This window comes from Falco biarmicus, chromosome 5 (genome assembly GCF_023638135.1).
Source record: "Falco biarmicus isolate bFalBia1 chromosome 5, bFalBia1.pri, whole genome shotgun sequence".
Lineage (NCBI taxonomy): Eukaryota > Metazoa > Chordata > Aves > Falconiformes > Falconidae > Falco > Falco biarmicus.
Window position 1 is genome coordinate 75,010,211 of NC_079292.1, and position 64,672 is coordinate 75,074,882.

Below are 64,672 nucleotides of genomic sequence, written 5' to 3' on the forward strand. Positions count from 1 at the left end.
GAGACAGCCCTGGCTCCTAACTTGGCAAAAGTTTTTCTGCATCCTTAAGTTCGTTCGATGAGCCGTATCCACCAGCTCAGGGATAGGCCTGATTGCCTGTGGTGAAAATGTATTAAATTGATTACTGCTGGTGAAAAAGTCTGTCTTTAATTAGGAATTGTTTAACTTGGACAGGGAGCTCAGGGAGCTCAAGGACAACTTTAATGAGCAGGTAGTGACTGGCCTGAGCCCCCTGAACAAGCAAGATATGAGCAGGAACATCCAGACAATAAATATTGTGTGCAGCTGTGTCATGACGGTAACTCCACCACACTCAGGCATCTGGCCACCGTCCCTGGTGTGTGTGAATCTTATGAATCATGAGATAGTGCACACCTGCACTTAGCATAAACTTAAAAGTTTGCATACACTAGGTATGGAAACTCTTTTTGTTTTTCACTGAGTACAAAGGTGGGCAAGCTGTAGGACTGGGTCAGAAGCCTCACCTATGGGTGGACACACCACGTAGGAATTTTCCCAGTTACTGAGAGACTCCTGGTGCCTGCCGCAATGGGGCTTCCCAGCCAAAGTGTGAGCCTGGATGATGTTAAGGTGGTAACTGTTGCCACATCCCTTTCTTAGTCTCTGTAAAGCTTTGCAGTAATGATTTGTTTTGCTCGTATTGCTCTTCTATCATATTGTGCATAATAACTAGTACTGTTTCCTTTTATCATATTGCATGCTATTTTCCTTTACTGTATTGTAATATAATAAACTGCATTTATTCTTGTATTTGATTTGGAATTCATTTTTACTTGGCATCCAGTCAACCAGCAGAACACTGCCCTAGAAAGGGCATGGGAAGTGTAAGTAGAAAAGCAAACCTTTTGGGGGATAGTTAGCTATTAAGGTAGGCTCAGCTGTATTATGTTATGTCTAAGAGACTTCCATGCAGCTGGGCTGCCTGTCTTCTAAACCAACTGCCTTGGACTTCTTGAGCTCAGAGCCTTTTCCTCTCTGATGTTATGTAGTCCATGCCTGCTGGTGCAACATTATTCTCCACAGTGCCAGAGACACCCTGAACCTCACCTGGACCTTTGCTCACTGCTGAACTGTGGATTTTTGGCAGGTTGCGCTCTAAGTTCAGAATTGGGTTCAATTTACACAGCTGTCCCAGAAGTGCTGGCTTCTCAGCCAGACCTGTAAGCACATAAGCATCTTCCAAGCAGGCAGCTGCTCTGTGGAGCTTTGAGGGTCTCAGGCTGCAAGTCAGGGATCAACATGCCTGCACATGTGTGTGTACCCCTGCAGCATCCCAGCTCTGTGCTGGAGCAAGGCAGGGGCATACTGTTCCCTGACTTACTACTCGCTAGTTTCCCTGGGCAGAAGACATGATCCCAGAGGCCATAAAAGAGCTGCAGCATAGAAAAAGAGAAAACAGGTGGAAAAGCAGAGACCAGGACTGCAAGGAGGGTCGAAGTGCATGCCAAAGTAGGGATAGAGCCTTTGTCGCTCTGTAAAAGCTCTAAGGGCTGCAGGGCTGCTTGGGAGCAGAATGAAGGCAATAGCTTGCGGCAGAGCCCTGGGAGCACAGCTGGAGCTGCTTGCGGAGGAAGGGTGTGAAGTAAACTAGTGCTTACAGACCAATAAACTGAGCAAGAGTAGGTAACAGCATTTAACCTGGTAAGTAATCTAAGAGACATCACAGAGAACAAGTCTACTAATCCAGCTGGTTAAGTGGCTAGCAGATAAAAGAACATCCATGGGTGTTAATGGGAGGGTGTATCTCAAGGGGAGGACCCAGGGGCCGGACTCAAATCAGGTGGTGAACTCAAAAGTGTCCTCCCTGCTGGAGTTTGCTCAGGGCAGTGCTGAATTTACAACTGTCAAGCTTCAGTTGTCCCTGAGGTGGTAGATACTGAATGCTGTGGCTGAGGAGCTCAAAACTATTTTTTTACCTCCCTCTAAGAGAAGAAAAAGAAAGAATCCTGGCCCCAAAACAGTCAAGACCTTTCTCAGGTTAGTCTTAAATTCTTACCTCTACCAGCAGCTGCTTCCCAAGCCCTGAGGATTTCACTGAGCCAATTTAATGCTGGTGGTCAGACAGTTTAAACCCATTAGCTCCCAGCTATCTGAATAATTTTCTCCTCGGAGCCTGGCACACCCGCAGACTGCTCTAACCAGAACTGCAGAGAACTGCTACGTTAAGTGGACATTTGCTGACTGTTGTGGTCTGCGTGGTGAGCACTCGAGGGCTGAAGAAAATGCCACTGGCTAGATCACTGTCCATGAATTCTCTTAATGGGCTTCCTCAGTGGGAGGATGAAGACCTACCAGTGGAGCACTTGTTGCTCTTTGAAGTTTCTTGGGAAGTTACCAACAAAGGTATGTACAACACTCTTAGAAGTTAGTATCGCTGGTTTCATAGGAGTGGAGGGAGGCATGAAGGGCTCGGACAAGAAAGGCATTAAGGGGCGATTGGGGAAAAGTGGGCTGCAGAACTGTTTTAATGGAAGGAGTGCATGTGGCATCGTGTGTAATTGTGCATGCTACGTCTGGGCTGCATTTGCCTGTGCTTATGTGGGATGAGTCAGGACATCTGTGTGTCTTTACATGTTTCACCGCCAGCGATAGGTTGTTTAAACAAACATTTGAGTGTTATGCTTGAGTATGCAGATGTATGCATATATAGATGTTGCTTTGTACGTATTTATATTTTACCTTCCATGCAGATTCACTCGGGAGTGTAATATATGAAAGTGACTTGTAAAACAGACATCGTCAGATTCAGAGTAGTTTAGCAGTCTCCTCGAGCCTGCTAAAGCAGTGTGGAGAAGAGGCCAAATTTGAAATAGGTATAAATAAACATAGCTGCATTGAAGCCACTGAACACAAAATAAATGTCAATGACCAGCAGTCTTTATGCCAGCTGAAACCCTTTTGGACTGGTCTTTGCAAACACAGGTGGTGCCAGGCAGGGACTCCATGCTTTGTGCATGTGTACAGATTGAAAATTTGTTCGCTGCACGCAGCTTGTCAGGCAAAGTGCACACTGCTCGTTATGCAAAGATCTTTCTGCCTCCATTTCTAATTCACTCATCAAATCATCCTCTCTCAGCTAGGTGTAGTTCACCAAGGGGGAGCAGGCTCCGTTTTTGCCACGAAAGTGAGTTAGTATGAGTAAATGATTGACCTCGTGTCTTATTGTCCTGGCAGATAAATAGAGATTAGTCAGGAGAGGGGATCTGTAATCTGTTAAGATTTTAACTCTAAAGGGGAAATGTGTGTGAGAGGAACAGACAGTGCTAGGGTTCATACCCATCGTGAAACTGGAATTACTATTCTGTAATAGCTTCTGGTATTTAATCTGCACTGCAGTGCAATTTTTCATTGCTCTCTTGATGGTGGTGAGGAGTATCAATACCCAGAGGTAGTACAGAGAAGCTTTTGCACTTCGAAGCCCTGTGGGCTTATTTTTCAGTAGTTTCAGTCAAGCTTTTTGAGTTAATTTACTACTGTCAAAACGTGGAGCGTGCAGCATCTACTTTTGTAGACTGCATAAGGAAAGCACTGGCAAGCAGATGGCAGCAGACACCTAGGAAACTCAGGTGTTCTCACTAACATCCCCGGACTCGTACATGCATATTTTCTGAGTCATTTGGACCCACTGGTTGCAGATATTACACAGTATGTTTAAGAAAAAGTACAACAATTTAGATTTATCTGTCTTTCTGTGTATGTACAAAGTGCAGTGAGTAATTTAATCATCCATATAGCTCTTGCTGATTTCAGTAAAGCCAAATTGACCGACACAGCTAAAATTTATTATTCTCACATTTTATGAGAGAATTAATATTTATGAGAGTGAATAATTGTTCAGTTCGTTTAAAAATAAGAGGTGCTGTTAATTACACCATTTAGCAAACCCATATATTTAAATGGGGCTGACTGAATTAGCCATGGCAAACAATTTCTGCATTAGAACCAGATCTCTGTTAACCAACCTTGACTGGAAATATCTGTGCAAAAACTCTTTAATAAGCCTATTTCAGCTTATTTTGCTGGTAAATTCTTGATACTGAAGGTTTTTTTTCTATTTCTTCCAGGCAATTGAATGTCTAAGTCACATGGTAAGATACTGTTCCCTGGTGACCTAACTTTTATAAACAGTTCTTGGAAGAAATTAGGGCACTGTGTTTCTTAAGAAAGAATAGCCAACAAAATACAGGGAGAGTCATCACAGAAGATGCATAGGCTTAGGAAATTATAGCTTACACTGTATGTTTCCTGCTTCCTTTAGCAGAAGGAAGAACTGTTTATTCAGCTAAGTAGTTTGACCCCACACAGATTCAGTACTGCTATGTGTTTTAGTTTTAATGTTGTTGTATACGTTTCTAATATAGAGGGAAAGATAAGCATTGCCAGTGTTTATTGCCTGACAAGCTAATTTTGAGCATTTGAGGTGAAGGTTTCTTTCTTCCTTTTTGGCAATACAAAGATGTGTCAGAGTAGTTCAGCATGAAGTGGGTTTGCACTGCTGAAGTGGTGTAAAAGCTGCCACTGCCTACAGGAGAGAGTTTAAGCCTTCGTGTTAACTTTGTGCGTATCACTAGCTGCCTGGTTATGGGTACGTTTCCTCACTGACCAGTGCTGCTTCTCAGTGGTTTCTCTGTTTCTCTGTGGCAGTGATGACAAGGCTGAACATCATCTTTCATGTGAAGAATGTGCTATCAGAGCTCACAGATGGCTAGCTATTCCCACACCTGTAAACAGTGCCCTTTACAGGTGCTGAGCTGTTTCCTGAACCTCTTAAATATATTCTCCTTCAGAACCTGAGGATGATGAAGGGGTCCTGCAAATTGGAGCGCATCTAATGACATAGTGTGAGAGGGTCTTCATGTGTCAGGCTGCCCATTGGCAGCAAGCATTTACTGGGATTTCCCTGATGGTGCTGGTTGGTACTGAGCCATGAGATGCAGCTGTAGGGAAGGACAAGTCAGTTGAATGAATTTAGTGCTCAGAGACTTATAAGGCTCTGGAAATAATAGATACTTCTTTCTCAGCAGCTAGCACAGTGAAGGTGTGTCTTTTTTTCTTTTTTTTTTTCTCTCTCTTTCTTTTCTTCTGTAAGTCTAGATCATTTAACACATGCTCTAACAAGGCAGAGCTTTTTGCTTCTCCATGCTTCCTTTTTATATCTGTCCTGGCTGTTGCCTGTGCAAGGTGGCAACCTCACATATGTGTTGGAAAGCACCGGCATCTCAGTTACTCTTCCTTCTCATCTTCTCTGTCTGGAGCAAGCAAATATAAGGTAGCTGAAGTAAAGAATGAGAAATAAAAAGGCTCACTTGCCAGTGTCCCTCCCCCTTCCCCCAACTGAAAGGCCCCTGCAAAAGAAATAAGAAAAGTGTAGTTTCTTTTGCAAGATTTTCTTTTCATTATTTGGCTTTTCACTGATGGGCAAGACCTGTACTGTGAAGTGGATCTACTGTGTTTCTGTGGCAGAAGGGGGGGAAAAAAAGCAGACAGGTAAGGGCCTCAGTGCACTGCAGTGCCACATTACCTGCTGGTAATCATGGAGAAGCTCAGCATTTTTTTACACTTCCCCTTCTCTCTTGGTCACCATGCTCCAGTACAGACAGATCTGGTCATATCTTTGTGCACATTGAAAAAGATGACTGGTTTTCCTTCCTACATAACATGAAGACCAATAAAAACTTTAAGGACAGGAGCATAAACCAAGTGGCTACAAGCTCGGAAGATGTTGTGTCTGAAACTCCACAGATGGAAATTATCAACAGGAGCAGCTAAAAGCCATTGCAGGAGTAATGGCAGCAATCCTGGACATTTTCCACGGTAAAAATGGCTCCATCCTCTTTAACATCTTTTAAATGTTTTCCTACTGAAAGCTGAAGTATTCAGTCTGGGTAGGGGGAAGAAATCTAATTCTATAAGTTAGAGTAACAGTCAACTAGTTTAGTGGGTTTTCCGATACTTTAATAAGAAAGGCTGAGAATGTTCAAGATCTGGTCTGTGCTCTCTAAAGAAGTCTTTAAACATTCCAGTAATATTTAGATTAGCATCTCTTGCTGTACTACTAACAGCTTTTAGATAGAAAATAGAACACTTAAAAATGCTGGGCAAACAGCCAGCTTGTATCATCGTTCAGCTATGAACAGATTAGCTCAAGAGTCACTGGTAGATGAATCCTAAATAGATTTTCCCATCCCTGTTGGAACAAAGACTCTGCTAAAAACAAACCTTGGTTCAGCTCTCCCTGGATCAGAGCTCTATGTACAGTTTCTCTGGTGAAAATATGGACTTTTGGCAATTAAATCCTAAGTCCACTGAAGTCAGTAGGACCAGCATTTTACCTCCTCTGTATTAAATGTCTTTCCATGATGAAAGTTCCTTAGAAGAAGGTGAATGCTGTAATCTGTGACACACCTGAACTAACACACTTTGGGGAGTGGGGATCTGCTGGCATAAACTTGGCATAAGCACAGCATCAAAGCTCTGTGCATTTCTAGAGTGGGGTGATATATCAACATCAAATCAATCTCAAAGGAAATCTTGTGCACTGGGGCTGATGGACACAGAAATAGCTTCTGTATTGCGGACATCTGTCACAAATTTCAGTGTTTCAGCATTATTTCAGAATGTTTGGAATGCCAGAATTTCACAGAATTTAGAGAACTATCTGCTAAGTCCTGGCCACAAATGTGGCCAAAAAATACATGAAAAACATCTGCTAGCTGAAGATGCTGGGTTTTTTTCACCTTACACATTTTACAACCTTATTCTATAAACCATCCCCAGATATCTCAACAGGCAATCAATCAATAAATAAATAAATAAAGTTCCAACTTAACATTAGAAAAAAGTAAGTTCAAGCCCAATTTTATCCATCTCTATAGATCAGAGACACATTCTGAGGGGAAGGGGTGAAAGGATAGTTGATGTAACTAGTAACTGTGGCAGTGAAGTCACTTTGGGTCCTGCTGTTGTCTTGGATGCCATGGCAGCCATGGGCTTCAGGAAGGCTTTAGTGCCCTCAGAGTGGCCCCGGTCAGGCTGTGGCAAAGATGCTGAAGAGCCCTGGGAGAACCCCGATCCTCTCTTGCTGTGTAGCAAAGGTATGCGGGGAAGGACTTGGCAATCATTGACAGTCTCCACTTACCTCTGTCTCGCCTCCATAGCTTTGCTTCCTATCTCTCCTTCCTTTTTAGTTTCTGCTGTTCCTTCCCTCTGCCCTTCTGTAATGTGGGGTGAGTGGCAGAGCAAGTAAAATGAATGGTGGATATCTCTTGCAGTTTTGAGAAATTTTGGCAATTCCTTGCTCAAAGGATTGCAGCTCCAGAAGACTTTTTTTTTTTTTGTGTGTGTGTGTGTCAGAGCAATTCCTAGATAACCCTGGAAGTTGCAGGCCCTTCCTCACCAGGTGACAAAAAGCGTTGGTGATGCATCTTTCCATACACCAGCTTGCAGCAGAAAGAGCACATCTACGTATTACTTCTTGCACAAAGATCTCCAGTTGCATAGTTAGATCTCTACCAAGGACAACATTAGGTAGAAGCAGTGATATATCAGGAGACTCTCCTTGACTCGTAGACTTTTGATTTAAATAGTACTGTTGTCTACCCTGCAAGGCTCTAATTGCTTTTTGGATTTTAAATATACAAAAGAAATAATCCACCAGGACTTGAAATGAGGAAAGATGATGGCCAGAGTAATGCAGATACCACTACTATGAATTTTTCCGAAGGTATTAATGTATATGAAAACATTCAAACTTTAAAAAATAACACTATGAAATATTTTCTGGGAAAATATATTGTTTTCATCTTCTGGTTTTTAGAGGTCACTAAAAAAAACAGTCAGACTTCTCTTAAATGAACAAAATCCTTCTTTCCCAAACATTTTACTTCTGCTTTGCATGCCAGTTTATTTTTCCCTGGAAAAAGAGGTAGAATGGAAAGGAAATAAATGGGGGAAAAGATTTGTTTATTTCCTTTCCAAATTTATTTCCTTTATTTTAGCAAAAAAGTTAAAAAGAAATTTTAGAAAGAAATAACAGAAATATTTTCCTTTCAAGGACATTTAAAAATTATTAAAACTTAAAATATTTGAATAAAGCATTTTAATGGAGATCAGAACACTAAACTAGCCCTGCATCCACATTTTACTGCTAAGTCTCCATGTTTGTGATGATCCAAACCAATTCTCTGGATCTAATCTCTCCTGATTCTGCATCTATTTCTCATTTTGCCTTTTATTGTTTGTTTTAAAACCTGTTTCAAAGTACAAAACTTCAGAGGCAGCATACAGAAGCTTGCGACATCGTGGTGTTTTGGTACTTCCCTGTTGTTTGGAAAGGTTTTCTGTTTATAATATGACCTTAAACCATCATAGTAGAGAAGAATAAGGTTTACCAAATTGCTGCAAGTAATTTGAGAATTCTGTTAGGCTCCAAGTAAATACGCAAACACTTACTCTGTTACCCAGTAGGATATGTAATGCATTGCTTATTGGCACAAGCATTGTCTGGGAATATTCGAAGTTAACTGAGCAGACAAATAAGATATATCTTAATGATATATAATGTGATTCTTGAATTTGCTGTGGAAAAGTGTAATTTCAAAAGTCAATGCATTATTCTAGACATCGCTCTGTTCTTCTCAAGATGTCTTTTTTTAAGTTATGCCCAACACTTCCCACATACATAGTTTCACTTGCAGTTTCCCTCCCCTGTCAATTAAAGCTTATGCACAGACGTGCTTTGTGAGTCATATTTCCACAGTAACAGAGAAGACAAAAGCAAGTTTTGGGACCTGGTAACCCAGAGCTTTTATCACAGTTATCTTCTGAAGAGTTTTCACAGTCTGTAAAACACACTCTTTTTTGGTTTTGTCTTTTCACTGTCTTGTGAAAGTGCTTTTCACTGCATTTTGGGCAAATCAGTGCACTGAAATGATTTTACCTTGCTGTGCAACAGATTATGATGGCAGAGCACAGCATGGTCTCTACTCTTTCCCTTAGAACAGGCCTTCCATACGTCTTTGGTAGGGCATGCTTTAGGACACACAGTGATCCTAAGCAAAACCTTGTGAAAAGAAACTCAGCTGTGGGCTGTACGAAAGGAAGGTCCAGGCTTTACTCAGCTTCTGAGCTGCAGCTTTCTTATTACTCTTAAAATTAAATAGCTGTGGAAACTCTGCTACCTTGCCGATTCCAATGTTGAATGCCTTGCATTATAAAAGAGGCTGATCTCCATGCTTGTGATAGTGGGGAAAGAGCTTTGCACCACTCATATACAGCTTTATCACGTTATTTAGTATTGTTCATCTTGCAAATACATATTTTCTTTTCTCCCTGGGTCACCAGGCTGCTTTGCACAAAAATCCTCCCTTATTATAAGCTCTGTATTTCTGCCAATTAAAACCAGCTAGTTTAATGACTAAGATTTCTATCAAGTTCCAAGTTTATCCATGTTGAAGTGCCTTACACTCGTACAATGTATTTACCACTCCATAAGAACAGACGTGTCATTGTAACTGTACCACTTTATGGGTTGAACATTCTGATTGGTCTCATATCATTAAAATTATATGTTTATCTGAATCCAAGCTATTAAAGTAGTCTTTCTCAGCTTGTGAGCAGACAGACTTGAAGGGAACATAATAGTGTCACTTCTCTAAATCCCTGTCCAGAGCAGGCATGGAAGAGTACGATGACTATAAGTTCTTGGCTTTCTGGTCTTAATGAAGTGGAGAATAGTCCTATGCATAAAATTCCTTCTGCATTTCCATGTCCACATGATGTGAAACTCTTCACCTATGAGCTTGATTTAGGATCATATATCTGTAAGATTCTTGTCTCCTTAGGTCGTGAATTGCTGCGTAGGGTAATAATTTATTGTAATAATTCTATTTAGCAAGCTGGTAGATTGGAATTGCATTTGGTTTTCTTTAAAAAATACCTAGAATCCTGAGACATCTTGACATAAAAATAGTAGGGCTAGGGATCCTCCCAACATCCCAAACAAATGAGATATTTCTAGACAAAAGGATTTTAAGTGCATAATTTCTTTTCTAGGAACAGAATTAAAAACATAGGTCTGTTGTTCAGTTTCTCAGGGATGCAAGATACTAGGCTTGGTAGGCGGCTTTTTATCGTTGTCAGGTGATACACTTTAATTAATCTGGGAACTAATGTCCCAAAGTGCTGAGCAACTTCAGCTACTCTATTGTAAATAGTGGTCATTTGTGGTAGATTTTTTTAAGGAGACTCAGATAACTTCTCAAGATTCTTGCCATATGTAATTGGATGTAGTGCATTGGCACTTCTGGATACCCTAGTACCTTTAAAAAAGTAAGTCTGGAGTACCTGCTGTCGATCACTGGCAACATTCAGTGCTGATGCTTATGTAATTAGCACAGCCTTCTTGGCTGGAGTATTACCAAATTCAGCAGAGGATGAAATTTTTGTGTAGGAACACTAATTCCCTTCCTATTATTTTATTTTTTGTTGTTGTTTGCTTGAACCTGTTGAGCTTCATTTATCTTACCATGCTTTAAAATCACTGGAGCTATACTAGTCTCTGATGTACAGCAGCTACCTAACCTCTGATTTTCTCTTCCCTTGCCTTCCCTTCCACTTGCTGGACTCAAGGATGCACAATTTTCTGAATTTGTGGTGGTGGAATGCCTACTGGCTAGTACCATGGGTCCTGTGGCAAAGCAGGGTTGCAAGGTTGCCCTGCCAGTGCATGAATTACAGGGCTGGCTATGGAAAACTGTGAGGAAGAGCAGCTAAGTAAATCTTGCATACCATGTGTAAGACTAGATAGATCTCTATTGACTTGTCAGGGGATGTTGTTGCATTCCCTTATACGTTTTAATATTGCTTTTATTTTTAAAATGGAGAGTATTTTGGTGGAAGGTGCTGCAGACATTTATATTGGCAGTGTCGGTTACATTCATTCCAACTTTAACAACTCTTCAGTATGGTAATGGAACATGACACCTTTTGCTTTGAGAGTATTTTTTTATAGTCAATAGTCAATGAAATCCATAAGCCCCTCAACTTCTCTCAGTGATTTGTGTAAAACAAACTGGAAGTGCCAGCTCAGTTCTCACTACATGTATTTCCACATCACAAACTATGTTTGAAAATTATAACTGCTGCAATAAAAAAGCAGAAGTCTTGCTTGGGTTGCAGTAGAATCAAGATTAGGCATGGCAGAGTGGAAGCATGAGCCCCAGGATTTGAATCCCGCAATCTGAGTGTAAAGTTTTCGCAATCAAAAAAGAGAGGAATAACATAAGAATAAAATAATACAGTTGTTGAACATTTGTGGTGTAACTTGGAATACCTAAAAGAAAATTTAAAAAATCACAGACTAGATAAAAGTAACAGTAAAGGATAGAAAGGGCCCATTTGAGAATAGAGGAGAAATTCAGGGAAGCAGTCACCCAGGAGTAAGCAAAGCGTTAATTTGTCATTTAAGAATTACACAGTCTGCCATCAGTGCATACTTCTCAATTGAACCATGAAGCTCTGATTCCATTTGAGAGACTGAACTTCTATTTATCTGATAGAGTCTGGGTTTCACTTAAAATCTGATTATGTGAAGTGATTTAACTAGAGGTGTATCTGATCCACAGGTGGGTTGGAGCTTACTCCAGAGCTTTGTGCCTGTGCGGCTTTCTACTTTTTGTTCTTTGTGATCTTCTTTTGCAGTGGGAGGCATTTACACTGTGATCCAGACAAAAGCTAAAACTACAGCAGATGAATGGGGTGAAAACTATTTTCTGGTTGGTCCCTATTTTGAGCACAATGTGAAGACTCAGGTGGAAACATGTGAGCCTCCACACCTGGCAGTTAAGAAGGCAATGGACACCATGAAAAGCCAAGGGTATCAGGTAAATCAGATGTTCTACTGCTTCCCAGGGCAACTAAGCTGACTCTGAGGGGATTACAGTTTTGGTTAATGCTCTTGCTGTTCCACTTGACACAGCAGTCCTGGTCAATGTCACAATGGGAAGGGCTCAGAATCCACTGTTAGAACAGCAGAGTCAATTCATTAAAGGTTATTTTTGAGGAAGAAGCAGTTTATCCAATTACAGGTTTTAACAGTCATTTATCTGCAAGTCTGCCTAATTGGATTAATGACTGATTTATCTGGTCTCTAAATACAGTGAGATTTCAGTAGATATATGACCTTACTTTGACTGAACCCTTACATTTGGTGTTCTTGTGCTAGAGAGAGAACAGTTTTCCACTAGCTCACAATTTTTCTTGTTACATTACATTCAGTTGAAAGCTAGAAAGGGACAAATCACAGGTGGAATTAAGAAAAAGCACCCAACTGACAAAGAATCTGCTTCCTCAGATCAATGAGACTAGCTGCCTGTTCCCTAGGAAGAGATATTAAACCATAGCACAAGGAGTGAATTCATCTGTGTTTCCTACTCACTTTTTAAGCTGTGTTTTCTGCGTGATGTTAGTCAAACCTCATAGCTTTTCTGCTACTCGGTTTCTCCAACAATAAACTAGAAATAAACTTCTTCCTATAAAGGTGATCTGCTGCAAGGAATAGAATCTGCTGTACTGATGGGCAAGCTACTAAGCTGCAAGCAGCTGCAACCTGGAGGACAATTGATTACCTGAAAATGGGTGGAAGATAACACGTGTTAAATCTGACCTCCTTTCTTGAAAGTCCTCATCAGACATCTAGAACTAACCTTCACTCTGATTCAGCACTGAGTCTCTCAGAGATGCTGTTTGCAGGTGGAAAAATTGTCTGCTTAAAGTGTGTGCCTAACAGATGTGAAATGCATCGAGAGGCAGCAGCAAGGAAGCATTCTTACAAGGTTCTGTTGCTGAGGGGCATGACACACTTTAATGTAGAAATTCATAAAGTTCTTGGACTGCCACTAGCTGTGGCACTGGCAATGTGTTATGTCCCTTCGCAACAGCAGTTCTGCTGTTAGTGAGATCTAATGCCCTATTGCCTCTTATGTAGAAGTATATTGTCAAATATCTATGTGCCACAGCTTTGGAAAGTGTCTGCTGGGGGCACTAACGTTATGTGATGCTTGCATTGTTCAGGTTGAGGTTCAAACTAAAAGGTCTAATCTAACTTCCATTTCATATTTCTAATCAGATTTTTGTAAGTGATTGATCAAGTTTTCCATGTTGCCTGTTGCTTACAAAGAGATGTCTGCAAGCTGTGCAATACTCCTTTGTATGGAAAACAGCTAAAGACTTGTGGGGCAGATTAATTGCAATGCTATATATACACTTCATGCTGTTCCAGCAATATATTCAATTTAATCAGCCAGCTCTGCCAGCCTAACATGTGCATTGTGCTGTTGGAGCATTCATATATAGCAGTAAATCTGTCCCAGGTACGTCAAGTATAGCTTTGATCTCTAATAACGATGCTCTAGTTTCCAGTGCTTATCCTATTAACATTTATGTCTGGATTTTGCTTATGCATCACAATGGATCCCTTTACACTAGGGGACCTAGGAACCTTCCAAACTTCTCATGGCAGGGGTATTTCTGGCTGAAACCTGACTCCCTATCTAGATGAAGTCTGCATTCACACAAACTCCCTGCTTTTTAACCTTATTTTCCTGAATAAGAAACCTGGATAACCTGAAATGAGTACATAAGGAGCTGATCCTCCTTTACGCACCTGTCTTTGTTACATCAGGTATTTTTTGTGCAAACAGATCTTGGAGCTTTCATCTCATTGTTTTCGAGACCTGAGCTCTATTCAGCCCATTCTAGTGTAAGGGCTGGGTTTAACCCCTGAGGTCTCAGGGGCTGGTGAATGAAGAGAGATTGAACAATGGCATAAAAAGATTCCTCCACGTGGGGTGTAAACTGCACTAGCTTCCTTATAGTACCTTCTTCTTGCCAGTTAATATGTCTCTGCTGCTACAGTCATTTTGATGGTAGAATTAATGTGAAATAATTTGACTGTGCAGACTGGTACAATCTGTAGAGTGGGCCCACTTGCATTGTGTTGCTTTATGACAGTTCAGCCTCCTCTCCTGGTTGAGCAGGCTGGCAAGGTAGGTTATATAATTAAAGTTCTAAATACTCTAAAAGGTGTTTAACTATACTGATGCAGATAAAGCAGGAAAGCTGTATGTTTAGGCTGATGTGGTTTTAATTGTTATTACACCTTCAGATTGTTCTTTCTACTCTGCCAAAGTGCATCAACTGTGCTGCTTGGGCAGAATGAGGAAATGTCATGGTAGGTACAGGTCACAAGCACCAGTCCTCCAAAATCTGTCAGCAGTAATCTTGTGTAAATGGGAGAAAACTGGTGACAAATCTGACTGGAAGAAAGTAATTTAATAAGAACAAAAGTGGCATAGATACTTCAATAAGAACATGACTTCATTATTCAACCAAGTGTAGTCTTCCTATGCTATTTTTCATGAAGAAAGTTAACACTGCAATGAAAATCTAAAACGAAAGTCGTAAAAGCAAAATGTTCCTAAAGACTGTAGTTTCCTTTTGCCCTTGCCTTTGATCCAGTATTACTCCATGTATTTTGCAAGGAAACCCACAAATCCTCAGTATGTAAGACTATGTTCACATATTCCTTATGTAAAATACTTAAGATTTGATGGATGAAAATATTTATGCTAACTGGCCTTGACATTCACTTTAACATTTTCTGCTTATATCCTTGCCTTTTTCCCATAGGTCTATTTTGGAAGATGGCTGATAGAGGGCAGCCCATATGTCTTACTGTTCGATATAGGAGCAGCAGCTTGGAATCTGGACAGGTGGAAAGGTGAATTTTGGGATGTCAGCAACATAGGGATCCCTTTTCATGACCAAGAAGCCAATGATGCTGTGATATTTGGATCGTTAACAGCCTGGTTTTTAAAAGAGGTAAAGTTTTTAAATCTAGATATTTTCAAACCTCAGCCTTGTTAGCAGGGCAAAAAAAGCTTTGGGATATGATTCTTGTTCTCCAGTTCGAAAACTATGATTTTAAGGAAGTTGATACCTGATGTAGATCAAATTTGTGTTAAAAACTTAAGATTCAAGTGGTCATTTAACTATGTTTTTTTCCAGGAAAATAGGGGAGTGGGGGGGTGGGACATGACAATGATGGCAGCGGTTGTCCTATATGAAATGTGCTGTGTCTTTATTGTCACTTCCCCCTCTGTTTCTTCTCAACATCCATCCCCAGATGCTCTTTACAAGTAGGATCTCAAATTCCTTTTTTCTTCTCTAGTTGAGTAGTTGGTAGTAAAGTTGTCACACTCACAAACTGTCCTTGAAGCCAGTCAAGCCATATCTCAGTGATTAGCTATTACCTTGTACAGGGAACATAGACAGAATTACAGTACTGCAACTTCACACGTCACACTTCCACAGCCCACCTGAGGAGGGGAGAGTTAATCTGTAGAATAATCTGTCATAGGTGCTCATGATTTTCTTATCCAAACAAGACTTTCAAGAGCAAAAGAGTAAGTTAAAACAAAAAAGGGTGACTGCTTGCCAGAGCTCCCCAACACTCTAGGAAGGATACTGTACTGAGGCACCAGTAAGTACATGTGATTCTTGGCCTAAGGATTAGGGCTGATGGGAATCGAGACACACGACCACTTAAAACACTGCACTGCTTTGTCATGTGAAAGAGAGCAAGCACACAGAAGAAGGCATGGAAAAAAGAGGTTTCTGGGGCTGGAACAATGGGCAGGATAATGTGTTTCATGTATGTTCTTTCTAATTTCAGCTTTCCTGTCAGTTTGCTGACAAACCCAATGTAATTGCCCACTTCCATGAGTGGCAGGCAGGAGTGGGTTTAATACTGTCTCGATCTCAGAAACTTCCTGTTGCCACAATTTTTACTACCCATGCAACTCTGCTTGGGAGATACCTGTGTGCAGCCAGTATAGATTTTTACAACAATCTTGACCAGGTAAGAGATGTTTTCCTCATTCTTCCTTTTTTTTCAGCTAATTAGCTCCTGGGTCCTTTTCTGTTTACTGTGCTACACCTTATATTGTATTTTCTTATTTCTGTGTGATTGCTTATGATTGACCCACAGCTGAGTGATAGGTTGTCGGTTCCAGAGCAGAAGCAACAGTGTTTGTAAGACCATGAGGTGCCTAGGTATGAGTGCCTTTGTGTCATCTGGCAGGTCTTAAAGCTCAGTGAAGTCTAGAATACTTGCGCTACCTTCAATGAACTTTGATTTACCAGGTTTGCACTGCAGAGTACTGAAATTAATTCAGCCTCCAGTCAAATCAGCGTCTTAGTCCAATCCACTGATATATGGAGTAATATTTCAGCAGTACAGGCTTGCCAACAGAGAATATTAACCTTCTTTTCAAAGGTTTCAGACATATTTTCAAAAGCAAGGGGAGAGTTATGGGCCCCATGTATCACTGCAAGTCAAGTGTCCTTGAGACTCTTCCCCTTTGTGTTCAGGAAAGGCATTTATTGCTTGAGTTGATTGCTATGGTTTGGGAGTTACTGTTAGCAGTGTGAGTAACCAGTGCATGTAAAACCTGTTCAGCTGTAGTCATCATCTGACACTTCAGGTGCAGCCTCACAGCTCTCTTTCTTAATGAAAGGAAGCAGGAAACATAGCCAGCAGCCCTTCTCTTGCTGAAATTACCCTGGAATTCCATTTATTTTTTTCTTCTTTCCCCAGCTTAGTACCTAATTATTGCAAGTCATAAGTCCTTTTACTTTCAAGCTTTTTGGTTTAGGCTTAATTTCTAACTGGCAGATGTAGGAAGTATTTTCTGGGTTCAAACAACCTACATCTGTTTCTTGGAATTTTTGTAAACTGTCTAGTGGTTTTGGTTTTCATTGTTCTCTTTCCACTCCAAGCATAACAGAAACCAACGTTTCAAGGGCCCAGATGTCTTTAGCCCTGCTTTCAGCAGAGGTACGTTACATGATCTGGGACTTCTAGTATAGTTACAGACAAACTGAGTTCAAGACCTTTTTGCATTCCAGCACTTACGGAGGGTACAGGTAGTTAAAAGGCTAAAATAATTGCCTTGTTCACTGTCCATGCATTTCCTTGGCTAAAATCAGTGAAGAAAATTGTTGGCAATTTTCAGTTGGATGTTTGAAGCTTGACACACTGTGGAACAGTGTCATCCAAAGCTAAGGCCCAAGTAGAAGTGTGTTACTGGCCTTATTCAAAAGCAAAGAATAGATTGCCATTCCCTTGTACTTCAAGGAAAGAGTCATTCTTACTCCTAAGTCATCTTACTCCACTTTTTTTTTTTTCTTTCCCACCAAAAGCAACTACTGAATCTACTGAACACACTAACAGTAAAAGACTGCCTCTCCTCATTTACTCGTATGCGTAAAGGTTGCACATGGTAGTGTTTAGGGGGAATTCTCTCTGCCCAATATGAGATAATTGTGGTAATAATAGGTGGCTATTTCTCCTAGGCTCCCTGTATCATCAGTGGAGTTACACTGATTGTGAAGAGGGCAGTGTAAGGCAAGCATCCTCAAATTGCCATCTGAAAGATCTGTCCTCATCTATCACCCAGGAAAACTAGTCTCCTAATTTAGGTATGTTTGTTAGGTGCATTAATGAGGCAGCATGAATAACCCAGTCATGCAGTCTAGAAATCTGGACATTCCTACTCTCCCCATATTAATCTTATGTGTATATATGCAAAGTCTAGCTTTAAAGTCACATTAAATTGTTTTTCTCTGGAGAGAGCTAGATTGAAAGAACTGAAACCATATGGTTTCAGGTTTCACACTTGAGAAAGTGGGGACTTTTCAGCAGTAACTTTATTTGCCCTTGCCGCCTTAGATGTAATTTGCTAGTAGGGAGGCTATAGTTGAAAAAAAAAAAAAAAAAAGGGCTGGGGAGGGCATTTAGAATAAGAAATTAGAGTTTAAAAAACAAAAAAGGATGTTGACTGTTTTACAAACTGATGTTAAAAATACTGTGTCAAAGCCTTGCCTTCCTTTTTTAAAGGACATTCTAAAAAATTTTGGTTTGTTTGGTATTTTGGTTTATTTGGTGATCTAAGCAGTCAGGCAAAATAGTCTGCTTTTATAAAAAGCAACTTTTTCTTCTCTTCGTAACTTTGGGGGCCTCACCCTTGTTTGTGTACTCAAAAGAAAAATTAATGATCTTAAATCAGAGCAGATGTACAGATTTTTTAATATATTTATAATCTAGTCATATTATTAATATAATTTTTACTGTTCATACATGACACGGCCAACTTCATGTGATCAGGTACTGTCCATCCTTCTGCAAAGCTTCACAAGTCATATTGGTACCTATCAGCTATGTCACAAATACAGAAAATTATATTCAGATTTTATTCTAATATTTGAAATGAAACATTTATTAGTTGTAAGTATAATAATGAAGTGGTGTAAATAAGGGAGGAAACTTATGGATTTCTAGACCATAATGCTTTATGCCCCCTGGGGAGAGATTGACATTTAGAAGTGCTAATAGAGGAAAGGATGCCAAGCTGTTATACTACTGTTTGACGTACTTACAGGGTACTAAAGCTCTTCCTGACAAAGTTAACTTTTAGTAAAGAGACCAGATACCTTAATGAGGCTCCTTTTGGCTCTAAAAAGTTCAACTTGGCCCAAAAGTCAGTTGAGAAACATGAAAGGTTGATGTAGAGTACAGTAATTAAATTATACATATAGCTAAGACTTCAGAGGCTATTCTCATTGCTGTCTTCTAGTAGTAAAGTATTCAGGTCAAACAACCAGTTTTTCCAGTGAAGAAGATTCTCCAGGGCTTCCTAATGTTTAGTCTCTGGATGAGACAATATGTTTTTAGGGCATGTCATCACCTCCTACCCCAAAGTACAATAGCTAATTTCCCTGTTGCAGTGCTATTGCATATTTTTCGTCCTTTAAAGCGTAATAGTAATTGACTTCAAGTTCTCTCCTGATCCTGATTTTATGGTTAGAACACAATTTCCACCAGCTTTAAGCACAGCAGCTGAGATAGGTGGGAAAGATGCAACTGTGGTTATGTGCTGTGCCAGATATCACAGAAAAATGGTTGCAGTGCAAAAGGAAAGGGTATGGCCTAATTGTGCTTAGAGGCAATTGGGCATGTACAGCTCCTACAGAGAAGAGGAAACCTCATGTTCTCTTTTCTAGCCCCCACCACAGTCCACAAAAAGCTGGCTTAGAACACCTGCTAGAGAGAGCTCTACTCAGCTCTCTGAGGCCAGGTGCTTTCCTGTGATGTTGAAGGTTTTAACAACGGGATCCACAGGCAAAGCCACAACATGATTGTTTGATGACTGATAAGATATTTACCTGGCATCTTCACAGTCCTTTTTCTCCTTCATAGTGCCCTGGGGGTGTGTGACCAGTGCGTTGTTCCTCCCTATAATGTTTCCTGTTAGCCCCGACGCTAGCACGCTCTCAGGTCCTCCACTGTCCATCAGCCCTGCCTGCTCTGCACACACATGTGCATCCATGTGTACCTGCTGGCCACACGGTGTGACACTCTTCCACTTCGGTGTCAAATCACTACTGTAGATAAGCAGGATCAGAAGATACAAAATGAGTTGAAAGATCCCTTTAAAAAATATAAAGGAATACTGAGATTTTCTTTCTTTCTCTGGATTCCAAGTTGGAAATGCCACTTTAATTCACCTTCCTAGCAAAGCTCAATAGGTGCCAATTGGCACAAGTATAGAGGGTACAAATGTATTCTCTGAAGTAAGCCAACAAGGTCAGTAGCTTTACACCAGAGAATACTTTGACCCAAATCCAAACCTATTTGGAGTGAAGGTCAGTATCAATGATCAGGCAAAGGGCTGTGCAGCGCAGGGTGGCTGATAGTTTTGCTAGCACTTCTGTGAACAATGTCACCAGCCCCTGTCAGGTGGTAAAACTGGAAGGGAAGGTTCCACGTGGTCTTCTGATAGGCCTCATAAACACTGGACCCATGAAAACTTGACCTTCAGCCTTACTAGTCTTTTGGGGACTTAGTGAAGGGTTGCCACAGTGTGATGCATGATTCTTTACAGACTCCCTAAATCACATAGAGGCCTTAACTGTAGGCTACCAAAAGTCTTTGTTTCATGAGCTGAGGGCATGTGTCAGCCTGTAAGCTCTAAGAGGAAATTTTCTGGGGGACTGAAAAGCTAATCAACCTAGCAGATTTGAGCTGTAGGTTGCTGGAAGATAGGAGGGTGCACTATGGATGTAAGACTGTAATACTCTCTGATTCCTGACCTCCTCCCGAGCCATCTGCTCTTTGCCTCGATCAGAGACAGGATCTTGGTTCTTATACAGCATATGAGATTATACAATTACTATATTCTTACAGCCTTAACTCAGGAGAAATTTAGCTGCCTCTTGCTCCAGTGGAAACCTGGGTGTTAAACCCTTAACAGTGTGCACAGGAGCACAGTGAGTGCCAGAGGTAACACTGCTGTGTCCTCAGCAGCATGTAGCAAACAACAGATGAGCTATGTCTGAGCTAAGGAACCCTGTGGCCATAACCATGTAACAGCTGTTCAGTGTGTGTTTTAGTTCTTCAATTCACATTTAATTCACTCTGATACTGGAGGAAGGAAGGGAGGAAAAAAAAAAAGAACAAAACAGAAGGTGACTTGCATAGTAACAGGCAGTGTGTGATAGTTTTATCTACTTTTAAGCATTTGAAGAACTCCGGGTAAATGGCTGGGTCAGGGACTGCTAACCCTGGCTTACTGGGTTGAACTCTTCCAATGTCAATGCCCTAATTTCAATAACAAGCAGAGTATGTTATGAGCTTAATACCTAACGAAGTCGAAGAAGTTTTATAGAACTAAATAGTCCAACCAGCAATGCATTTTCCCCCCATTGTCCCCATGTCCACTGTAGCTTTTGCAGCAGTGACAGTCAGGTTGTATTTGTTGCCAAGATAAACTGAACCGAAGTAGCTAATCCAGAAGACAGGAAGGTCTGTGAAAAAAGTTCTGAGCTTGTGGAACCTTTTTCTCTTCAGGAAGAACTGACTTCTCAGCTGAAGATCAAGAATGTTAAACTTTTATTCCTTTCCCAATTGTTTAAGAGGACTGACTTATTTAGGTGGGGTTGTTTTCTTTTAATTTTATTCTACTTTTGTAAGTTGGGGGGTTTTTTTGTTTCATTTCATCCCTCTAGGGTTTTAAATAGACCAACACCTTTCATAAATTGACTGAGACACGCTGATGGTCCAGGCTAGTTCATAGGTGAATAGAAAGCTGTATTTGGAACAGCCTTTTTGGCAAATGATCTAATCTGGAATTTCCTCTGAGAGGTGACAATCTGAAATGCTTTTGTGGAACTGGCATAATGAAGAAGTTTTTAGGTTTCAACCTCTGATACTTATTACTTAAAAATCACTGAGTTATAATGGAAAAATCATGGATTTATAATGGAAAAAATGCTCTAAAGAGAAGAAAAAATATTAGTTTCATTCTTTATTGCCTTTTTCCTTATATAAGGTTGCTCTGCCAATGTGTAACTCTTTTATTTAGACCTAGCAACATTTTACATTCTGTTCATACAAGCGCAGCTGAATCCAGTCTGCAAAGTGGTGGAGAATTCTATCACAAGAAGTCTAAAATGAAAAGTGCTAAAAATCCCAATGAAAATGAACAGTCAAGAGCTTTTATGTTGACAATATAGGAGCACAAGCTCTCGTTCCACTTAGTACAGTATTGTCAAGACTGTCACTGAGCTCACTGTTATGCAAAGCTGATCCGCTTTGTTAGTAGAGCAGCTAATGGAAATCTGACTTAAGCCAGGAAGTGTAAATTTTGTTCCTTTTTGGCATGGCAAAGCTATGCATCAAACCTATACCTTTTATTTGAGATACAAACTACTTACAAAAACATTGACCCTTGAGGTAGGGTTCAGATGGTGAAGGGATTCTATGTTATTTATGCAGAGGTGTTGCAGTTATTCATTATCGAACTACATACTGTAATTCTGGTTTGAATTTTTCTTGGTTTAACTTCCATTGGCTTTCATCATCTTTTTTTTTTTTTTTTTTCCTTATGAAAGCATAGTTTAGTATCGGTATCTAGAGCATGTGTGCAGACTCTGACAAGTAATTTTTCTGTCTTTCAGAAAAGTACTTGCATAGTTAGTATAGTCTTTCCTCTTTTTTTTCCACTCCCAAATGATTCTTCTTGTTCTGTTGTAAATAGTTTGCAATTTGTCTGTCATTTTGAAGTAGGAACGTCTGATTCGGATTCATTACTTCAGTGACTGTTCTCCGTTTCCAAGAGAAACGTAACACCAGTATCCCACAGCTCCTTTGTGTTCTTTTTGCATTCCAAGATCATCTTAGTGGTGTTAAACAGAATATCATGCTGGGAGGCTCAGTGATTACCTACTGTGCCCCCTAATGTGACAAATTTTAAGACATGTTATACTCTTCAAATGGATCCATAAAAAGGACAGAAATAAGCTGAAATTTCCTCAGAATTGCATTGCAGTAAATGCAAGTTTTACTCCAAAGCATTATGCCTGCAGAACGTCTTCCTGGTTTGCTTTGAAATTAGAGCGGCCTTATAAGGGAGACATTTTTCCCTATAATCCTTGCCATCATATAAATTCTTATAATCTGCTTGGTCTCTAAGTCAGAGTAGGAGGGGATTCTCACTGGGAACAGCAGTGGAATATTCACAGGGAAATGGATATTGAAGTTGTTAGTCTTTTAAAGTCATTGAGGGAAGAAACAGCTGGACTCAATGATCTTAAGGGTCTTTTCCAAACTCAATGATTCTATAAACAGTTAATCTGACTTAAACTGTTTTTTCCCCCTGAGCGCAGCTTTGATTTGTGGCTTTGCTACTGTTCCCATTTGCTGATAACAGCAAACAAACAAAAGTTAGCATGACGCACTTCACAGAGGTTTGGCTTTGCTCTTGCTGAACGTGAGTCCTGTGGAACATAGTTCACAGGTGCCTGATCTAGAGCAGTCAAGCATTCAGACTGCAGAGCTGATTGCTGAGCAGAAACATTGGCTTGGGGGTGAAGAGCAAACTGCACCGGTGTTCTGCTTCATTGCAGCATATTGGCTCAATACAGTGCCAGGCCCCATGTTGCTTCTAATTCTGGAGCCAATGCTGTCGGAGCAAGCTCAGCTGTCTTTGCGCAGCACTGTGTGGACTAATTTTGTCTCCTGCACAGTCTCATTAATTAAGTTCCATTTAACCTGCCCTTCAACTTGTCTAAGGCTTATTTTCTGAAGTCACTCATCTGGCCTGCTCAGAAGTGCACAATGAGGGTTCTTACTCCACACTAAGTGACGTCAAAGGTCAGGATCTTCCTTTACCAATTGGTGGAGGAAATTGCTGGAGAGCGAGAGCAAATGAAATGTGAGAAGTCTGTGACCTTGGTTTATACTTACTAACAGACATGGAATTGTGTACCTTTGAAAAAGTGCGCCAGAAGTCATGCAAGCATGTGCAAAATAAAATCTTCCCCGTTTCCAGAAGATGAAAAAATTAATAACAATGAAGAAGTAAACATCAATATGTGTATGTGTTAAATGTGAAAAATGCCTTCATGCAATCAAAAAAAAAAAAAAACTAGGAAGAAATAAGCCATAATGCTTTGAACAGTCCTATTATGAACCTTTCTCCCAGGGAGTGTCGATCTACAGTTAATGAACATGCCCCAAATCTAGTTTTTAATAACATTTTGTAAAGATCTCTTTCTTGGTAAGAAAGGGAAAAGAGAACAAAAAGCTTTTAAAATTTGGCCTGCTGTTTTTATTTACAATTCATCAAGATTGCTGTTTGCAATTTAAACATTATTTTTAACACAGTCAGATGTATTTGAAAAAAATTGCATAGTTTTGACTGTGCAGTGGTACTTCATCCATTTGTGTGTTTGCCCAGCATGCTAAAGACCTGTTCCATTTTATATCTTTGGTGCATAGAATGGTTGAACAATCATGATTTTTGGTTTTGTTATTGTTCGATATGTGTCTTCCTACCCTGTTTACAATATGTAATTAAGATTTCTGCTCTGAAGATCATATCTGTGATTTTCTTTACAGCTGTTTTGCAGTATTCGTCAGTGGTATCTATGAAACATTAGTTAATTAGTTCACCACACTTATATGAAGGGAGTTAGATATATCATGAGCATTTTTTTAGGGGAGTTTTTATCAGAGTTAGCAGTGCAAAGTACTCCAGTGGATTTCAGATGTAAATGTGAATGCTCAACACTTAACAGATCAGATTCAAAGATATTAAGGTACTCTCCCATTAAAGGAGGAACACGCAGCTAAGAACTGTATGTGAATCGGTTTAGAGTAACCGAAGCATTATGCTAGAGATCTGTGGAACTCTGAGTCAAATTATTGCACCTTTATTTTCTTCTTCCTCTACCCTCCTGCCCTTTGCTTTTTCTACCGTTCAACGTCTGTAACAAACAAGTTGTATGTTCTAGAGAAAAGATCTTTGACATGGTTGCATTTATGCACCAAGGTTCACATGGGGAATGCATAAAATATGACATATGATGATATAACTGAAAAATGGTATCACAATGATTGGCATATTATGTGGTAAAAAATATTTCCTAGCTTTTCTAAACATCTCTTTGGCAAGCTTTAAAACTCTTGACATACAGGATCATCAGTACCAAAAGAAAGCATCGAGTTTCTCTAGAACTTTTCAGCTGAGATTTTTCAAGACTCATTTTTTGGTCGCGTTAGGGTAGCATTTTCAATGAATATAGTGGGAGCCACTTTCCCACCAACAGTGTAGCACCACTGTAAAATTAGAGTGCTCAGTGGATAGAAGTACTTTAGTTTCTTAGCAAAATGGTTGTAAGATATATATACATACACACACACTTATGTAGGTAAAAAAAATATTTGATTAAATCTTGTTCCCTGAAATGGTTTACATTTGCTGAAATTTCTTAAAATATGTTTTATACTAACATTAAACATGGGCTTGGCATGAAAAGTCAGTCTAAATAGCTTTACTTCTGACTGAGTTCTAAAGTACTAAAGGCAACTAGCTGTGGCAAAGGTCAGATAGTCCTAACTATAGAAAGTGCTGTCTGCAAAGCTTATAATAATGGTTAAATCTGTTATGGTCAATGGGGTTACAGGCTCAAATGCAATCAAAATCAGACTGTGCATCTAGCATTAGGCAGTGATAATGACAGAGCTCGTTGAGAGTCACTGTCATTCTCCATGTAACTCACACGGTCTATTTGGTGCCTATGCTGTTGACCTTAGGAGGTCAGCATTTCTTTTCCCAGAGGTGAAACATCATGTAAAGCTGAGAGGATGGTAATTTAAATGTAATCACTGACATCCCATAGACATTATTCTTTCTTAGACTACACTTTAGTGATTTTTTCAGTGGACTTCATTAGTGGACGTTCGAACTTTTAAGCATGGGCTCAATAGGTGTAGTGCATTTTCTTCCCATCAGGATAGCACAAGCTCAGTTAAAAAAAAAAAGGGTAGCTGCAAGGATTAAGAGTGATTTAGAAGTATGTTGGTATTTGAGGTACTCTTACCTAGCAGCTCAACTTACACCTTCTTCTAGAAATTAATGGAGTTCAAATTGAAGTAAAAGGAACAGCAAAAAAATGGTGGAGTTGGAGGAAGAATATCACTAAATATCAGAAAATTTCTCATTTTCTATTTTTCTTTGTTCCCTCAGGATTTGTGACTGAGTCCTTACATCCCACCTCCCCACCACAACTTCATTTCTCTCTTACCTACCCATGATTCCCACCATTCTACCCAGTCCCCAGGTTCTTTCCTATCCCCATTCATTTTTCCTTTTTTCCCCTATACCTTCAGTTACCAGCAACTTCCCTGCTCTCTAGTTTTCCAACAAGCCCAGGCAAGACGCAGCATGATGTATTGCCAGCCAGCAGGTCAAATAGCATAGATCCTTACCTTTCATGGGATCATTAATCTAGATCTCCTTCCACTGCAGAACTGCCATTTTTTCACAAACATGCAGGAACTGAGATATCTCTTGCCCCTTCAAACTCTTTGAGGCTGATAAAATGGTTCAAAAACTAGAAAGACAAAACAGCAGCATAATCACATGATTCTTATTCCCTGGGGAAATCAAGCTTAATGCAACAGACCTTCTTTGTGGTGGTAAGTCTGATAAGCATATCACACAGGTGTGTTTGTTTGTTTTATTATTTAACAGTTTGACATTGACAAGGAAGCAGGAGAGAGACAGATTTACCATCGGTACTGTATGGAACGGGCCTCTGTACATTGTGCCCATGTGTTCACCACAGTCTCACAGATAACAGCTGTGGAAGCAGAACATATGCTTAAAAGAAATCCTGGTAAGACCTGATTTATTTTCTTATATTTTCTCTGAGTTCCTACATCTCCTTAGACTGAATGAGAATAACAGAGAAAGGTATACAAACATGAAGAGCAAGGGTACATACATAGGTATGTCTGGCTACACTACAGACAATAACAAATTTTCCAAAGTGCAGATAGTATCACTTGAAACTAGTAGTATATGTATTCCAGGAGAAATCAAGTTTGGCACCATTTCTTAACTGTTTTCAGTACCATTTCAGGAGAGCCTTAGTTTAACTCCACGGATGTTAGGCTTTCTTTGCCAGGACATCTCAGCTTCAGGAGTTTTGTCAGTAGCAGGGTTTCCAGTGATGGTGTTATAGTCTGGTCAACTGATGAAAGCAGAAGCTGGAACCTTTGTAATACACTTCATCAGCTTTTATGGTGTAAGATTTGTTGCTTTGCTAGAGGTGAGTGATAGATTCGTTTAGAAATGTAGCAAGAAGTTTCATATGCAAAACAGAATGTTAGATGAGTTTTACTTTCCAGTCCTAATGCTTTCTTAATATTTAATCTCTTAAAAAGAAATGAGAAGGCAAAAAACAAGCCGTAAATCAATAAAGTTTGTTTCACTATATCTCTCACAACTAGGAGTAGCAGTGTGGTTGTGGTCATCGTGATCTTAGGACCTAACCATGATAAGTTGCATAGACAGATATATTTTCTATTAGACCAACCAGTGCCATTTGAAAAAATAGTCAAGATATGTGCCCAACAGTTTGTCTGATTTTTCCCTTTGCATTAGTCTCATAAAATATGGAACTTAGCAACAAATCTTGTTGTTCCATGCATGGCATTTGAATAAGGTCATGATCCCCATGTGATACGTTATTAAAGTTCTTTTTAAATCAGCACAGTGCTTTATAAGGACAAGCGAAAATACTCCATCTGCAGGTAAGCATCATGGGGGCAAAAATGCACAAAAGTTTTGAGACTGTTTAGCAGGTATGTACACATCTTAGTTGGTTATTTTAGGTATAATAATGCTCAAATGACTTTGGGGTTTTTTTGTTTGCTTATTCTTTGTAGTTTTTTTTAAGGTAAATCACAATGCTAATAATACTTTGGGGCAGTTATCCTTGTTAAACTTCAGTACTTCAACTCAAATCATGGTTCATGCATCAGGATAAGAGAGTTCCCCATTGGATCCTTTGACTCATTCCTGACTAACTGTTAATAGGATGATGAACTTAGAAGATTTTTTCCTTTTTATGCTAAACATGACAGCTATCTCTTAGAAGTAGTTTAAGTGTTCACTCATCTAATCTGGGATATCTCTGAAAGGCCTTGTTTTTTACAAAGTGCAGAGCACTTGACCTCTGAAAACCAGAGTTTTGAAGCTGTTTTATATTGGCATGAAGTTTCTGCCCACAACAGCTACTCTTGAAAATCTTAGTTTATGTTTTGGCATTTTAGGAAACTGAAATGGGTCTGGATCCAGTTTAATTTGGGAGAGAAAAGCTGTGGACTGCTCACAGATAGAATTTCAGTTGAAGCTGAAGGGAATTCCATGCAGAGATTCACAGGCTTGAGCTTTTTTTTATTATTCTTGCAACTTTAAAGAAACCAAGTAAATATATTTGTTTGGATTTAAAAGTTTGTGATACATATCATGCTTCATGTTGACAGAGCTAGGAAAAAAATCCATAGAAACTGATACCCCAAATCCTAGGAGACACTTAGGAGTGAAAATATGTTCTGATGGGAATAAGTAATAGTTTCTTTGAATCTTAGCCCACAAATAAACTCTGTAGGAGTCTATTCTCATACTATCTATTCTTTCTGAAGTTGTGAAACCAACTTAGACATTGGCTGTTCAGAAAGGTCAGCGATCCTTCAGTAGATCATTAAGCTTGAATTCTGCAAAGGAATGTGAATATTGAAAGAATGTGTACACTTCTTGACCCGCTTTGAAAATAAACTTTTAAAAGGGGGATGTTGAATTGGCACAATTAACTTTAATTTACATTTTGAATTTATTCAGATGTAAACTGAAGTAATATATATATATACAGAAGTAAACTTTGTAACAGAGTTGTTAACTAATAACTGAGGAAATGTAGTAAGTAGTGCAGTCTCTGTTTTCTCATTATTAAACTTGGATTATACTTGGATTATAATTCAAATTATAAATGTCATCATTTGGAAAAGACCCTTTAAAATTCATTCGACATGACTGCATAGAAAGATTTTGCACCAGGACAAAGACCAGTTTACCAGTCTAAACTTGGCAGAATGACTGCTTGCATTATACTGATTTCACTTGCTGCTGTTATTTGATCAATAATTTATCAAACCATATTTATCAAAAGCTTAAGTATCTAATGCTGAACCTGTTTTCTTTGACATATCATGCAATATTCTGTCAGTGATCATAAATTATATTCCTGTGATGTGAAAACTGATATTATGGGATTTCTAATATTTTCATTCATATATGAAACGTATTTCTCAGTAGTAGTAGAGAAGACTTTGAATCAAAATTTCAAGAGACTGAAGTATTGTTTAAGACCTAGATCTAGACTTTGTATCTGTATATATTTGATCAAGATGATAGAAGCAAACTGAAAAAGTATGAGTCAACCCTGAATCTTAGTGATTTATCAACAGAAAACATCATACTGTGCTATCATTACACAAATTAATGCAAATTTCTTTCCTGTAAATATGGAAGTCAAAGCATTCTGATTTGACCTACTTTGGTCAGTTTTAAAACACAAATGCCATTCGTTCATTAAACAACAAAAAAATCAAACCCCTTAAAATAGGAGCAAAGCTCTCTTCCTTTACTTCTTCCCTGGGGCAAGGGCACATTGCATCGCTCATATTCAAAATATTATTGTATGTTGAGCAGAAATAGTAAACTGGATGCTTTGGACCACCACATCTGTTCGGTATCTCAAAGGCTTAAATAAGAGATGAATCGAGCCCCAATCCTGATGAAAGGGTAAAAGACGCTGCTGTTGAATCAAAGAATATGGGAGTAGGTTATATACAGGCTGATGATGATGATGAGTGTCCAAAACTCCCTGATAAATACATCTGAAAGAGTGGATGGAAACTGGCCAGAAATACCCAGTCAGGGCTTCTTACTTTATTAGGAAGAACTTTAAATGGTTGCAGTCTCAAAGCTATGTCCTGCATGAGCCGATTCTTCCATGCTGAACAAGAAGCAGGTCAGAGGAAGGAGAAGGTATGTTTTTGGTAAAGACAAAGAGAAATGGAGGATGTTTCTGCTCTGGTGATCCCCCACTCACATGAGGTCACATAGGTCTTTGTGCAGAGCTGGTCCTAGGGCTATGTAGCAGAAGACAGGAATTCAATTCTCCTTTCTTGCCACTGAGAACCAAATCTGAAGTACCTCTCAAGTAAAGATTTCTGATTTTCTGGTAAAGGCTGGTCTTTAGTTTCAAGTGTGTACTTCAAGACAGGTCAATTGAAATTTTTGGTATTTCATGGTTACTAATAAATGTATTCTTTTTATCTACTGCTGTTTAACCTCGAAAATCTAAAAGCACTTTACAAGATAAATATTAATCGGGGATCTCTTACCTGGCAGGGGAATACATACACTGCTAAAGCAGACTGTAAATTTCAAGGAGGTCATTAGAAATGGCTGTGGCATTTGCATGAAAAATGTCAGGCACATGTACAGGACAGCATATGGAGAACCGATTGTACTACTTTTAAGATCATCCTGATATGTAATTGTCCTGGTTTCAGCTGGGATAATTTTATTCTTAGTAGCTGCTGTAGCGCTGCGTTTTGGATTTGGTGCGAGAATATTGTTGACAGGACATGGATGGTTTTGGCTGTTGGGTGATATTTATACTAAGTCAAGGAATTTTTGTTTTCTCAGGCCCTGCCAGCAAGAGGGCTGGAGGGGCACGGGAAATTGGAAGGGGACACAGCCAGGACAGGTGACCCAAGCTGGCCAAAGGGATATTCCATACCATAGGACATCATGCTGGGTATATAAGCTGGGGGAAGAAGAAGGAAGGGGGAGACATCCAACATTATGGCATTTGTCTTCCCGAGTAACCTCTACCCATGATGGAGCCTGGCTTTCCTGGGGATGGCCGAACACCTGCCTGCCGGTGGGAAGTAGTGAATTAATCCCTTGTTTTGCTTTGCTTGCACGCACGGCTTTTGCTTTATCTATTAAATTGTTCTTATCTCAACCCTTGAGTTTTACATTCCTTTCTGATTCTTCTTCCCGTCCCTCTGTGTGAGAAGGGAGTGAGAAAGTGGCTGTGTGGGGCTTGGTTGCCAGCCAGGGTTAAACCACGACAGTAGTCGGCCAAAGGAACCATAGATGTTTTAAAGACATCTTTGTATCTCCAGAAATAAGAGACAGTTTTTTTATCAAGTCTGATGCTTAATGCTAGACATGCAAACCTTTGCTTTTGGGAGAAGGGACAAGAAACCCTGAATGTCAGGCATCCTTGACTGAAAAACCACAGTAGAACTAACATTCAAGTCCTGTATCGCTGGCAAGGAAGAGACTGTACTCCCATCAGTAACCCTGATGTGTGTGGGGAGTTAACCATGGGCACTGAGATCAAAGGAGATACTGTTTTGTTTGTGTGAACCATGTGTGGCAGGGAATTAGATCTTACTGAAGGTCCTTTGGATGATGCATAGAACTTTTAAACACAGTTAACGATTACTAGACACCTAATGACACTTGCCAAGAGAACAAGCATAAATTGGCACCAGTGTATCCTCTAATAATTAGCGCTCCTTGCTGCTTTGAAGTTTCTTTGTATTTAAAGAATCTCTGGTGTCACAAATTAGTATGGGTCTGTTTAAGTCAGTTGTGTTACTATGAAATACATCTGTTGGGGAACTGGCCTCCGCTTTTGTTTCCATACATGACTTCCACAAGCCAACTCAAAACAGGTTTCTTTCCTTTTACTTCAACTCAGTTTAGGGCAAGCCTTTACATAGGTGCTGTGCTCTACCAGAAAGGTGAAGAGAGACTGAATTTCAGTGTTGGCTGGAACATACTATGTCTATCTTCTGTGTATATCCTGCGACTCTACCTTAGAAGATACTGGAAATGAACAAATTTTAATTGTAAAATGCTTTGGAATCTTTGAGGAGAGTAGCCATAAAAGTGTAAAGCATACTATTCTGTGGTTATTTTTAGCGGAAATCCAACAAACTACTGAAAGGTCTTTTAAAAACTGTTTCTTATATTCTCCCTTTTCTGGTAAATCCTCAGAAGTTTTAACAGAACAGACTTCTCTTGTGCCATGCTGTAAACAAGTGCATAGTACAGCACAGTTTCTGCTTTCAAGAGTTTTCAATCTGTAGTGACAAAGCAGGCAACAGTGGTATCAAGAATAAAAGAGGTAAGGGACATACTGAGGGGAAAAAAAAAAAAAAGTATGGCTAAATGGAGACATTACTTAAGTCTTGATGGGACGGAAGGGCATGTGGAGACCTCACTGTCCAGTAGGGTCTATGCTTGAGTACAGGTCAAAATGGTACCAAGCCACTTCAACACTATAGAGGGTGGAGTGCCACATACAATGGCTTTGTGGAGCAAGCTGGGGAAGACCATTGTGTTAAGACAGTGCTGTTCCCTATCGTGAGTGATGAGTACATAAACTCTTCATATACTGACAACTGAAAGACACATTGGTTCTTGCCTTAAAGATTTCTCTGACTCTGAAGATATCTACCTCTGCCTTTTCTCTGCTTTTCCAGATGTTGTCACCCCAAATGGCTTGAACATTAAGAAATTTTCAGCAATGCATGAGTTTCAGAATTTGCATTCCATGTACAAGGCTAGGATCCAAGAGTTCATTCGAGGTCATTTCTATGGGTATGCTTTTACTTTTCAAAAATTAGCAATGGTTGTCCAATGCTATTTAAAGCAAGAACCAAAGCAGGAAGACTAACAAGTACTTCACAGAGAAGGTGAAATGTTACCAATGTATTCAAATATCTGTCTGGGATGTTTTAGTCAGAAGCTAAAGGAATTTTAGACACCAGTTCTAACTCCGCTTAACAGATTGCGGGACCAGGCAGAAGATCTTGATTCTTTTTCATTTTTTACCCAAGATGCAGTTTATCAGATTAAGATAGTTAACTAAATTTAAAGAAAGCAAAAAAGCCTCCCTTCCATTATTTTCTTGGAATAATAAGTTCTTCCAGAATAGAAATCTGTTGCGTGTTTTGTTTGATTATATTTTGAGAAATACTTCGTGCTTGTTTCTGTTTGCTTGGTTTCAGCCACCTTGACTTCAGTCTTGAGAAGACCTTATTTTTCTTCATTGCTGGGAGATACGAATTTTCCAACAAAGGAGCTGATATGTTTCTAGAAGCCTTATCAAGATTAAACTTTTTGCTGAGGGTAAGAAAGCTTCTTCAAATGTAGATAACATAGAGCTTATGCTCAAATGGAAGTCACCTGCAAGGATTTCTATGTCATACTCTGGTTTATAGGAAAATAATTAGAGGATATTCAGAGTTCTCATAAAGCGCTCTCGCTGAATCATTTGAGTATACAATGATCTCAGGCTGCTTAAAAATAATTGATTACATAGTCAAAGAAGTTAATCCATGGTTACTTCCTTGTTTTTTAGAGAAAAACACTGAAAATATGATTCAAGAATTTACCCTGAAAGTTTACATATTAGAAGGCAAATAGAAATAATCCTTTAATGATGCAATTAAAAAATACCTTTTTAAGGAAACTGCTTAATTCATTAGGACCTGACCATGATCTTTTACATCTTTGAGTACTATTATCACATTGGATGGGAATCTTGCATCAAGATTCACAGTGTGGCAGTGGCCTGAAGAATAAGCATGGGGAAGTCACTCCTGCTTCTGTTGCCTCAGGTGAAAAAATGAGTGCAATGTTTCTATATGCCTTTGTGGAATACTTTAATGAAGATAAGACCTGGGCCTTGTCATAAGCAAAGAGCAAAGCACTTGCCACCTACAAATGAGATTGTTGAAAATGTCTCCAGATGTATCCCAAAGACTGATACATTTAAAATAAAAATCATGCTAATAACTTTCAGTCATCTAGCAAGAATCAATTATCTGTTGTCCCAGACTCTCTCTTTTGTACTCTATCATTTCAATGATATGGAAAACCTGGATTAAAATCTTGATGCTGTATTGCTAGCTGGGCTAAAAAATATTGATTTTCAAGGCCCTACGTGCACTTGTTCTACTGCCACCTTCTATTAATACAGCGTTAGAGCCTGTGGACTTTCTGGAAATAATTAATCCATTCACTGACACAACAGGTTGCCTCACATAACTTAAGTTTTTCTTCTACAACTTTGCCAGACAACTGACTTTTGTTGTTTGGCAATGCTGTGCAACATCAGCTACCTGGTAGTGGTATTTAACATGGCTGTTAACTATGAATGCTGATAATGCGGAAGGTCTTATGTGGTAAGAGGGAAAGAATTGCTTAAGCAACAATTGCAGCAATCTCTGATTTTATCTGATGGTTTATATGACATCAATGACAAGCTAGGCTGATGTCAAAAGAAACAGGCTAGTTTTCCAGAGTTCTCTAGAACCAGATACTGGCACTTGCTTCTTCCATAAGCTGAGCCTGGCTTTATTGAGTTATTGTTCTAATATGCATGCCAGCACCCGAATAGCTTTTCAAAGAACACTTGCTCGGTAAATATTTCAAGAGGTAATTCCATGGGGAACAGCAAAATGCCTGCATTATTTGTGAATTTGCGAATGATGGTGCTTCTTAAACAAGTCCCAGTGGTGTGCCTGAACATAAAAAATGCATAGCATTGGATGGAATCATTTTATTTTATCGAGTTCTTTTCCTTTTCTACTTAAAAACCTTACTAATGTCTTGGAAATAAAATGTGAATGTTGGGACAGATTGTTAATACATGTTGAGATCATAGCATGATAGACCTTGTACCTGCCTTGAAGAGAGAAAAGGGAAGAACCTTACAGTGATAGATATGTCCCATAGATTATTTTATACATTTCCCTGTACCTCAGTCTGAGATCATGGATACTAATAGCATGTTTGTGTGTCTAAAGTTTAGAATGGAGGCAATTCAAGGTAAATTAATTTTTACAGCCCTGAAGAGAGTTCACTCTTAGCTTTTCTTTAAATAGCTGTTGACAGGAATACAACCTCATTCTGCTCCATGTGAGGAATCCCTCATGGACCTGGCATTCAGAACTTGTTAGTGCACAGGAGAAACCAGCAAGTGAAACCATCTATAAGTAAAGGGTCAGATTTTACAGCTTATCCTTTTTGCCTTTGCAGTAGTTGGATATGAGAGATGAGCAAGAAGTTACCTGTAGGTTTTAGTGTGTCTGGCAGATTCTTTGCTGGGTTTCAGTTAGATAGCAGTTGCTATCATGCCCCTTTCGGCCCATAGATTTGGGGCACTATTGCTACGGAAAGTAGCTCAGCTTGCAGCTGTAGGGAATCCCTCACCCCATGCTGGGCATACCTCGGCTAGTAAACTAATTGCTTACTCTGTTGAGCCAACATAGTTTGTGTCAGGTGAGAAAATGTGTAGGATTTTTATTTTTTGCAGTTTACGTTCACATCCTAAGCCATGGCCTCTAAACAGTGAGAAGTCAGGAAGATCTTTACAGCCCAAACTGGCATTGGGTGACATCTGTTTACCTGTATCTATCCTTAGCTATATGTCTGACTTGGCAAAAACTACATAGCTAAAAGGAGAGGTAGAAGATCAGAGCCTTCCTGGACAATTCATCAAAGTGCATTGGCTTTTCCTGTGGCTAATTCTTGAAGTTGGCTGTGATACCTTGTAGTGGGATTTTTTTTTTTTCACCTTTCTGCATCTTGTGTCCATGTAGGTTCATAAGACTGATGTTACAGTTGTCGTGTTCTTCATCATGCCAGCAAAGACAAACAATTTCAATGTGGAAACCCTGAAAGGACAAGCGGTGCGGAAGCAGCTCTGGTAATTGCCATTCTCACTGAGGGTCTTGTACAGTGGATTGAGGAGACATGCAAAAGTTTCTGACGAAGAATAATGCTCTTTCTTTTTGCTCTGCTAAAATTGAGGATTGTGGGTAACTAGAATGTATTTGTAGGGATGAAAGAGATGGGAATGATAAATAAGGGCAAATATTTATCTTTTTTATCCTAGGTTATTTTTAGTAAACTTGCCTTGTCATTCTTTGTAACAAGTTAGCAAATAGTACTTGTTTTGCAGAGAGAAAGATTCTAGAAAATCCAGTGTTCTGGATGTCTTCTGCCTGTTTCTGGTACTCCCTTGGACATACCATTGAGCTCACACAAAATAAGGACTGCCTACTAATTTATCAGCGTGAGCTTCCCTGCCACCGGTGGGAAACAGAAATTAATTACACATCCTTTTTATTTAGAAATATGGAAATTTTACTGTCTAATCCAGCAGAATAACAGTTAATAACAATTGTCTGTAATTTTCTATATAGCCTACAATAAGTGATGGCCATGTCCAAGCAGTGAAACTTAGAGCTGTAAAGAGAAAATTGTCACAGCCCTTCTCAATTTAACAGTTTTCATTTTACAACTTCCCAAACAGAAAAGCAAAGCAGGGGCAGACTTAACCGTTACCTCACTTTAACTGCTATGTGATTCTACATGGGAAAAGACACACGTTGTGAGGTATTTCTGAACTGAGAGAAATTGCAAAATTGAAGGTTCAAATTCATAAACAGAACCAGTGGCGGGTTATCAATGATGATTTTTGTTTAAAAACAGTGAAAAATTCCATTTCATTTAATGTATTTACACATTAATTTTCTAAGCAGGGAAATGGAAAAGTGCACCTTATCATGTGGCTCGGGTGGTTAAATTCTGCTGCAGAAGTAAGGAAGCTGGCCTTTAAGCTAAGGGACTAAAACCCACAAGACCTAGTTTCTGCTTTTATGCCTGTGTCTCACTGTGCTTAACCTTTCTGCTGCCAGTTCTATATTTATAAAATGATAGAAATCTAAACGACTTAGAGATCTGTAGATGAAAGGCACTGTGTAAGACAAGGATACTATTTTTCTTGTTATCTCATTAACTGCCTCCAGCAGATGATCTCTGGCTCAGTTTCTGGATATCAGTAATCAAGTTGAAGTCTTTGATTAACGGATACTAAACCTGCACAAAACCAGTGACAGAAATAGTTTAACAAGGATCATTGAAATCATTTAGCTTTGCCGTATCTGGAAAAGAAGACAGATGTGAGAAATATATCTACTCTCTAGATTATCTCTGGAGTCATCACACAACATTTCTTGGGACTTACAGGAAACATTCTACCTGGTTACCACTCTGGAAACAGGTACCACAAATGTTGAGGCTGGAATTAATTGTCCAACTCTGGCTTCCTAAAAATACTGCATCTCAGCTGCCTTCACTGCCAGTGGAGAGTGATGGTTCACTCCAAATGATGCTTCATCCTATAGCACTTCAGCAAGTGTCTAAGATGAGAGAAGGGAATCATCCTCTGAAATGGACTGTCACCCTCTGCAGATGTGTGGAGGATCTGTGCAACTGGCTTAAACGGTAGATGGCTAAAGCAGGGTAACATAGCCAGAGTTTTTAATGAGAAAGTAAAACCATGAGTGCAGTGAGAAACAGCCATGCTTGTAACAAGTGCTTTTGGCTTCTGCTTTGTCTTTGATATAACGTATGTAATGTTTGAATATAATACAACAGTTATATATTAAATAAATGATATATGGATATTAGGAAAGTTTAAATTAAATGAAATTGCAAAGTTTTTTTTTTTCCTGTTGCATCTCTACTACATGGTTATTTGTCTGGTACTCAATAATACGGGCATAATAGTAACAGTAAAGGTAAACCTAAAGATGTGAAATCATGCAAAAACTGCTACTTAAGCTATTCTTCTCACTGTGTTCTGTGAAAAGCAAAATACCCTCTGCATCATTATATGTAGCATTATCATGGTCATAATCTGGAGCTTCTGGATAAAACCACCTGGTATCAGTATTACATAATTTAAAGATGCCACAGAAACTGAATACAAGAAGAGGTTGGCACTTACAAGATAATAGATGATGGTTGATCTGGGATATAAAATCCCTTCTTTCTTCTGCTTTTGAAAGAGTCTATCCTATCTGGGTTAAATTTTGGATATTGTGCATGGAACAAATCTGTGAAAATACAGTCATGAAGGGACTGGCTTGCTGGGTTTTGGATCCATTTGGTTTGATGTTTAGGAGAGAAGAACTAAAATTAGGTATGAGGATTCTCAGCTTGGTAAATTTTAGGATTTCATTTAACAAGTTTTGTCTTAGCTCAAAGTATAATTCTTAGAAATCCTAAAGGCAGAAAAATTTCCACAAAGTGGGCATTCACTTGCTATTGGCAACAGCACTTCCAACTGTACTTTCAAGTTAGTTCAGCTAGGGGCAGGATAATTTAAATGACACTTGGAATTTAGAGCAGTTGTTCACTGGAGTTTTTTGTTGCTAAAATATAACATTTGTCTGGCACAGGCTTTATTATTAGCTTAAAACATTGTCTGAGCTTTCCAGGAATTGTTTTTTGGTTTGCAAACTAGTTTATAGTAAACTACCTTTAATCTAACACTTGTTTTCAAAAATCTTTGAGTTAGGAAATAGGGCAGGAAGTGAATGGAGAAGCTTGCTTTAAAATCGCCATTTGTTTAACTCATTGATCTTACATCTTTCTACCAGGTCAAGTTAAATTGGAGACCTATCTGTCTTCATTAGTGTCCAGTGTTAATGATCATGTTTCTCTGTGTAGAGTCATATATATGCTCTCTTTTTCCATAGCTGAGATGAAAGTGTGGTCTACTTATCAGAGCAAAATATTAGAAGTAATCGCTAGTGAGGTCTGCTCCTGGTTTTCACAGTGTATTCATCTTTGGATGCAGGTCAAATCCTCAGTTGTGCGGAAATCTGTCGGTATGGCTGCTGGCTGGATAAAAGAGCTTTGACAACCAGACCTCTATCTGCTTCTACGTTCTTGGTTCCATCAGTATATGTGAAAGCACAATTTAATTTAATTTCCAACAGCAGGAATCTCTTTTATTCTATCCTTGTCCTGGATTCTCCTATTTTATACATATATTTATTTATTTTCCTAGGGACACTGCACAATCTGTGAAAGAAAAGTTTGGAAAGAAACTCTACAATGCCCTGCTAAAGTGAGTACATAAGTTACTTGCTCTACCTTGCAGATCTATGTATTCAGCTCTCTTACCCGTGGTAATTCTGTGATTCTACTCTTTTTGTACAAAATTTGGCATTTATAGGAAGGGCACAGGAGAAGGTAATGGAACCCTCTGTTCCATATACAGGTTACTTGATCAACAGGCAAATCGAAGGAGAAAAATTTAAAAATATTAACACCCCATTGTGGAAAGAGTCTTAAGAGACATTGAGGATGTCTAAGTAATACAAAGGCTTACTCGCTGTCAAAAACAAGCTGGGTCAGCCTAAAAAAACCATGAGAGAAATAAGTATTAGTGGCTTAGTCATGTCCTTTCTAAAGACAGTTGGAAGTGAATGACCCAAAGCACAGATTAGATGACTGGAACTTCAGCAAAACCAAGCTATGGCTGACAAATAGAAAAAAAGAATTCTTTAGCTTTTTTGGAAGCTGATTGGAAAGTCGGCAAGTGTATGGGAGAACAAAATGTAGGGAATATAGAAGGCTCATGAAACAAAGGAAAGATTCATGTTGACATCAGCAGGCCTCAGATCAGACCTTGTTTGCTGTTTCTTAATTTTCTTTATACAGCTATTTGGTAAAATAGGTTCTGTGTTGCCTCCACAGAGGAGAAATTCCAGACCTGAACAAGATTCTTGACCGAGATGATATGACCATTATGAAAAGAGCCATCTTTTCAACTCAGGTCAGAAAATTTATTGTTTACACAAATATCTAGTATAAATGATAAACATGACTGTGTACAAGGATTGTGTATGACAGATAGCAATATGCATGCATTGAAATGAAGTTTTCAGCAAATATGCTTCTCATCAGTAGCATTTAAAGATCACCTGTGACTGTTTCTAATGAGAGTACAACCCAAACTAATTCTTCTGAGGAATTCATGAATATTCCTCCAGTTACATGCAGGACACCAAAATTCCTAATTCTTTTCTTCTTCATTAAGTGTGAACTTTGCATTGTTCCTGAAGCCTGGATTCTTCCATTTTTATTAGATACGCAAACCCAATCTCTTAAGAGACATAATGTATTGTCTAAAAACCTTTAAAATTAAATGGTAGACCTTTCTAAAAGGTAGTACAAATACATGTATTTTGAGGTAAGTGAAACAAGTCCTGTGACAGATTTTATGGTCTCGTTTATGGCCTTGGTTATACAGAAGACAATATTATATGATTGCAACTTTCTTCTTACCTTAAATTGAAAGGGTAAAAACCTATTTGCATTGATAACAAAATCTCCTGCTGTCTTCCACTAACTTTGGAAAATGGTAACAGGACTTTTTTGCAATGGTTTTGTCTGGCTTCTGGATTGTCTTTTCTCTCTTTAGCGACACTGTCTGCCCCCAGTGACCACCCACAACATGATTGACGATGGCAATGATCCAATCCTCAACACCATCCGACGCATTGGCCTTTTCAATAACCGGACAGACAGAGTAAAGGTACGTTCTGTCATTTTCATTTTAGATATAAAATGGAATTTCTTTAAACAGTCTCACTCTGGATCATTATCATGGGGAATGCAGTCAACTTCTTGATAAGGAAGTATTTTACTAATGTAGTATACTGATAGACCTCCCGCTTCCTTAGTTTCCAGGAATAACAAGTAGTCACTTCACAGATATCCTCAGTTGACGTTTAACCAAATTAGAAATCTGATGTTAGGGATTTGTTTTCATTGCTGCCTCCTGTACTGAATGAGGAGCTACTACTCCTGAAATTCAGAAAGTGCCACACGTCATTTACACCCAGATGTAAAACTCTGTAATAGATTCATTTGCTTAAAACTGGAGGTCAGAGTTCGAGCACAGACATTTCTGGAGTATTGGTTTGTCTCTTAAGAACAGCACCCTGACGCTTAGTGTTTGCTGTAGAAGGTAACCAGGGCTTTGTTCCTGAGCAGAAATACTTCCCATTCCTGCTGTGGTCTTGTTTACATAACTGTTGAAGCTCGATGCATGTAAATAAATCCTTTCCTGACTTCCATGTCTATCTTGCCAGACAACAGAAATGATCATCTCCTGCTTTCATAAGTGTGCCAAAGTCTGTTTTGGTCTGGGAATGTCTGACATTCTCTTCTCTAACTATGACTATCTCATCATCTATCTATTCAAAGTAGAACCTAAAATTGCATTTTTTTCTGTTCCAAACATTTTTAACGTCAGATCCATAGTATCTCTTACAATGACATATCATTTGTTCCCAGTGTTTCGGTTTTTAAACCCATGGCAATAACTGAGTAGACATTTTCCTCAACTTCCTAGTTGCTTCTTCCTGGCTTAACGCATTCTCTGCCAAGTGTGGGTCTCCAATGAGCTCTGAGAGCATTATATGGTAATAATAAACTTGATGTAACAAAAGTAGGGTGGAAGGATGCACTGTATATAAATGTAATGAAAAAGTCTTCAGAACTAACTGCTTGAATTCATGAGAAAGCAGATAGCATATAAACACTGCACACACTTCTTCCTGCTTCTCAGTAGACTTGATTGGCTACGTATATGTCAAGTTTGTACAAACCTGTCATTACCACTGGAAAAATACCTCCTGCATGAACAGGCTTAATACTAAATGAGCTGAATGTCATGGACAAAATTTCTGTAAACTTCAAATGGAAAGCAATTTTGAGAGATGTATGCTATATCCATTCAGACACCGTTGGCATGTGAAAAACAGCCTCAGCAATGCCAATGGAAAATCTTATTTGATTCACTGGAGTCAAATAAGCTTGCATAATGAGTTTACAGACCACTTACTGGTTGAATGCATTCATGTGTTGATTTACTCAAATGAGTATATTATTAAGAAAGGATAAAAGCATATCCTTGACATGGAATAATGGCTGCAGTAGGTTTATGTGGGGAAAAAGCCCAGAGAAGGTTAAACCCTTTCCTCATGCTTCTCCCTCCCAAAACTGACTGGACAGCATGTACAAGGCATTTCTCTCCTTAGTAGAGGAATGTAAGTCAGTGACCTCAAGCCCTGCAGAGACGTGCAGATAAACTAGCCTGGGTCCTGAAAGCAGGACATTAGCCCAATAAGCTTTGTCTTCCAGCAAGGTTAGTTAGCCTAGGCAGAGGATCATAGAATCAGAATGGGTTGGGTTGGAAGGGACCTTAAAGATCACCTAGTTCCAACCCCCTGCCATGGGCAGGGACACCTTCCACTAGACCAGGTCACTCGGAGCCCCATCCAGCCTGGCCTTGAACACTTCCAGGGATGGGGCATCCACAGCTTCTCTGGGCAACGTGTTATAGTGCTTCACCACCCTCACAGTAAAGAATTTCTTCTTAATATCTAATCTAAATCTACACTCTTCCAGCTTAAAACCATTACCCCTTGTCCTGTCACTACAGGTCCTTGTAAAAAGTCCATCTCCAGTTTTCCTGTAGGCCTTGTTTAGAACCTGGAAGACTGCTGTAAGGTCTCCCTGAAGCTTTCTTTTCTCTAGGCTGAACAACCCCAACTCTCTCAGCCTGTCTTCATAGGGGAGCTGCTCCAGCCTTCTGATCATCTTCATGGCCCTCTTCTGGACTCACTCCAAGAGGTCCATGTCCTTTTTATCTTAGGGGCCCCAGAGGTGAATACAGCACTGCAGGTGGGATCTCACCAGAGTGGAGTAGAGGGGGAGAATCACCTCCCTCAACCCGCTGGCCACGCTTCTTTTGATGCAGCCCAGGATTTGGTTGGCTTTCTGGGCTGCAAGTGCGCATTGCCAGGCCATGTTGAGCTTTTTTTCCACCAGCATCCCAAAGCCTCCTCCTCAGGGCTGTTCTCAATCCATTCTGTGCTCAGCCTGTATTGATACTAGGAGAGGTTCTGACCCAGGTGCAGGGCTTTGCACTTGGCCTTGTTGAACTTGATGAGGTTCGCTCAGGCCCATGGGGCTATAATATGCCTGGTTTAATAATTCTTTCACTTCTTGAAAGAACCATAAGCGTTCCTGTATTTCAGTTGGATGCTGTGAAGCTCAGAAGTGCTGTATCCTCCTGAGGCCTCCTCTTGAACAAGGCATCCCAATACTCTGTACCTTGGCACAACAGTCCAAGAGAATCAAATTAAGTATTGCTAAATGCCACGGCCTTAAGCATAATTCTCAGTGCTCATTGTCTTCCTTGATCAACAAGGATAAAGCTCAAGAACCGTCCAGAAAAAGGGTTCGTTATCAGTACTGTTTCCAGGACAAGACTACACAGGGAAGATATGTTTCAGTGTGGGAAGTCAATTAAGTAACAGATGGGCAAAGGAGGTGTTGTCCAGATACTTAGGAAAAGACCAGAGTGAAGAAATTGCTTGAACTAATTGATAGTTAAAATGTATTGAAGATGGTTTTCTTTCACCTCTAATATAAGTTTTGAATATCCAGGTGATCCTACATCCAGAGTTTCTTTCTTCAACAAGCCCGTTGCTGCCCTTGGACTATGAGGATTTTGTTAGAGGCTGCCACCTTGGTGTATTTCCATCGTACTACGAACCCTGGGGTTACACTCCAGGTAGGCAATCTGTATTCATCTTTCAATACTAGGTGAAGTATACCCATTCTGTTGATGCAGAATAGCTTTGCAGCCAGTTTCTTCTGGAGTGCTGAAAAAACTCTTTTGACTCTGTTTCCTCTGCAGTGCAAAGGTCTTACTGCTGGCAAAATTTGGGGGCAAGGTGGTATAAAATGGCATCTACTGACTGACAACTACTCACATTTGTCCCTGCGCTGGACCCTTTCCCATACTAACATGTAATCTTTTGATTTTATGTGGCTTTAGAACAAAAAGTCATTTTTTAGACTTCATTCTTAACTTGATTCAAGGATTTGAAAAGAAGATTTAGAGGAATGTGCATATTGAAAAAAGTAGGGCAAGAAACCTGATGCTACCAGTTGACATAATTCAATGGATTTAATTCCAGATAACAATTAAGTTTTATAGAATTATGTAACACCATATCAAAGATATTTTCCACAACTACATGCAGTGGTAGAGAATTTCACAGAATTGAATGAAAATTTCTAAAAATACAGACAGCATATAGTTTCTGACTTAAAAAATTTGGGCCAGATTTACAAAACACATTTAACACCTGATGAAATCAGTGCAAACTATGAACTTGGATACATATGAAGATCAAAGCCTAGGTGCCTGGGGTTTTTGTGTCCTCCAAAATACCTTCTGTAGTCTCGACACACATCTGAAAGTTGGAGTGCCCCTCTAAAGAGCATTTGTTGGGTTCTCTGTTTCAACACTGGACTCCCAGAAAATTTGCAGTTTAGCTGCTGGGAGTCACAAATATATGTTCTTACAAACAATGTGAAATTTTCTCTTTAAAATTTCTTTTTCTTTCTTTCTTCTTTTTCTCCAAATCCACAGCAAAGCATAATAGTTTTCACTTGACATTTTCAGAGCAGCCCTAGTGTTATGGGACCTTCTGTCTGCCTGTTTCTTTTTCGTTTTTTCTCTCAAGGTGAAACTATTCAAAGCATATTGCCCTGAAAGGCTTTTTGTCTGTTTCTTTTGGCAGCTGAATGTACTGTGATGGGCATTCCCAGTGTAACCACAAACCTTTCTGGATTCGGCTGTTTCATGCAGGAACATGTTGCTGACCCAGCGGCTTATGGTAAAATTTTTAACACCCTATCAACATACCGCCTCTGAGTTGGGAAAGCAAAAAGCACAGCAACAATGCTGTTGCTGCTCAATTTCATGCTTTAACTAGTGCAGTGTAGTTCATTGGGGCAATATAATCAGAGTTCTGAATATTTCATTATGTTGAACAAGCTGCTCAAGCTTTCATATTTATGCAAACCCTTTCCAGGTTCTCTCATTTTTTGTCTCCCTTTAACCTTTTGTCTGGCTTATCTTTCCAAACTCAGCACTCCTCATACCAGTCTAGAGTCTCCCAGCACTTCCCTTTAATGCCTCTGGTTACACTCTGAGCCCTTCCAAAGAAGCAGTGAAAATCTGCTTCTCTTTGAATAGTCCGAGAAGGATGTACTGGGACTTTGAGGCCAGTGAACTTGCCCACACCAAAGAATAAATTATCATGTAGTCTAAAAAATAAACCTGTGAAAATAAAAGGAATCTACTTACAAATAAGAACTTGTTCATAAATGTTTAGAAATAGTTTGTGATTGGAATGTGATGAGGGGGAAGGTAGCCAACTCCTGGTGTCTCAAGACAATATTGAAAATGTGCCCAAACTAAGGCCTCTTTCTAAGTACCTTGGCTTGTCTGCACCATCAGGCAGTGGAAGCTCCAGACTGGTACCCACTATGCCCTGACCCAGGGGCAGGGGTAGAGCTGGTTGCAAAATATAGCTACACCTGCCTGGGTAGATATCTCATTGAGAACCTTCAGAAAGGTCACAGACCAAGAGTATAGCTCACCTGCTCTTCTCTGCCAAAACATAGATGTAAGCGTTGACATAAATGGCTGTACATTTCCTAGGGGACAACAAGCACTTCAGTTAAGGTAGTTTTGTGTCTGTCTTGTCCATTAAGATAGCTGAGGTCTACTGCCTTATTCTTCCCAACACACTGGTGTAAAGAAGTTGCAAGAATAAAGTATTGATCTCCACAAACTACATAGAGGCAAATTTTACCTTGGCGCTCTCTCTGCCAGGATTGTATATTGACTAATGTATACAAGATAGCTATCTCTATGGAAACACTTATATTTCTACAGAAAATACAACCTCCCCTTTACAAGCTAATTCTGACCATCTACATTTATAAATTCTATTGCAAACTATGAAAGCACTAGTTGGTTTTTTAAGCAGTCAGTAATCATGGGAGATAAAAATGATATGTCTTTATCCAGAAACTCTTGAATCCTTTTGGACATAGTGATGGACTTGGCAGTCCTGGGTTAATGGTTGGATTAATAATCTCAAAGGTCTTTTCCAACCTAAATGATTCTATGATTCTATAGTTACACAACAACAACAAAGATTCCAAATTTTGAATAATTTGCTGAATTTAATCCTGAAAAGTAAAGAAAATTAAAATAAAAAATACACATTTCTCTGCAGCTTTTCATTCCATCAGAATGTTGAGGAATATTCCAGATATAACTGTCTTCTAACACTAAAAAGAACATATAATACATGTAATGTTTGTAAGACTATGTGACAGAAAGTAGGATGGAAATGTAAGAGGTCAGATACCATTTTCAGTTTTACTCATCTTTGCCTTTTTTTGTGTCCTTCAGGCATCTACATAGTTGACAGAAGGTTCCGCTCACCTGATGAATCATGCAACCAGCTGACTCAGTTCCTGTATGGGTTTTGTCAGCAGTCCCGTCGCCAGAGGATCATCCAAAGAAACCGAACTGAGAGGCTCTCAGATCTGTTGGACTGGAGATACTTAGGCAGGGTGTGTGAAACTATGTAACAGAAGTATTAAAAATTCCAGACACAGACACATAGATCTCTCTAGCAGTCTTCGGCATCATGCTGCAATGCAAGGAGACATCATTGTTCTGAAAAGGCAAAGCCTGCCCTTATGTTTCAGTGTAATGCTTCCATTCTCCAGTGGTAAGGAGAGACGTGATTTAACTGAATAGGTTAGAGCAGAAGCCAGTCACATTGAGGTCTTTGTGCTCCCGGTGCTGAAGACAATGTGAAAAGCTTGTGTCTCTGACAACGCTGGCAACCCTACACTAAGTACAATTTGTGCTCCAAAGTCATCTGGACTCTTTCAAAAATCCTACCTGTTCTTCCTAAAATGCTCCCTGGCCTTGTGGGTCCTCAACACTTCTAAAGTACCTCTGTGCCTTAAAGGCAAACCAGTATTTTTAATTTGACATAGAAAACACTGCAGTACTGTCTACTAAGAAGCCAGTTGCAAGGCAGTATTCTCAGGTCCACAGGAGCAAAGAAGTGGATGCACGTGTATCAGTTTTGTAGCTATTTTGGACCTTGTCCTGCCCTGATACCTGTGTGTGAACCTTTCTGTTTATACAGTTCCCAACACAGCAAAAGACCCTGACACGACAAGCTGCTTTTTCCACGCATGTGATGCAGACTCATGAATATAGTGGATCCGTAAATATTTTTGCCAAATCCTTAAATACCAGGCTTCAGTAAACTCATAAATATTACTTCTCTGTAACTGTTACACATGCTTCCTATGCAAGGATGAGTCCAAAGTTTATGTGTGTTATTTCACATGCACACTGAAAGGTATACATTTTCCTCGTTAAAAAAGAGCCAATTCTATCTTGAGAGATAAAGAATACCTGTCTCTTAGTAAGAGCAATACAGACTGAGACAAGTGCTGGCTTCCATCTTAATACATCTTAGTCTTACAGAAACCTTATTCAGCTTCTGTTCCAGACTCTGCTTCAGTGTGAATCTAACATGAATGGTGCGCTACTTCACTGCAACGTGTGTGTTACAAGCAGTGATATCAATTGGATGCTTAACTGAAAACATGTTTAGCTTTTGTTCAGCGTCATCTTTTAGAAGATACTAATTTTATGTTCTTTTTTTTTTTCTTTCTTAAATCTACCCAAGACTTACTTGACTTGTAAAGGCTTCTGTTTTATGTTGCAGTATTACATGCATGCCAGACACTTGGCCCTCAGCAGAACATTCCCAGATAAATTTGAGATGGAACCAAGTGCTCCACCAAAGGTACAGTCGAATTTTGGAGATGAGTTCATCTTCATTTTAGCTACTGTATGGAGGGGGAGGTGGGGGGGTGTGGGGTGGAAGAGGAGGGAGGGGGAGAGAGGGAGGGGGGCAGAGAGAGAGAGAATGTCTGTTTGTCTGTCTCAGAGAGAAAAGACAGCAAGTTTTCTTTTAACTGAAGGGAAGTAGGAACTTACAGTTACAAGCTCAACAATTTGTAAACCCTAGCTCCACTCAGGAGTTGTAATGGTATTAGATGCAAACACCAGGGGTACCGGGTGCAATGCAGGAACAGTTCTTCAGGTGACTTAGAGTGGCCTGGGTGGAACTATGGCACTTAAGGGCCAGTTCCTCAGCTGGTCTAGAAATTCCTATTAGAAGAGTGGAAGCTTCTAATTCTGCTTCTGATAAATGCCATGGAGACGTTCTGCACAAACCAAATCGAATGGGACCTGAGAAAAGGATGTTCTAGGGAAAGCAAGGCAATGTATTGCCTTCATCTAAACATGGTATGTGAGGATGAGGCTATGGCTGGAACTGCAAGGGTTCAGTTGAAAGGCACACCTTTAAACAGTTCTTGCATAGTTTATATTAGCACCAATTTGAGAAGGGAGGCTGCTCATATCCAATGTAAGAGCAATGTTAGTTGAAACCAAACCTCCAGACACCTCCAGAGAGCAACTTATTTATTTTTAAATAAGGAGGAGATAAGGATGCTCAGACCAAACCCCCTTGCTTGCTTCTGGTTTTTAGACACTGACGTTATAACTAGAAAACCTCTGTATTTCAATAAGCATATTCTGAGTACAGAATACAGAAGGATTTTGTGTTGTGTCAGCAGTTTTAAGGCTCAATAAATATATTTTACAAAAGGCAGTGCTGGAAGGGCAGCATATTGTTTATGGCAGAGACTAAAGATCACTGCCATATAAGTGTGTACTTACTGGCAGAGAAGGACTGAGGGGATCTGGGTTCAGGAGAGTTTAATTTTAGAGTGCAGAACAGGTCTAGCTTACATCCCACTGTTGGTTTCCTTTGAAGTGTTGATAGCCTTACATTGCTGTATACAACCAATTGAGGAGAACCGCAATAATACATACAACTTGCTTCTCTCTTTGCCAGACGGAAGGTTTCAGGTACCCCAGGCCTTCATCGGTGCCACCATCACCTTCTGTCTCTCAACATTCCAGCCCTCACCACAGCGAAGATGAAGATGAGGATGAAAGATATGATGAGGATGAGGAAGCTGAAAGGGATAGGCAAAACATAAAGTCTCCCTTTTCTCTTGGAGTATTGCCACAAGGAAAAAAGAAGCAGCATGGAGAATACAGGAACTGAATTCATTGCTCTGACCCTGGCAGGGTCTCTCCATCCATTCAACAGTTTCTCCTGTAGGCTTGGCAAGCTTTGTGTTAAGGACAGTGAGATATAATTAGGGGAATCTTAAATGTTACTTGAGCTACACTGTTGGAAAGCCTAATATTATTCCACCTTGAAAGTAGTTTAAATGACAATTTTTCTGTGTCTCTTTGAGGTAGAAGAGATTTCTCAAGCTTAATAAACCTAGAGAATGTGACAGTCCTCTCAGGACCTTATACAAACTGCAAAGCATACCTTTCTCTACATAATTATCTATATTAATCATAATCTATGCTGATAGGTCCATTATGGGTGCCCCACATTAATTCCTGCTTCCTTTATGTTTCTCTTTTCGCCTCCTAAACTAACATGAACTTTAAGCCAGAGCTCAAAAAATTTAGGGAAACAGAAGTGTTACACTGGGGAAGCCTTGGCAGGGTTGAAAAAGATACACTGAAAAGAAAATGGTCTTTCTATTTCCTTATGCTGTTTATTGTAAGCTTACATCATTTAAAATTTTTTTTGCAATACACAGAAGTGTCTTGATCCAGTGATGAAACATCCTGCTTGTGGAACAATATAAAGTCTTATGTAGTGGGCATTTGAATTTGAGAGACAAATTAAGTCATTTTTCTAAAGACATTTAGACCCACAATAAACAGCAGACCATTTATTTTCTGATTCCTCTGGTATGTCTCTTTTATTGTTTTCATCTTGTCTCAGATTCTAAGTTTGTTAACAAACTGGTTTAGGAGGAAATTAATGTGACTTGGCTAAAGAGAATGACAAAATTCCCTGAAGTAATACCTTCCCCTGCAGACAGACCTACATGCCATAGAGCAATGTGACAACATTCAAAGAGGAGTAACTCTAGTTCTTTCCAATTTCCCAGTTAGTCCACGGTTTATTTCACTTCTAGAAGAGATCTAATCATAACAAATAATGCTAAAAGAATTCCAAGAACACGTCTGCCCCACAGACATAACTTTGAGAAGCACCTCAAACTTCAATGTTCTCGGGGAATAATTGAACCTCACAACGAGAACTAGACATTTCGTTCTTACAGAAAGCTTTCAAAAGTATTTTTCACTTTTGCTCTTCTGATTCTCTCCCCCATTGCACTCTGGGGGGAAGTGAGCGAGCAGCTGCATGATGCTTGGTTGCTGGCTGGGGTTAAACCACAACAAGTATTTCAATTTCTAGAGATGCAGAGAGTACCTGAACATGCTCTTCAGAAGTAGATCTTGACATGAAGACATTAGAAACAAGATTAATCTTCTATTTTAGAACTTTGTGCATCAAAAATTTCTCATGTTGTTCAAGAAAATACATTTCCAGGAATTGATTCAGCCTGTTCTTCAACAGGCAGGACTGTGTAACCTTTGGAGGTGTTTACCCGCACTGTCAATCCCGGGGGAGCCTAGATGTCCAACCTTGATTAGACACCTACTCTTCAAACACTTCAACATTTGATGATGTGGTTCTTACTATAAGCCATATAGGATAAAAGGGATTAGGCGCCTATATGTATTCTTGCCCACCTAAAACCTGTTTTAAAATTGGACTTTCATTCTTAAGCTGATTTGGTTATCTGAACGAGTAACTAGTCTCAGAAGACAGGTTCAGACTTTTATGGCAAAATTTAATTGGATTTAAAAGGACTCACTAATTTTTAGCCTTTTTAGAAGTAATTAAAACAATGAATATTTTTCATATGAAAATGGTGAAAGCAAAGATACTGCAAATATTTTCCTTCACACAGTTTACTAAGTGGAGAACAACTGCATTTTGTGAGTTCATAAATATATATTCTTCCCCAGAGTGCTTTTAATCAAAGTTTCCTTGCAGAGTCAAAGAATGTAATGGCTGAAAGTCCCAACAAAATAACATTTAAAGGGCATATTCATTTTAAGTTAAAGTTGGCTTAAAAAAAATATGTCAAGAAATCTGACATTATTGCTTGTATTTTGATGCACTGTTGTATGGACAAAAAAAGCATTCCACCCCAAATTCTCTGCTATGAAAATTGCATTAGCATCATCTGAAAGTGATCAGGCACTTCCTTTCTTGCCTAAAAATGTTTTAGTAGCCAGAGACTGGTGAACATCTATTTATCACCTGTCCAGACTCAGCTTCGTTGTAGTGCTGAGAGATGAGGTCAGTCCATATGTATTGTAAATATTGCTAAATGTTGGAGGCACAGCACAGGCAATATGGAAAGTGGAAAGGTTTTCCTAGGGTTACATTAAGACAGCTGTGCTTGCCCTTTGTGGACAAGTCCCAGAGGAGAAGAATAAACAAGTATGATCCAGGTTGCAGGTTCTCTTAGAAGTGCTTATGGTGTTTGAGTTCCCTGGGAAGGGCAGGGAGCTGGCGTGACATCATGCACAAATCCAGCTGTGTGTGTTTCAGCACGCTCACATGCTTTGAGCACCTGCCTGGTGTGACAGAAAGCACACAACTTTTGAGATGTGACTAATGTGAATGCTGTGTCCGTTCTTCTCAGAAATGGTCCCACAGTGGCCAAAGTGACCTCTGCCTCATGCCTCTGGGCTTATTTTAGTTCTGCCTTCAATGCTAGGACTAGCTGTCAGTAGCAAGGCGATTTAACTACAGCAACGCTTTTCTGCTTTCTGGATTTGCAGTGTTAGAGGGAACGGCTTTTCATTCAGTCAAGGCGACAGATTGCCTAACTAAAATGCCACGCATTTCCAACAGTTACTGACATCTGACAAGCTTGGTAGCAGCTATCTCTTACATAAGCACTTATCTGTCAGATTGAAAATATTAGGTTTTCACAAACAGCTCACCAATAAGGCAGAATGTTTATTCTGTTTTGTGGTATTTGTAGAGAATTGTTTAAGCTAGTGAGCTTAGATCAGGAATGCATACAAAATCAGTCAACTGGGAGCGTGATTAATGCAGTTTTTGTATCTCTGGGACATTTAGAGGCGTAGTGAATTTCATTACACTAATGAACTTAAGGATGTATAAGCCTTCTACTTTTTGACTGAGCACTGACTGATTATACTGTAAAACATGCTCGAAAATAACTTAGATGCACCTGAGATATTCAGAGTATGCTTTAAACAAAGCAATTAAACTAATGAAAAGATTCTGTTAGATACCATTGGTCTTTAGATTAAGTTCATCATGAATGTGTTCTGCCATACAACATACACTGCTATTGAAAGACATATTAGTGCTTAAAAACGAACAAACAAGGACATTTTGATTTCGCCAGTTATGTTCCTTCATGAAGTGATATAGATTATAAACAATTAATGAAAGTGCCTATAGCCCCATGATAGAAATTAATTTCCCTGTTCCTTCAGCTGCATTTCATTGTGTCTAGGAAGAGCTACATTATAGTTAGTGTGAGTTAACAAAATTAATTAACAGTGACATGAGAAAGATCAGAGGAAAGTAGTGTTGAAAGATGAAGAGCATGACTAGGGATAAAGGTTAAAAAAATAAAACATAGTTGCTTGGACACAAGAATCACGTGGCTACTTTTTAATTACACGAAGACTACAGAGGGCTTTCCAGTCAGACCACAAAACTACATAAATAATGTTAAATATATCCTTATCAGCATGGAATGATAATTAATGGCTTTATGTATAATTCCAGTTTTGCAACTCAAAACCCAAGCCAACACAAGTACAATAGCCATGCAATTACTATTATGTGTGCCTACTGCCAGGCGCGGTGCTAGATTTGTACCCGGTACACCCCCACTAACCCCAGCAGTACTGCACCTCCTGGCAGCAGCGGCACCTGTATGCTGGTCACGCGTGAGGCCCTGACCCTGTAAGACCTATCCCCCTGCTAATTCTGTATGGTGGGACCGGCTCAGTAGGATTGTTCAGAGTATATGTTTCTGCATGCGTGTAACTGGGGCAGCACCGACGCCTGAGTAAGTGCTGTCGCCTCTTCTCTGTGGTGACAGATATCTGCAAACAAGTAAATCACCGGCTTTGCAGCCAAAGATAGCTGGATTGGTTTAGTATCTCACTGACGACATTGACCATCAGCAGCTTACAGGGCCAGCAGTGAAGTGGTGAAAGAATCTACCTTTACCAGAAATAAAAAGGCTTCCATATACAGCCGGGTAGAAGGTGGTAAAATGTTTCCAATGACTATCGAAAATTTGTTTTTAATACAGCAGTTGTCCAAAAAGATGGCTTTAATCATCTTTTCAGGTAAGATGGTACAGTGTATTTTAAATGCTGGGTGGACGTACAAAATGGTCTAAACAAAGCACAAACTTTACAAATACTTCCCTTATCTGGACTAGTAACTTTTAATCCATTTGCATTCAAAATTTTGCATTGCATATATACGTCACCCTTTGGGAACTTAAGTGAGGATGGATTAAATACTTTGTTTACACAAGTCATGATTTCAGGGTCTATGCAATACAAATGTTAAAGACATTTGAAGTATTTCACCAGCTTGCTAGATTATCTGTCAAGTAGCCAGGGTGATCACTGTTTTCTTCTTCAACTGTAAGACAAAACACAATGGGGAAAAGTAAGTTGTAGATAAAGGAAAGTTCAGTCAGCCAGAGTTTGCAGGAGATAGAAGTGCCTCAGGCACAGGCCTAGTGTAATGTGACTGCTTAGCTGAGATGCAGGCACCTGTAGAAATAATCACGTCTTCTCCCATTTTAAACGTAGGAATTGAAAAGCAAAGATACAAACCATGTCCGGAGAGGTATCTTAGTACAAGGCACAAATTTTTTATGCAGAAGAAAATAACATATTTGTTCTTTATTTACACGTTTTTCTCAGTCAAGAGGATTCTAAAATCACCTGCAAGCGATCTTCTGAAAGTGCATGGCTTACCCAGGTTTGGCTGTCCTGGTATTCCCTACCACAATGATGGCAATGTTATTCCACACAGTGTTTTTCAGACAAGCTGCCAGTTCCTCCTAGCTTTCTCAGATATGGCCCCTTTCATTTCAGGGGGCTGTTGCTGTCCACTGTCTCCCCTGGAACAGCGACAGCAGGCAGGAGAGTACCACTAAAATTTATGAATCTTGAACTTGAAAGGATTTTCTCTTTTTGTTAGCACACAAATGACAGTCACTGATTTATCTCTAGAACTTCTGAAATAGTTTGTCGAAAGCACTGCGTTCATTGTTAATTTTGCCTTTCTCTCCCAGTCGAAACGTCACTGGATTTTTGTGGTTAGGGGAGTTCTGCCACAGCAGGGGGAGGGAGCTGAGCCTCGAGCCCCAGCACTACATGAGGTACAGTGGGAGATTTTCGGAGGTGGTGAGAGCAGGAGTGGCTCCAGCATATCTGTACACACACCAGGTAAATACTGTGAGGTGACCCTTACACCCTCTTTTCATTTCAGGAAAGGTGTGTACTGAGGAGATACCTCGGGAGAGATGATACTGCAGTGATGGCCAAGCAATTATTTATTAATTGCTGATGATGTCAAGGGCAGTAAGAAGCCTCTCTTATCATTCATTTCTGTGATTTTACTAAGGTTTTACTTCACATTTCCTAATGCAAGTAGAGCTCTTTTTTTCCCATCATGATGACAGCAATGAATAAGGAACTCACAACCAGGACAACCAGAACAAAGGTAGCTTTTAGACATCTTCTGAATCAAATAGGGGAAGAGTGTAACTCAGAAAAAGTCCTGGGATTGTATAGGCTCCAACAGCCTCCACAGCAACCAGGGGACTCCCCGCAGCCTGCAGGGGGGATCCTCCTTTTACAACCTCCCTATCCCCAGACCCACTTCCAAAAGCAGTCTATGCACCTGAAGAGGTAAAATGTAGAAAGACAGAGGACAGGGATAGCATAGATGTAGAGTCTCAGCCCGGTGAGCTGTATGTATGCATCAGACGACGAGGGGTTCAGGATAATGGCTTAGCAGGAAAGCTGGTCTATGGAGGAAAGGTGAAATATATAGCAGGGTGAGGGAGCTGGGGAACACTGGAAAGGGGATCTTCATCCAAGGGAGTGCAACATGCATGAAGGACAGGAGGGAACGCAAGTTATTTCAGCCTGACTCAGTAGCTGGGTTTTGCTGGGGGTTATTGTGGAAGGGAGATGTGGGCTCTGAGGCCCTGAAGTGAGGAAGCATGTAAGCAGGTGGTGAGGGAGCAGGGGGTGAGGATACAGAGACAGGAGGGTTAGGCAATATCTCTGGGAGGCTAGGAACACATGAATGAATTTGGGGAATTTTCAGACCATTTCAGTGCTCTGCCTCTAAATGTCACTGGAACCCCTCACCAGCTGTGCCTCTCAGGACCCTGATGTGAATCCCACAGCTTCTGTGCTGGGGGTTTTAAGGATTCTTTTAAGCCTTTACACGAGGATGTAAGATCCAACAGAGGAATGAAAATTTCACAAGCAAAAAATATGCTACAGAAAAAGGAGCCCCAGTAGAGTTCTGTTTTGGAAAATTCAATTCAAAATTGCCATTCCCTTGAATCTAAACCAATACAAATCTGAAAAGCAAATTAAAAGCAGAATATACAAAAGTTTACCTACTGTTGTTTATCTGATTCATGTTCTAATCTGTGTAACTGTACACTCTAACACAATGCACTCTGTGGAATAATATCTCATTTCAAACCAGACCTTTTAGATCTATTTACTAAATTGTTAGTAAATGAAATACTGATTAACCCCATTTTAAAAAGTCAGGATAAGACAAAACATGTGTTTACCTTCTTGTGCTTTCCATAAGGAGCTAAGGAACAGTGCTGCAGCTTCAGAAAGAGATAAAGGATTTGCATTTTGGCTGCGTGCTTCTAGAATTATAAAATCAAAGATGCATGGTTTGTTAGTGTTTGACGACATTTCTTTATTTTGCTCTTTGCTTTTTCATCTCTATAGCTAGAGACCGAAAGACAAAAACATGCTGTTGTCTCCTTCACTGTATAACATTCTCTGCTCAAAACCAGCCCGATAAATATCTAACACTGAAGAGACTAGCAACCTTTTTTAAAAGGAGGCTATTTCAAAGTCACTTAGAAGGTAAAAAGAACATTTTCTTTTTTTCATATGTTCAGTCTGATACAATATTCTGTTTCCTCCAGAAATATTACCTAGCATGGATTAATGTCATCTACTTTTGTCATTTCTCAATTCAGCACAATTAATAACTTGATTTGATTTTTTTCTAGTGGAAATAGGAAGTCAGAAGTACTGATGGTAATCCCACTTAACAGCCAGGTCAGCTTGGAACTTACATAAATGAAGTCACACAGGTACACGAGAGAGGAAAGTCAGACATCTTTATCACGTGCGTTTTAGAATGAAGGAACTAACAAAAAGGAGTTTAATTGCTTCCGTGAACTTGATTCCAGGAAGACAAATCCCCTCCAGTTTCCATAGATTTCTCCCATAATCTGAGGAAAGATTGATGTGTTACATACAACTGTGCACATGTACTTACCAAGCTGCATTCTGTCATACAGATCCTTTTGCTGCCTTTCATCTGAGATGAATCGACGTCCCTCTACAAAAGCAGCGGGAAAAGGGTGAAAACAACCTCCCAAATCCATTGTAATTCCTACTTCACAATCCCTACAGTGTTTTTTTTTCAGTTTACAAAGTTACAGCATTACTTCTACAAACATAAAATGGGAGGCATAAGTCCATCCCAGGGTCCTTCCAAATCAGCAATAGCCCATCTTGAACCGGAACACTCCAAAATGCACGTTATTCCATAGAACTGGTGTTTCGGCACATTTCATGCTTGTGTTCACCTGCTGTAGGAACCGTATGTATGGAGGTATTTACTGTCTTTTCCTCGCTCTTTCCATGCCTGCTGTACAGTCAAAAGCCTTCAATCTCTTTGCTGGACTATAAAGTATGGCCTTTAAAAGGAATATTTCTATTTCAAAAATGAAAAAAACCCACTGAAAAAAATAAAATCACATTACTGCCTATGCATCAATAAGGTTGGTATAGAAGTAACAGTGCATTAGTCAGTTGGAAGAATTAAAACAAAAGAGGGCCAAATTCTTTGCTTTTATGAACAGAAATAATTAATGTCACTAGAACTTCTTTCAGTTACACTTACAGTTGTTTGGAGCCTATATTTATGTTGTGGTATTATTGTTTGTACTGTCTCTCTTTTGCATTTTGGATTGTGAGGTCCATTATTTTTTTTTCCAAGGAAGCTATTTTTCTTGATCTCTTAATATCTACCCCACCTGATAGCTCTTAATTTTGAAACAATTCAGAATATAATTTTTTAAAAAAACTTATTTCTGTTAAATCTTGGGGATTTGCATCAAAGAACAAAATCTCTCTTTGGCTCTAAATTTTATCTTTCTATTTAATTCTTCTTTAACTTTCAACTAACAATAGAAACTCTAAAGATCATTTGCACAACCTTAACACCGCAATATTGATAACACTTACATCCAAGTTCTCCTTAGAAGAGGTGGTTGTGGTGTTAATACCAACCCTAATGCAAGATGCTTGTAATAGGAATATGTGTTCTATTGCTTGAGAAGATGTTTCAATAATGCCTGAGTAAGACTTAGGAATGATAACTACATCCAGTATGTCTTTAAACCCCTCTAAGATTATTTCAGATAAGGAAACTTTTTCCAACAGGTTTTACAATCAAGCTTTAAACTATGTACATTTTCTGCGCTTTGTTCTGCTTTTCTTCTTCCAACACTTGCTTTCTTCATTTTGATTTCTTTGCGAAATACTACTACTACTGGTGATGCCACTGTTTCAGAGACAAGAAGAAATAACTATGACAAGATAAAACAACTAATCAGCACATCCCTGCAGGCCTCAGAACAACTACCTCCACAGCGTCCTTGGAGGTTTACTGCTTGTGTGGAGCCAAGCAGATCAGGAATAATCCAGTGGTAATGAAAGTTACCTCCTCAAAACAAAAAAGGCTTGGGACTTACGTGCACCCTTTAAATAGAGCATAGCCTGAGGAGTCCAGTTTCTCCTTTGGAAATGAGCCTTTATGCCAAAATAGAGAAAAGAGACACGTCAATGTTGCATGTCATTACTAACCAGTACAAGTACTTAAACTGCACCAACCTGTGAGATTCATGGATGCTGCACATTCAGCCTGAGCGAGCAGTTTACCTGAGGTGCACTCCAGGAGAAAGATACGAAGGATGCTGCCAGGAACAGCGCCATTGCAGCCGCTGTCAGTTTGCGCAGTCCCTGTGCACAACAAAGAACCACAAGGTGCAGGAAAAGCTTTTCAGATCTGTAGATCCTCTCAGCTTCACATCTAAATGTGAGGGTATTTCCAGTCACTCTTTCTCCCTGTCTTGCTATCAAATATCCTCTTGGCTCAGTGGCTATTTCAGCTTCAATACACAGTGATCTGATAGGAGGATGAATGTTAAATCAAACATACATTATTCTCTTTAGTTATATTCATTATAAAGGTTCCATACTGGTGAGAACTGCCATCGAGGCAAGCACCATTTGTGCTCCTATTTACAAGGACATTACATTCTCCAGAAAGAAGAATAATGCATGAACTAAGGGGGAAAGGCAATATAAAGTATATCTGGATTTTACCAAAGCTTGAATAACAGAGTTGAGACAACAAGCAAATGTAGGAGACTTGCCTTTCCAAACAAACCAACCAACCATCCAGGAAAGTGAATCACTACTTCCTCAGGAAAAGGAAAATTTAAAATTTAGCATCCGATTTGTATCAACCACGATTAGACACGTGTCACGAGACAGGCTTTTTTGATTCTAGGAGTTTGTTCACTGATGCAGCACATGCAAATGAAAGCATTGAGCATGAATCCTCTGCGAATAAGTTGCACCTCTGCTTGTTCGCACAGACCATGTTATTATCCACGTATTGGTAACAGTGATGGGCAACAGAAAGCATCTAACATTGTGATTCACGGTGGTTTATTTCATCCTGGCTTTGAGAGTGCACCATGCTATTAGTTTATTTTTTCAGTGCAGTTGTTTCAAGCACACTGAATATAACTATGTGTATATTTCTCTCAGGTCATTTTGAAGTTAAAAATATCAAGCCCCCCCTGCGGTTCCTAAATATTATACTTACATGGAAAAGCATTAACTACAAACTAAATATTTCCCACACACCAAAGAGTCTCACTCACCTTCATATTCAGTTCAGTGGCAAATCTTAGGTCTTCTTCTCTTGGGATAATGGGTCACGAGATCTCCTACAGGTTTGGGGATCCCTTTTTAAATCTTCAGAATGAAGGTACCCTCCCCTTCTGCAGCAGGGTGGAGGAGTCTAAAGGGATCTCTTGTCAACCCGGTAGATGGAGAAGCAGAAGGTCTGATGCTCCTGAGGGAAACCCGTAGTCTTGCAGGAAGTCAGAGAAATGATTGAAAGATAAATACGCTTGGAGATGCACCCCATTAGCCAGGTGAATACCTTCTGAATACATCAGCATCAGTCCTGTGCATTTGCAATACGTCACCTTCTTGCTAGATGATCGATAAACACAGCCAGAAGCAGGTATTAATATGGACAATGAGTGTTAACCTAGGATAACCTAACATATATCAGATTCCTATCCATTGTGGGAGCTGGAAAAGTTAGTAGATTACTCTCCAGTTGTAACATACCAACATGAAGAAAAGGGTGACTTGCCCAGTGTTGCTAGCTTGAGGTTATTGCTGGCATATATTTAGAGGTTGCCGTGTCTTGTTTGATTCTCTGACAATCTCTTGTGTCTAGCTTTCTTATACACAAGTAAAAATACAAAGATGAATTAAAAAACCACAAGAACCACCCCAACCCTTAATAGTCAGAAACACTTTTCTGTCTCATGGATTGGTTGGAGTAAAAACCTAGCTCATGGGCTTGAATGGGTCAGGCAGTAGAGCAGTAAAGAGAAAAAAGGCAGGAAGAGGCAATCAGAGAAGCCATTTCCATAAGCTGCTTCCACATGACTGTTGGACTCTTTGCAGTCACGGATAGTGGGTTTGGTCCTCAGGCAAAGAGCTACTCATGTTCAATGCCTAGCCTTGCTGGTTCTGCAGCTAGGGTTCTTTCCTCTCCTCCTTCTTTTATCCCTTTGCAAAATAGGAAAGGGAAGCAGAAGGGGAAGCAAAGAAAAAAAGGAGCTAGAAATTTGCTGATTAGAAGGTTGGCCAATAGAAAGTTTACTGAGGCAGCATCACTAGCAGGACCAGCTTGTGGTGTAACAAAAATACAGGTAAGCCCATACCTGTGACAAGCACATGCTCACCTATGCGGACTCTGAGTGAAGACTGTGCAGGTAGACACTGCTAAGGCTTGCTATGAATCTTTCTTCCCTGACATGGGGTATCTGTAGACTGCTCTGAAGCACACCATTAGTGAAGGTACAATTGCTCTCCTGCTTTTGGGGGGATATTGCTTTGTTCTCTGTTCATGCCGGACAGAATTGTTCATCAAACACAGATCTGGCATTAGCTGCAGCTCACTCTGGTAATAGATGCAGGAAGGAAGAGGGAAGTTCAGGTTTTGGCCTCGTGCCGCTCCAGAGATGGCTGGGAGCTGCTGTTACACGTCCATCCTTTTAAAAAGGCCATGCCATGATGCACCCTAGCCAGCAGAAGGGATTCTACTTGAATCTATTTCAATGTGAAGACTGCATTTTCTCTGCCCTTTTCCTCTTGCTCTGACAGATCAGAGACGTTTCTTGATGATGTTTAACCTTAGCCTTAGAAGGGGACTGTGCATTGCATTTAGGAGACATTTAACAGCGAAGACTTGGAGAAGATAAAGCTACTCGCCTATTGCTTTCTGGAGTAACTTCAGAGCCTTTTCTTTATGTGCAGACCACAGGACCAGAATCAAAACATACAACTGAGTCTGTGAAAATTAACCCTATTCCTTTGGTATCGGTCAATGTAAAGTATTCCCTCTTCACAACGGTTTTCCGTGATAGAAAAACCACAATGTGTTTGGCACTGAAAATAAGCCCTGGTTCTCCTGCTACTGGAATGAGACAAGTTAAACAGAAAATAAACTGTGAAGACAATCAGCTCAGCCCCTTCTGTTGGAACTGGGGAAAAAGGGAGGTGAATGGGAGTCATGGGGATAGATTTATTTGGTTACCACACTGTAGAAAGACAACTTCAGCTTTTCTTACCTTTTGACCGCTTTGCAAAGCCTGAGCTGCTCTGAGTTCGTGTTGCTGGAGTCTCACACTCTGTTTCAAACCTGGCTGTATTGCGAGATTCCCACTCACCTCCTTGGAGAGATGGGGGCTTGTTTGAGGCTGCCTGGAGGGCAGCAGGAATATAAACTGGTCAAAACCTGACCTGGCTCGCTGTGGGATCAGGTGATCGTCAGCTCAGAAGCACATGCAGGGCCTTGACAGCATCCTTTTAAATTAAACAGTTTTAATGCTCTACTATGAGATGTCTCTAATGGCACTAAGGTGTCTTAAAGTGAAGCCTTTCACTTCAACCTGTAGCAAGAGGCAGGGTACCTTGCCCAAACACCAACCAGGGCACCTGAGACATGCCCATGGGGCTGCCAGCTGTGACACAGGACCTGCAAGGGACCCAAGACTTGTGGAGAAGCAGCTGAAGGGTAGGCAGTATCCCTAGAGCACCTAAAATGACACTAATTGCTTTTGATTAGGAACTGAATTGCTCCTACAGAGTGGAGGGAAACAGGACTTCAAAGAGCACCCTCTGGCCACAGAGTGCAGAGTATTAAAAAGGAAGGACTGAATTCCCTTCTGGAGATGTCTGCATCTCGTCATCAGCTTCAGACAACATTTTTTTACAAAGACAACATCAGGTGAAATGAACCCCATCCCAAACTAAATTTCCATAATGGCTTTTTTTCCAAAAGGTTTTTATTTTTCCCTTAAATTCTGCATGCTTTTGTGACTTAGGGCCCTAAATCCATTTATTTTTACTATGACCAGCATTTCTAAGTTGCTTTGGTGTTAAAAAAAAAAAAAAAAAAGTATTTCAAACCCACTTCCCTGGAAATCTGTAAGAAGTCTGCATGCAAAGCAAAGAACTCCAGGTTTGTCAATGCTACTTTAGTGCTGAAAATTTAAAAGATATTTCTTCTCTATTCACAGCTCTTGTCATGATCCTATGAGAAGGTGGTCATCTTACACTGCCCAGAAATCTAACCACTTCTGGGATGGCATATGGGACATGATTTATTTGCAAACAGAACTAGGAGGCAATACTTTGGGAAGGAAATGCATGTATTGGGAGTGCTTGCATTCACAAAAAAAATGTGCATTTGTATGGGCATATGTAAGCTTGTACTCTTGAAAAATGAAGTAGCCTATAATTGGGTTATGGATCATAACACACTAAAAAACTACAGCACTTCAGGATGATGAGCTGTACATGAAACACCAATTGTCAATGCTGGCATTTCTCAGCTGATTCATATAAATGAGGAAGTGGCTTTGGCATGTAATCAATACCTTAAGTGAGGGAAATAGAGTGAAGCTTGCTATAGCAGCAGGACCCCTTATTAGAAAGAGCATAACCTATTCTTATTCTTAAAGATGATCTAAAGGGCAGAGACTGCTTATCCTGACACTGTAAATGATAAAAAGCCAATTTTGGGGATTGAAGTTCAGTGCTGAGGTGGGTGAAAAAGTTTTTGTGTGGTGGAGTTTTAACTAGTGGGGTCAAACATCCATCACTGACTTGTGTCACAACCACATACTTCCCCAGATCCTTCCCTAGACAGACATTGTGGTGGTCGATTTTTGAACTGCAGGTTAGGACATTAGTGATCTGTCGCTTGGTCGTGAGTAAAAAGTATAGCTGTTGTGTGAAGGTGGCCAGTAGGTGTTTCCTTTGTGCTTTCCTACTCATTTGTTAACTCTTTGGGAAATACATCTCACTTCTGCCTGGCACCTGAACAGCACCTAGCACTGTGGAGTTTTGGCTCATACACACCAACCACAGCATCTTAAAAAGCTGTGAAATGTCATGGCAGAGTCTGCAAAGCAGGACACTGCAAATAAAGAATTTTGTGTTTAATTTGCAGTAAGGGGTTTTAAGTTAGATAGTAAGGCAAACTTCCTAACAGCAGCACAGTGCAATATAAATAGATTGCCTTGGAAGGGTCTCTTATCGCTGAGAAACTCAGAGAATAGATTAGCCAGCCCCTTCTCAGGTCTCAGTGTTAAGCTGGTCCTACCCAGAAACATGGTGATGAACCATACGACCTCTTAACATCTTCGTTCGGGCCTGGGTTTTGTGTTTCTGTGGTCTTTCAAAGCTGACTCTGGACTTTAACCCCGTACATCCCACTCAGACCAGGGGAAATTTGTGTCTAAGTTCCATATTCGCCTTGTAAAACCTGTTGATCAAGCAAACCTTATCTGCAATCCATCAGGACATGTTATGTGATCCATTTTATGTCACACAAACATATTTTTTCAGCATTATTTTTCAGAATAGGCCCTAACTTCTAGAATCATAGAATCATGCAATAGTTTGGGGTGGAAGGGACCTTTAAAGGTCATCTAGTCCAATCCCCCCTACAATGAGCAGGGACATCTTCAGCTTCTCTAGGAAGTTGTATTTTCGTGGTGCAGCTCTGAAGGGAAAAGATACTCCCTGATGTAAACCAGGTCCGTGGTTACAGAGGCCATTAGTGGCTGGCCCAAAATTTATCGGACTGCTCTGTCACTATTCAGCACCATAACGTCTATGGGCCTGATTCCAGTGCTACTGCATAGTTACGAGAGTTGCTTTTCTTCTGTTCTCGAGAAGAAATGTACTAAAAACTACCTGAGGTACAGAACAAGCTGTATAAAAGCCAGTCTGCTAGGGATTATGTAAATGCCTCACACAACAGAAGTAACAGAGCCTTTGTTGAAGACTACAGCGTGATCCATGACACATTCAAGTCCTGGCACTACTGTTCTCACCAGTGTATTGAAAGCTAAGAAATTCAAGGGATAATTGTAAGAAAAAGTTAAATATGTTATTTGGGGTGAGGGATGTTTAAAGGTATCAGGAAAGAGTAGATATCCACGAATAGTTGAAAGGTGTAAATATGACAGAATGGGTATTACTTCTAAAGTTCAGTGAACCATGGGATGGTACAATATTTTTTTCAGTAATGAACAAGTCTGGGGAAAACATCAGGAAAGAAAGACCAGCTGAAAAATGGTTTTCTCCGGTTTGCAAGCTGGAAAAGAGATCCAACCAAGTACAGGCATTTACAAAGTACATTTGCAGAAGCTGTACAGTTCTTCAGACAGGCAGATACTACTGAACACATCTCACAGAACATACCTTTCTGTAATGACAGAAGCTCCAAAGGCCAAGAAGTCATCTGACCTTTTCTTCCACCCACATGAGCTTGGCAAAGAGGATTTTTGTCTTTGTCAAGAAGCTACCTAGTGGGCTACAAAATACACTGAGCATTACGCACGCAGCTGTCACCTCTTGGCTGAGCAGAACATCCATCACACAGCCTCACCCTTGGAGCTCGCCAACCTTGGGCAAGAAATGCATGCTGCTGCTGAGCAGCTGGATGCCAACATTTTGTTGTAAACAGTGGATGGAATTGGGAGATACAAAAAAAGGCAAGTTACACCGAGAGACCGCATGATAACCAGACAGGTGTCAGAGACTGAGACAGCCTGCTCCATGTTCTTGACAAAGTGCCCGACCTCTGTGAGCACGGTCCATAAAATGTGCAGTCTCTCGGGCTGGTTTTCCTTACCCATTACCTTTAGGGATGGGGAGGGGTTGATACATTTGTATAGAAATACACATATTTATATGCAAAATACATAACTTGTGTAAAGGAAAATATTGTTACTGGCTAAACAGGAAACTCTGGGGAGTATTTTCAAGACAAACCACATAACTTAGGACCTCTGCTGTATTAACATTTGGTAAACTTTGAAAACATTTGTCCCCAATATTTGCCTATGCATACTTAACATGAGGTACACTTTGCCCTTAAGTAGCATGTATTTAAGTTCCACCATGCAGAGAACAGCAATCTTACTAAAATAAGAGTAGTTTTTTGTGTTACACTGTTCTAACAACAAGCATCACTGTGGTTTGAAACAAAGGTTGGTTCTAGAGGCAGAAGTCCAGTTTAGGGGCGAAAAAAATAGCTCTACCTGATGCACTAGGTCATCAGAAGTGACAGGCATTTCAGATGTTCCCAAAGTGGGTGGGA

General features: G+C 39.8%; 2 protein-coding genes across 4 annotated transcripts; one reads left to right on the top strand and one right to left on the bottom strand.

The window, feature by feature from the left end:
- The first annotated feature begins 1,821 nt into the window (after positions 1–1,821).
- GYS2 (glycogen synthase 2) lies at positions 1,822–49,204 on the top strand. Of its 3 annotated transcripts, none has more exons than XM_056340320.1 (16): positions 1,822–1,998; positions 11,722–11,903; positions 14,710–14,901; positions 15,755–15,940; positions 26,178–26,322; positions 32,063–32,180; positions 32,591–32,711; positions 35,189–35,295; positions 38,452–38,511; positions 39,144–39,222; positions 39,871–39,984; positions 42,909–43,035; positions 44,054–44,149; positions 45,742–45,905; positions 47,087–47,167; positions 48,287–49,204. In XM_056340320.1, the coding sequence occupies exons 1-16, from the start codon at positions 1,902–1,904 to the stop codon at positions 48,500–48,502; spliced, it is 2,085 nt and encodes a 694-aa protein (XP_056196295.1). In that variant the 5' UTR covers positions 1,822–1,901; the 3' UTR covers positions 48,503–49,204. The 3 variants fall into 3 exon arrangements, with proteins under 3 accessions (XP_056196295.1, XP_056196294.1, XP_056196296.1); XM_056340319.1 differs by having other exon boundaries at positions 1,882–2,364; XM_056340321.1 differs by lacking the exon at positions 1,822–1,998 and adding an exon at positions 5,667–5,835.
- Positions 49,205–52,024: 2,820 nt separating this feature from the next.
- Positions 52,025–59,213, bottom strand: SPX (spexin hormone). Its single transcript, XM_056340322.1, has 6 exons — positions 58,635–59,213; positions 57,622–57,702; positions 57,435–57,492; positions 55,952–56,014; positions 55,221–55,304; positions 52,025–53,032 (listed from the first exon to the last, which is right to left on the bottom strand). Exons 1-6 carry the CDS (start codon positions 58,638–58,640, stop codon positions 52,974–52,976), a joined length of 351 nt encoding a protein of 116 aa, XP_056196297.1. The 5' UTR covers positions 58,641–59,213; the 3' UTR covers positions 52,025–52,973.
- Between the last annotated feature and the right edge of the window lie 5,459 nt (positions 59,214–64,672).

Bases quoted from the DNA above. Each gene is read 5' to 3' on its own strand.
- GYS2 (XM_056340319.1), top strand. From the start codon at position 2,244: ATGCCACTGGCTAGATCACTGTCCATGAATTCTCTTAATGGGCTTCCT. The intron at 14,902-15,754 runs GTAAAGTTTTTA...TTCTAATTTCAG, and splicing joins CAGCCTGGTTTTTAAAAGAG to CTTTCCTGTCAGTTTGCTGA. The intron at 32,181-32,590 runs GTATGCTTTTAC...GCTTGGTTTCAG, and splicing joins ATTCGAGGTCATTTCTATGG to CCACCTTGACTTCAGTCTTG.
- SPX (XM_056340322.1), bottom strand. The intron at 57,493-57,621 runs GTAAACTGCTCG...TTTGGCATAAAG, and splicing joins TCTCCTGGAGTGCACCTCAG to GCTCATTTCCAAAGGAGAAA. The intron at 55,305-55,951 runs GTAAGTACATGT...TTATAATTCTAG, and splicing joins GTATGACAGAATGCAGCTTG to AAGCACGCAGCCAAAATGCA.